We start from the raw sequence: 72,089 nt of genomic DNA, 5'->3' as shown, positions 1-72,089 counted from the left end.
TTTTAACGACTATATTTTTATTTCCAGTATTTCTGATTAGTTCTTTTTCAGACTCACATGTCCTTAATATTTCTGCCTGTTCTTGTTTCATATTTTTTTGCTGTCTTTTAAACAAAGGTTATTATTTCTTTTTCAGCTGAATCCCTTAAATATACTCATTTTTAAAGTCTTTGTTATGCTGTTCTATAAAATCGATTTTATCTGACATGAGTTCACATTCCTGGTGCTAATTTTTGATGTGTTTCTTAACATTACACTATCTCATTTTTTGGAATTTTGTTATATAGGCTCATCTTGAGTGGTTCCTCCCAACTATATTTCTCTCTCTCAATGATCCTCTCTCCTCGTCTAGTGGGTTTGTGGTTGCCTCTACTGGACCCTTTGTTCCCTCTGCCACAAGTTCAGGATCAGCTCTTATAACGATAGTATCAGGTACTCCTTAAGATGATATTAGGAATGTGGGAGGTCTAGGCAATTGAGTCAATGGATGACTTAGCCTAATTCTTGTTTGTAAAGCTGAATATGCCTCTACCCTGCTCCTTAGATCCACAGACTTAGAGCAAGGCAAAATAGGGCAGTCATTTCCCACCCCCACTCTCACTTTCATTTCATCAATAGGGAGCCTCAGCTCTGTCCCTAATGTCAACTTCTCCTCTGATATGGAGCTGAGCTCCTGGCTCCAATGCTTGTTTCCAGACCGAGAGCCCCGCTGGCCAGTTGCTCCAGCCAAGCTCAGCTCTTTGCACTTCTAGTTTAGGAATGTTTAACTATTGAGCTCAGTAATGATTTTGTGTGATGTCTATAGATTTGGAGAGAGAGTTTGCCTCATAAATGTTGCCACTCTTCACCATCTTGACTTGAAATAGCTATTTATATACCCTTTGGTTTGACTGCCAGAAAGTAAGCAACTTGAGGGAAGGGCGCCTGTCTGTCCTCTGGGCCACGCTATGGCCAGTGTTAAGCAGAGTAGCTGCTACATTAATGTTTATGAAAAGCATAATCATTGATGAAGTGATATAGATAATGGCAAATGAGCAGTCAAGATCTATATTAAAATCAAGTCTTGTTCTTTATGCAGGTTGCAGTTTTATTTGATGACAAGTATAAGTAGCACCGTACTCACTATCCATTTAGTCCACGTAGTCAGTGTTTGCAGGAGATATTTGTGGAAGTCGGGACTGGCCGTGTATTGGTAAGTTGTTCTTCTGCCTCCCATTAGCATTAGTCTTTGCACCTGTGAGCAAAAAAAATAGAAGTATGTAAATACCAAGTATTATCATCACTTTTATTACAACATCATTATGCTACCAGTGCTATCAACGGTAAAGTAAAAAGAAAGGGAGTTGAAGCGATGACAAAGACATGTCTTGATGTCCAGTTTGGCTGCTCTTGCCCTATGGCAGGCATATACCAATATACCAGTGGAGGCCTTAACTGAAGTTCTAGCACTTGCGTGGCTTTCTAAAGTTGCTTTCTGCTTTAGTTCAAAAGCCGTGGTGGAACATACACAGCCAGGTCCTAACTCCTACGTTAAGACTCCTGGGAGTGTAGAATTCCTACCTGTCCACTTGGGTAAGTGGTCTCCAGCCATATCCATGGGAATATCAGCCTCGTGGGATTCTAGAGATGAGAAGCCTGATAGGGTGGCCAGGGAAGTCTACACACTGGTACGTCTAAGGCTCTCTGTGGTCCCTTCTGTATCTGATTTGACAAGCTTCCAGTGACAATAGCGCCTTCTTCTGAATTCTGCTGTCTTTGGATCCCAGGAAATAAGCACTTGCCACTTTTGCTGAGAACTTTCTGGCAAGCTGAAAAGCAGCTGCCTTCTTGGGGAAGGGGTACAATCTGTCTAGTGCTTGTGTCTCTGTTGGAAGTGTGTGGAGCTTGTTGAGCCCATCATAGGGAGATTTATCTACCAGAGCGGCAGTGAGAGGCGTTAGGTATTACTATTGAGAGCTAGTTTGCTCCCATTCCAAGCCATGCTAAGTGCTGGAGAACAATTTATATTGCCAGCTAGAGCAGTAATACTGGGAGCTTACTGAGATGACAGAGTAATCGTGTTAGCTACACTACTTTTCTATATTGAAAACATAAAGTATTCTGTATCAAATCATATAATCTACATTTCCCTTCCTCTCTTTAATTTGATTATGAACTATTACCGTGCTTTGCCATAAAATATGAAAGTTTTATATTTTGATAGTTTTTCAAATACTGATTTTACTTTCTGTGCAAATACTTCATATCTTTCCAGCATAATTATTTAGCAGCCTTTTCGGGTTAATTATTGTCATTAACAATATGAGTCCTATGAGGGAATATCAATTAAAATATGCACAGCTGAACTTTCAAATGAGTAAATAATTTAGTTTTGGAAAATGACTGGAAACAGCAGGGTAACAGTCAAAAGGGGAACAATTATTTTAATGCTTATTTGACAAATGAGTCATTTTTACAGCAAATTAGATTCTTATCATAGCACCCCTACTGGTTACCACTGGAAAGCTGTTAACATGAGTTTTTAAAATAAAAGCTGTTAAGTTATGCATGCAAAGTTAAGGAAATCATTTGTATGAAGAAAAGGTGATTAGGATATGCATTGTTAGCTGATGGAATATTGCCACTGGGACCTAATTAGGGCCATAAATCATGCAAAATGATGTGTGTATATAGGGCTTGAAGCATCCGAGTGGCGCACGTCATGGACAGTGAGATAGATGGTTGCCCCCACCCTGACTTTCATGGCTGTCCTTGTCTGTGCTGGTCAGACTCTAAAGTCCTATTTAATGACAGGGTGGAGTCCAGTCCTGAGCCACAGGAGTTTACAACTGTAAAGGATGCTGGGAAAATTTCAAGATGGATCTCCATTCCTTTACCTTCAGGAGAAAGCTCAGGAAAAGCAGAATGGTGGCCTTCAGGGGACATAGCCTTGATATGAGTTCCAATTTGTATTTTGTCAATTTAATTTAGTTTGTTTTTAGATTTTTTAACTCAGTGATTACAGAAGAAGAGAGGGAGGAAGGGAAGGAGACATTTATATAAACCATGTATTATATTTAACATATGAATAGTACCTACTCCAAGCTCCATAGGGTTCAGCATAGGGTTGAATCTACAAAGCCTGTTTGTAGATTTTTGGAGTTCTGAAATCAGATAAACACACACATCATTTCCCTGGCTCTTTTGCTGGTGTGTTTGAATTGAATCTCTTCCCTGACTCTGCTTTTGCCGTTGTGCCGTGAACCTCTTTCTACTGGCCACAGAATTGGTACGACATTCCTCAATCTATGAGAGAAGTTGTCCCCTTTCTGCCCAGCATTGAGTAAGTTGGACCGAGGCGGCCACCAGTTACAAAACTCAGACCCAAGAAATGATCTGGGCTGTTCCCAGACCTGCTGTGTCAGCATCACCTGGGAAATGGTTAAAATGACGAATTCTCAGGCCCCACTGCAGATCTGCTGAGTCAGAACCTCTGGGGTTGGGGGTCCACCAGTGTGTTCTCACAGGTTCTTCAGGTGACTCATACATGCTCAAGTTTGAGAAGAACTGATCTAGGTTAGCACCTGGTTAATTCTCTCAGGTAAACACCAAAATGATTCCAAGAAGTCTGCAGATATTATGAGCCCTCATAAGACATCAACCTTAGTAACTTCCACCCTCTGCCATTCATTGTGAACTACAGGTATGACCATGTGCCTTCACGTTAATGTTTTCAGAGTCTTAGTTCTTCGCGGGTAAATGAGAGTGCAACTCTGTCTATAGGGAGACAGGAATTTGGACAGATTAACGTGTGAGTTACCTGCCAGTTCTTGATCTCTGACTTAATGTGGTCAGGAAGATTAAAACAAGTAAGAATACATGTGAGGTACACTTTCATTACAGTTTTCTTGAATTCTTTCATAATTGTCACTGCGGAAGTATCTCTTCTTGCACACTTTTGGCAGAGAGTTCCAAATTGCAGGCTCTGCACTCTGCCTGGTAAACATCTACTGAGCATCTGCACTTCAGATCTGAAGAATACACTTTCGGGGTCACACCCTGTGCCAGCTTTCTAGAGCTCTCGGTCTCAGAGAAAGTGTCTCAGTTCTCTCACTACCACACCCAGTGGGATTCTGGTTTCATCCTTTTCTCACCGTTGAGAAATATGATGTTTGCGTCTGTTTTGAAATTCTGTCCAAATCATGTTCTTTTATTAAGTGCCTTTGCTTTTCACCCAATGCTAAACCTGAGTGGTTTCCTTGAACCCTCTAGTGCTGATGGAATGAACTTCCCCACCCAACAACTTCACCAAACCAGTTCTGCAGAAGGAGATGGGATTGGGGGGGAGGGGAGGGACAGGAGAATGGGGGTCAGGTGGTGCTGTATCAAATTTTTAGCAATTGCTAATCTGAGAGGATACTGTCTCCCAAGAGCCCCTCAGGTGAGGTGGACATGGAGACAAGTTTTGGAATTTCATGTTTAGACAGACTTACCGCTTTGGGTCAAGTTTAGGAGTGTCTAACTTATGTCTAGTTGGGCCTTGAAGAACCTCATCAAGATTGTATTTATTTGAGATTTCCAGGAGGCATTACTTCCCTCATGTATCTTCTCTATGGTGATCACCATTTTCTCCAACTTCTTTCAAAAAGACTATATGTATTTCACGGAAGAATCAGTGTATTTCCAGTTAGCTAGAGCAGCACCAGTGAATTGACGACTTTCATTTACCAGATGAGGAAACTATAAACTAGAGGATGAAAGGACAAAATGAAGGCCACATGGCTAATTTATGGCAAAACTGAGCATAGAACCTAGGCTTTCAGCCTCCTGGCCCAGTCAGCGTACCACAGGTGGCAAGACTTAGTATCCATCATCATAATAGATGTCACTTAAATTATTGAGTCCCTGAAACAGCCCTATAAGGTAATTCCTTCTTATTCTCGTTGTATAGATGAAGAACTAAGGTGTAGCCACCTTGTAGAACTTTGCCTGTGACATAGCTGGTTAACCACAGAGCCTGGACCCAGACCCCCATCTCATGACCCTGACGCCTGTTCATGGAGCCACTTTACTGTGTGTTATGTGGATCATAGCTTCTGGATAAACGGGCATCACGATTTGTTTTTTAAATGTTCTTGTCAATTTCTAGGACTCACACCTTAACATATATGTGCTCAATCATGATAGTAAGCAAAGTAAAGGGCCTATTGTTTCAAGGGCAGGAGTTGTAGAGATTAGCACAATGAAAGACTAGCACAGTTAGAACCATACACACACACACACACACACACACACACACACACACAATCCTTTCTCCCTCAGGAGTTTTTCCCCCTCGGACACCCCCCGTGTTTCCACTTGCAGAGCTCTTAACTCACTCTGGCTGTCTTTGGAAGAGGCTGACACAGCCATGCAAATGCAGTAGCTTCACAGGATCCTCCTTTGACAGAGAAGCTGGGATTCCTAGAGGATTCTGGTTCCTGTGAAAACATGGACTACTGTTGGAGTCATCAATTCCAGCACCCCAGGCAGATGCCAAGCACATACACTCTAAAGCTCTTGGTGACAGAGCTAGTGCCCTTGTAGCAGCTGACAAAGCTAATAAACACTGGGAGAGAGACTATTTGGATGTGAGGAAGGCACTCAAGGCTAGAACCTTAGAGTGCCCGTGAGAAGGACTGTGTCTGGCTTTGTCTTTCTGTCTCTTGGCTCTTGCTATCAGTTTCTACTCAATTCAGGAACTGACTACCTCTCCATGGAGACTTCTGAGATCGTGTAAATACTATGGCATTCGATTCATTGCTCTCTCTCTCCCTCTTTCTTTCCTTCCTTCCCTCCCTCTTTCCCTCCTACCTCTTTCCCTTCCTTCTTCTCTCTCTGTCTTTGTCTTTCCCTTTTCTCTTCCCTTCTTTCTTTATTTCATTGGCCTTTCAAAGATTTCTTATTTTTAAAAAGTCAGTTTTGAAAAGCAATTTGTCCCCTGCACAAGCAGTTTCAGTGATGTGAGTTCAGCCAAGTCAGGGGTTGAACTGTTAACATGGGTCCACCGTCCCCTCCATGTTCCCAATACTTTTTGGAACGATGACAACCAGAGTCAGTTTTAATGTCCCTCCAACTCTTAAGTCGCTTTCTTTCAGCACCTTCCCCACCTCTCCCCACCTTCTCCTCGTCTCCCTCTCCTCTTTCTGGTTTTCAGCCTTTTTATATCCTTGCCAAACATGCCATAATTAGCCCTACTGCCCTCATCGATGTCTCCCAGTCAGTCAAAAATTTACCTGTCTTACATTGTTTTCCCTCAGAGCCCTACTGGATAACTGAAACCAACATGACAAATCAATCACCATGAGATTTTATGTCTGATTGCTGTTTGTTAACAACACACTACATTTTAGGGAACTGCTGCGACAGAGTTCTTGACAATCCAGGAGAGAAGAGATTTTCAGCATGCACAAACCTTCCTACAGTGTCAGAATTACAGAGTGCACCATCCGGGCTGCCATATTATTCTACCTGATTGCTAGGACTCACCCCGTCATGCACTATTCTTTGCTGGTTTTGTTACTTGCTGGATAGCATTTGTTTTCATGTAAGAGTCAAAGCAATTCCAAATCTGCCTAGTTGGGAAGAGTTTTGAAGGATGTCAGAGCAGCTTTTGAGATAGCCTCGTGGAGGTTGGACGTTCATGTTGACAATGCCTCTGCATATGGCCCCAGATTTCCCAATGCATGTGACGTTTGGGATGGGTGGGTGGGGGGGGGGTCCTTGATTTGGTACTTGGGGAAAAGTGAGAGGTTGCTCCTCTTTCTAATGTCTATGTCACCTCTTGCTGATTTGGGTATCAGTGGTTACATTCTGACATGTGGAACAAATAAATTTGTCAGCAATTTGAGAATTTGTAGCAAATAGGTACAGTATGAGCATATGGACTAAATAGAAGCTAAATGAAAATTAATTATTGGTCATTGCAGGCGCCATTTCTTTTTATCCTTTTAAATCAGTCATCAATCAGTCACTCAAACCGTCTAGCATCTTGATCAAACACTCATTTCTTTGCCCTAAAATATTTCATAGTATGATCAGTCCAAGAATTCCCAAGGAAGTGTGGTGTGAGATGGGGTAAAAGAGGGGTGGGCACTCAACAGAATCATCTGGGTAGCTTTTTCAAAATACAGTTGCCTTGGAATCAGTTTATATCTTCTATATAAAGTCAACAGGAGCAAAGCCACCCTGACATCTGCACTTTGAAAGCACTTCCCGGGTCATTCTGATACACACCTCTGTTTAAGGAACCCTGGGTTAATGAGGTAAGTCGCACAGTCATGTGGAAGGTTAAAGAGAAACATGGGCCACAGGGCAGACTGCTTAGTGCCAAGGGAAGGTAAATGCAGGACCAAGTGAGAGCACCATGGATTGGAGTAGTCTGAGGACCGTGGACACAAGAAGTCTGAGTTAGGCTCTCTGGACAGGTAGGTTTTGAACAGAACAAGATAGCAGAAGGGTGTTTCTTCCACTTTACTAGTCATCATATTTCCCAGATTTGTTGAGCTATTAAAATCACACTTTAGACTTGTGAAAAGGCAAATCCCAAACCGATTCCAGAGCTAAAGGATCAAGTTTTCTTGGAGCAGATCCTGGGAAATTGTATTTTAAACAATTGCCTCAGGTAATTGCAATAGTTAAATCATTTTGTCAAGTACTGCACTTTATCTTGACTTCACGTATCTTGTTGGGATTTTCAAATTGTGTTTGTGAAGCAGGACGTAAAACAGTATGGTACCGTTGCTTCATTGAGGGTGGGGGGGGATGGTATTATGGTTGACGATGTGGCGAGCCTTCCATGTCAATTCATACATTTTGAATTTTCTAAGTATGAGAGGGCCTTTAAACTTTTTTTGAGTAGAGGAAATCCAAGATAATATATTAATATTATTTTGCAATAGAGGTTAAGTGACTAACCTAGTAGAGATCCCAAGGGAAGAGGTGGGAAAGCGGAGAAAGAAGCTTGGATAGCCCGAATCAGTGCCAGGAATATTTTGTTTTAGTGTAGAGTGAAAAGCCCAAGAAAGAACTACAAAAGCTGTAAGATCCTGAAAATTATAGGCAGAGAGTCAACAGTGGGATAAGCACAATTGCTTTCATTTGCCATCCAGTGGAGAGGCCTACAGGGGCCTGGGCACAGTTGGACGTTCTACGAGTCATGCCCCAGGAATGGGGAGGAACTCTGCTCTCCTGTTTCGCTCCCTTTTTTATAGGCATTTTGGGAATGGGGAGCCTCTGACTAGAAGTATGAGAATGGGGACTTTTGCTGTCATGAGGGTACCCTCATGCTAGAAAGGACCGACATCTCGTAGGTGGTGTTAGGTGTTCATAGCACCCAGAAACTGTGTGGGAAGATGTGACTGCTAAAGGCAGGAGAAACCACTGGACTAGCTAGCTCTTGCCAGGCAATCCAGAAAGAGCTGCCAGAATCAGGCAGGGGTACACCTAGTTTACAGGAATACCTTGGAGATATTGGGGGTTTGGTCTCAGACCACCACAGTAAAGCAAGTATTGCAGTAAAGTAGGTCGTCATGATTTTGCTGGTGGGGTATCTTGCCTTCCATGTTTTAAAAAACACACAACATCTGTAAAGTGCAATGAAGCAGAGCGCAATAAAATGAGGTATGACTATTTCTCCTAGAGCCGTCACCCAAGGTGGGGAGGGGTGGGCAGCTGGGGGATGGAGAGTATACTTTTGCTCTAATGCTTTCATCTAAGTGTTGTGCAATTCTGTAAAGAAACAATTAAGGAAGAAAACTTTCCAGAAAAACATTCAATGAAAGCCCCTTTTCCCTCTTACATCATGGGTGTTTCAACAGGTAGGACAATCTCTGAGAGTTTTTAATTAGAGGAGGCCACACCTTGAAGTAAGCCACTCTTCAAATTCCTTCCCAGGCAAACTCCTCACTCTGTAAATAAACTTGTAGTCACTTTTCCATAAAAGCATTTACTATATTAGCGTCTTCTCTGAAGATTGGGGCAAGAGAAAATAGACAGGATCTCTTCCTGTCAGTGAGGATTGTGTACCTCTGCATGCTGCAGAAAGCTGGATTTTGGTGGCTTAAACCAACTAGTAGTTTGTTTTTTCCCATAACAAGAAGGTCAGGGGTAGGTGAGTGCTGGATTGATTCAGAGGCTCAATAATGCCAAGGCTGACACCTCTGCGTTCCTCTTGGTTGGCCTAGTTCTTACGATCCATGGCATGTCAAGCCACACATGAGTGTCCAAGGCAGGAAGAGGGTGAAACGAGAAAAGGAGCACAAGGTACATTCGGCCCTTTTTATCAGAACAAGGAAAGCGTTAAAGAAGCTGCTTCCTCTGGCCCAGCAGGCCTCTGTCTGACCCTTGGCCCAGAGCTGAGCACACAGTTACCACTAACTTTAGTGAAAGTTGAGAAAATGAGTCGTGTCTCTTCCCGGCCCTCATGGAGGGGATGGCAAGGGAGAAGGGGGTTAGAGATGACTTTAGGTTTGCCAAATATCAGTGTCTGCCTTACTACTCAGGCTCTTTAAATTAGAGCAGTGCTTCTCAACCTTGGCCACACATTAGAATCAGCCAAAGGACCTTTAAAGATCCAGAAGCCTGGATATACCCCAGACCAGTTTCATACAGATTTCGGGGGCGGGGGGAGCGGGACACGGGCATTATTTCAGTATTTTTTAAAGCTCCTGAGGTCGGCTCCATGTTCAGTGAACGTTGAGAACTGATGTGGGACACTCCCCAGGATTTTTTTAAACAACTTCCCCAGGTAACATTGATGCAGGTGACTCATAAATCCTTTCAAAAACAGTTAACTCCCCATTCATTGGCAACTTTATTTCCTTATTCAGAAGTATGTACTGAACGCCTCCCATGTCGGTGGATATAGGAGGAAAGTAGGAATAGGTTTACGTTTTATGCTCTTCAGTTACTTCCAATATCTTCTGATCGTGTAGTACTTTACAACGAAGAGAAAACACTTTTATATACACAATCTCATTTAAACTGCAGAGCTAGGCTGTGAGGCATTCTTATTTTGGTTTAAGAGCCAAGAAACATGGTCCTGAGGAAGGTGAAGCAAGCTGCTCCCCTTGGAGTTCATGTGTGGTGACGGTGTCACTGGGGAAAGTTTTCAGTCTCCACACAGTGCTTTGTCTACTGGAAGATACAGCGCACAAATACACTGCAGCTAAAACACTCTGCAAACTGAAATATATTTTGCAAATGTACCCAAAGTGAGTGGTGCAGGACCGCGGCAAACAGTGATTGAGGACTTACTATCTAAAAACAATATTCTTGCTGCTGTATCACATGCACTCACTCATTAGATCTTCATAACAAGCCTCTTTGGCAGGTACTCCAATCTCCACATTACTTACAAGGAAACCAGAGACTTTATTGCTTGTCCAAGGTCATAGTGTTAGTAGGAACAGGAGATGAGATTTGAACCTCTGCATCTGGTTCCAAACTTGTGCTCTGAACTCAGAGCTGCCTTTACAGTTGAGCAAGTATTTCACTGCATCAAGGGGCCCAGCCAAGAGGTCTAGTGGGAGCTGAAATTCAGCCCAAGTTCAGGTCACTGAGCCCCCATCCTGGCTAGGGCTGCGTGCTCCCAGAGGGACAGTGTTTCTATAATTGCTGTGCAGGTAACATATAGACTGTGTGTGTTCAGTTCTAGTCTTAACCACTACCTATTGCCTTTAAAAAAAAAAAAATGTTTCTTTTTTCAGTTACGATTGACATTCAATATTATTTTATATTAGTTTCAGATGTACAACATAGTGGTTAGACATGTATTTAATTTATGCAGTGGTCCCCCAGATCAGTCTGGTACCCACCTGGCACTATACATAGCTGTCGCAACATTATTCACTGTGTTCTCTATGCTGTGCTTTACATCCCCGTGACTGTTTGGTAACTACCAATTTGTGCTTCTTAATCCCTTCACCCTTTTCACGCAGCTCCCCAACCCCTTTCCCCCAACTTCATTTCATTCATTCACCTGGTCACTCACCCACTTACTCATTCACAGATATCTATACAGGCACATTTCACTTTATTGCACTTCAATGTGTTGCATTTGTTACAAACTGAAGGCAGAACCCTCCACCAACAAAAAGATCACATCTCACTTCATTGTGATACTTGCTTTATTCCGATGGTCTGGAACAGAACTGGCAATATCTCCAGCGTGTGCCTGTAGAGGGCCTTCAGAGCTAGGGAATCTCTGGGAGCCATGGACCAGTATAGACCCCAGGCCTCCTTTCCTGTCGATATATGTGCATATTACTCATTAGAATTCGTTAGCCATATACCAAACGTCTGATTACAGGAATCTTTTCTTGTTATTCTTTTCCATCAAAGATATATATGTATGTGTATATATATATATATATATATATATATATATATACACACACACACACACACATATATATACATATACATATATATATTCAGAAAATTATGATGAAAAGCAGTAATCTCCCACTCCAGCCCTACCAGAGGTTTCTTTGACTCTGGTTTTACACATGCTCACTTACAAAGCACCCTGGGCCTTCAAGATGCTCTACCTGGCAAGGAGACCAGTGGGGTTGAATCAGAATATGTGGTTCTGGCTTCCCTCATGTGGGGAGGGCTTCAGAAACTTGAACATACGAGATGTACTGTAAACTTGTGTCTGCCCTTTTCTTTACCCTATCTTTTTCTCTCTCTTTTTATGTATCTCTGCTAAGCCCTTTGCATCTAGAATGGTGTCTGACATATAGTAGGCGTTTAATAGATATTTGTGAATGAATAAAGCAAAGGATAGCAATTATGGCTAATATTCATGTAGGAATTGACAGTTTTCAAAGTGCTTTTCACATAGCAAATCTCGTTCAATCTTAAAGTTATGGATTTAATATTAATATTGAATACATATTATGTATACGGACATTGTGTTTCAGTGGCATAAAATAACTTGCCCAGATGGCAAAATGGTGGGCAAGTGCGTGAACTGACCTTCCACTGAGAACAACTAAATATGCTGAATAAAATTTTAAGAAATCTTCTTATAATATGTGCATGAGCTTGCAAGAAAATAAGGAATACTCAGGTCCAAGACTAGAGCGTTTTCTGGGTGAAATTGAACATCATTTTTCAAGACCTTGTGGGACTTGGGGTTTGGAAGACAAAGCTCAGGGCTCACCCAAGAAAGCTGGAGCTCACGGGGCTGCAGGAGCAGTGCAGAGGTGAATTACAAATAAACTGTTCCTCTGTCCATTCAGGGGACCCCAAGGAAAAATGTCTCACACCTTGGCAATGAACTAATGGGGAAAAAGAAAGGCTTGAAAATTAGTAACTATCAGCCATCTCTCATGAAGCTTTGCAGACCAAAGTCACATCCCCTGGGTGGCCAAAGATATCTCAAGCTGATACATTTCTTCAAAGTTTTCCAGTATTGGTGCCAGTATTGGTAATGTCTCCATTCACTGACAAAAGCAAGCACTAATTTCTTCTTGAGGCATTCATCTTCATTCCTAGGCCTCAAAGGCTTTTCCACAGGTAAAATTAAGGGTAATTAGCTCTTTCTAGTAAAAAAATCATTAAACATACAAAGAAATAAGATACCATTAGCAAGAGTCAGGACAAACAGCAGGTACATAGCAAAATAAAACCTTAAAAAACCTGAAGGTTTTAGAAAGATCAGCCCCAGAATGTTGAATAATATTTTTATAAGATGAAGTAAAATATGAGTAAAAGCAAGAAGATTGGTAAAAAAGACTCCCTAGAAATAAAAATATGATCATATCCTAATGACTATTTTGCATATAATGTTTTAACACCAAATACATTTTTATACATGTATGACATGTTTTTGTACCATTTTTGTTATAAAGTCTTAGTCTGTGTAAAACATTCTGTTGATATACTTGCTTAAGACAGTTCCATTCCTCTTTCCCTGATATTTCTGTTTGGATACAATTTATACGTGATCCTGATGCTCTCGGTTTTGAGAAGCAACCGCGATGAGAACCGTCACGTCTTTCTGTTTACTGACTTGATGGTACTCTCTGGAAGGTAACTCAGCGTGTGAATGTTTATTCACTACAAGGTGGTGATAATAATACGACCTTTGTGGAGGTGTTCTGAGTGTAGTGATTGAGACCTTGCCTACTGGAGTCAGACAGACTGGCCTTGTTTCCTGTCTCTACCACTTCCTAGCTGTGTGACCTGGAACACGTCCTTTTTTCTCTCTATGCCTTGGTTTCCTCATTTGCAAGAAGGGCATACTAACAGTACCTGTCTCATAGCGTTGTCAGAGGGGCAAATGAGGCAATGCCTATCGAGTGCTTTGCACATGGCCGGCGCACAATCGATGTTAAGTATTGTTGTGATTATATAGTGTATTAGTAGTGCCTGGCGCATAGCAGGCAGCCCATACATAGTATTTTACAAAATAGTAGTATTCTTAATCAGAAATGATTTGTATTCATTTTGTTAAGGTTTCATTAAGGATGGCATCTCTTAATTTTAAGCTGGAAAAATGCCTGACAGTTCAACTAGTCCAGTCCCTTAACTTTACAGGCAAAAACCTTCAGGGAGGTGGAGCTTGAATCAGAGGCAATCTTCCTGTCTTCTTGATCTGTGAAAATGGCAACGAAGGTGAGAGAGAAAAATATGAGAATTTTAAACACTAGTGGTTGAATCAAACCGTTATTCTTCTGCAATAAAAAGATACATTTGTGTCTCCGTGGACTTTTTCTCATGGAGCAGGACTTGTCAGTGGGTCTGACTAGAATCTTCGGGAAGAGGCAGAGTTTCTAGGAGATGCTGAGTGTTGGAGCTGCTCTCATCTCCTGGGAGTGTGACTGGAAGCAGGCTGGGTCATGAGCCCAGTCAGCAGAAGTGCAGGCAAGGCCAGGCACTGAGAAAATGAGACACGGAAGAAAGGGAGGCAGAGGACGAGCAAGAGAATGGAAAAGAGGAGGAAAAGAGAGGTTTAGGCATTTTGGGTTAGAAGAAGAGAACCTCTGTGACCAATTTATTATTCCTTTTAAAATGATCCCATTTTCACTTTTCTTCTAGAGATTATGTACAAAGTTATTTTAAGTGTGAGTGGATTATAAAATATACCCCCAAAGCAGCATGGAATATTCCCCTGTCATGAAACCAAGTTACGTCTCTGTCAAAGTAAAATTACATAACTTTGTGTTGTAAAAGATATCTGCTCTGTGTAAGGGACACAGGTGCCTTCAAAAAGTAGTTTCTGAGGCTTTTTCTTAAAGTTTCATTGAGACATTTTACAAGGCTGAAAGATCTGAGTACATTGCTAAGGTAGTTGAGAGCTTGATGTGACTAATTAAGTCCTCTATACAAATTAGTTTTAACAAGTTCTGCCAGATGCTCTCATTGGAAATAGCTGCTTGGGGATTAGGAACGTTAGGACAAAAATGAATAAAGTGGAAACTTCACTACTTGTAGTTGTAGAGAAATAGAAAAAAAGGCTTGTGTACTCTCTGCTGTCACATGAAGAGAAAGGAAGAAGAGGCTGTGAGTACTGAAGTCATCCCAACAGCCTGTATGAGGCACCTAGAATATCTGTTAGTGGGACAGAAAGAGAATATGTGGATGTTAGCAAAGCCCAGAGGGCTATTTGAATCTGAGGGAATTCAAAAGTTTTGGACAAATTACTGAGAAGGGATTTTGATGCCAAGCTTAGCAATTCAAATCAGGTTATTTAAAGTAGAGCTAAGAATTAGTGACAAGGTACTTAGTTGTAGCTGAGATGTTTATTTCTTTAAAAGTTGCTCTAAAATATGGTCTTTGAGATTATCCATGTAAACACGGCAATCGGTATCTCATGTATAGAAGACAATTCTGTTTCTACCCAGCACTTCCATTCTGAAGGAATTTATGCGCGAGGACAAGGAAATGTATTATTAGGTGACTGCCAGTGTAGCTGTTTTGACGTAATGGTGGTGGGAAAATAAGTTGGTAAAGAGGCCTTGATAAGTCTATAAAGAGAAAGGTGTTAGTAGAGTTCTACTGCTGAATGGCAGGGAAAGCCAAAAGTTTTTGTTTGAGTCAAGTGACTGTACAGGAGTGCCACTTGGTGGCAGCATACTTAAAATGTATCTTCCAGTTTTTGAGTTGGGGTGATGAATAAAGTTCTTTTAAAAGTTGAAACTGTGAAATAAAGGTTATGAAGTGACAAAAAAAAAAAAAAAAAAAAAAAGTTACAGCAACAGTGCTTGAATGGCTTAAACATGGCCAAGAAAATATAAAGTATCTCTTGTGCTACTAAGAATGAACACAGGGCTGAAAGAGATTTTTTTCTCCCTATATTTTGTCTAGTTATTTGAATTGTGTCTATTTATTTTGGGTTTCTTCCTCATTTCTTAAAAATTTTGTATATATATAGCCCTTACATTTGAGTTTTTTATTTAAAGTTGTCACTTTCCTTCCCTTTTTGGGGGTGGGAGGAAAGAAAACTTGAGTTATGATTAATCAGCCTTTTGTAGAGCAGGGAAATTATTCTGTCTTTGGCTTTTTAATCACTGGATCACAGCATTTAAGTGAGGAAAAATATGGATATTTACTTTACTCGAGAGAGGAAAAATATTTCAATGTCAGAAATGTTTTTTGTTTGGTAGCTTGATTTTGTTGGTTTTTAACATGAAAATCCATGGGTTGAACTAAATGAACTATTGGTTTGCTTTAGGCTTAACTCAAAGTATTATGTTGTTTCAGATTTGTCTAGTTCAATAATATGAGACAAATATGTAGGTCAATACTAAATGAACCGAGGTATGATACTAGGTCTAGATTTGAGGGAGAAAAGTATTTCAATTGGTGACTTCACTAAAAATGTTAATATTAGCATTTGCTGCATTTTTACCTTAGTTTTGTGTTCCTAGTTTGGTAGATTTAAGTTCCTCAAAGGAAATAACAGGAATGTTGAAAATATAAATATAGAGATAGAAAACATCTTTAATTTACTCCTGAAATAAATTACTTTATTTCTGCTGCTATTTATTAATACATACTGTGTTTCCCCGAAAATAAGACCTAACCGGACAATCAGCTCTAATGCATCTTTTGGAGCAAAAATTAATATAAGTCCCGGTCTTATTTTACTATAATATAAGACTGGGTCTTAGATATATAATAATAATATAGTATACTATAATACAGGGTCTAACATAATATGATGTAATATAATACTGGGTCATATTAATTTTTGCTCCAAAAGATGTATTAGAGCTGATTGTCCGGCTAGGTCTTATTTTCAGGGAAACATGGTACTTAGTGCCTCTCAGCCTTTTTCTGTACTTTATTACATGATGATTGTAATCCTAGATTTATTTGGCTCATCTAGTTCTCTCTCTCTCTCTCTCTCTCTCTCTCTCTCTCTCTCTCTCTCTCTCTCTCTCTCTCTCTCTCTCTCTCTCTCTCTCTCTCTCTCTGACATATGAGCACCTGAGACATAGAATGTCAGTGCCCAGCTCACTGGCAACCACTTTCTTCAGGCAGTAACAGGGTCAGGTTGACAAATTCTGTTTACAAATCAAGCCTGGAATTATTATCTAGAGCTAATAGCCAGGTAATAATTTCATAGGTTATAAGAACCCACCATGTGTTTGGCCTAGAGTAGCTTCTAAATAACTATCCCACAGAAAAGTGAAAACTTGAAAAATCTCTGTCTGGTCATATTCTGAAGTCAAGCCATTGTATCTCAGTGGCAAATGTCCTCCAAAATGGAGGGAAAAAATTATTACTGAAAGCCAGCATTGTCCTTAAACCCTAACCCTCTTTTGCCTTTTGGGAGGATGGCATAATTCACAGCAGCAGGGCCGGGACTACTGACACCGGGTCCCTTCCCCTGGCTGCCTAACAGTGGTTGGAAAGCCTGAGGCCTGGAGCAGATATTGCAGGATGTGCAGAAGACCGTTAGGTGTGGCCAGAGTCCAGCCTCAGGTGGAGACTGCAGAGAGTGGAATTTATTCTTCAAAATAGAATGCAAGGATTCTTTTTTTTATTTTATTTATTTATTTATTAAGTAACTAGAGATCCTGGAGACTGGGAGGAGAGAGGAGAGTCATGTAACATGATAGAGTGACCAGAAACCTCCCAGAGAAATAGGGGTTTAACATTGAAATATACATTATTTGCAATGCTGTGCTGCAAACACCCCACATCACTACAGATGTGCAATAATATCCGTAACACATACACATTCGTTGTGAGAGTTGTCTTTGTTTTTTGTTTTAGTTTTGTGGCAGTCGAGAACAGTGTTGAGTTTTCTGCCAGGGTTGATACAAAGCCTGCGGAAAGGGGACAGCCGTAGGGGCGGGGCTGCGTGAGACAGAGATGACCATCCCATAGCAGCTGGCGCTCAGATCAGAAGTGGCCACGGAAGCTCTGGGGAACATGCAGTCCTGGGGAGGGCAAGAAATAGAAGCCCTGAGCCTCAAGTTTAAATGGATGGATGGATGGATGGATGGATGGATGGATGGATGGATGAATGATAGATAGATATGTACATACATACATACATACATTTCCACTAGTATGTGACTGCCATGTGTTGAGAGCCTTTGCTGTCCTTTCTTCCATGTTAGGTACTATACAGTGATACAAAAAGAATTAACACTGTGCCCTTCCCCAAAGAGCCCATGAGCCAAGTTGGGAAAACCAATTTCTCATACGATACGGTAGCAGTATTGCTTCATATGTCCTAACATAGTAAAAACAGAAAGTGCTGAAGCAGAAGCGGCTTGGAAAAATATTAAGAAGGTGATATCTTCATGGCTTTCTTCTAAGGAGAATGAGAGTCAGAAAAATGATGGAAAACTTTGTTCGGGGTCATGAATGAAGCTTTGTATCTCTGTAGGACTTGCCTCTTTCCCCATGCTTCCTTAAGAGACTCTAGAATTCTAAAGAACACTCGAATTAGCAATTGCTTCAGACTGTGGAATGATGACTTGGTGCATCTACCGTCTTATACCCAGCCAATAGAGACACAGAAGGCTTGGCTTGGAGCTTGTTTATCCAAGCATTTTGCAATTATTAAAGTATTCAGTTTCCACAGAAAAATACCTATGAAGTACATATCACTGTTTCCCCATTTTACGGATGAAAGCTCAAAGAGGTTAACCAAACTGTCCAAAGTCATACAGCCAATTGACAACTAAAATTTATTGGTCAGCCCTTTGGTTGGTCAGTCCATGTCATTGTTTCTTAATGGGGGTGGCACCGCCCTTCAAGGGACATTTGGAATTTTTAGGAAGCACTTTTTGGTTGTCATAGTGATCAGTGGGGAGGAACAGCAATGCAAGGACAATTTCTGGCCACAGAGAACTGTCCGGTATCCTGTATGGCTTACAAATATCCCATTGGACGTTCATGTAGATGAAACACAGATGATTAACCAACATACCGTATCACTCCGCATTTGTGGCTACTGTATTCTTAGCAACTTGCTCTAAAGAGGCAAACATCAGATGGTTTTCTTTCTGCCTTCCAGGGTAGTTGTGTTGAAATACATATATTTTTTGTATACATTACCCATCTTTTACTTCTCTTTTGCATGATAGCTAGGACATTGTGTTTAAAGTTTTGAATTAGGTAGTCTGCGTGACATGTACATTTTATTTTAGAAGAGGAGGGAAGGTGTTTCACAATATTCATTATAAGGAAGGGAGATGTCACAGACCAAACTAACGGTGGCACCGAGGCCAGTGTGCTCAGGTGAGAGGTTGCAAACCAATGGCTCACAAGCCGAACTGAGCCCACAGACAAATTTGGCACGATCTGCAGGATATTTCGAAACGTATTTGAATGTATTGCCAACATTAGAACTAGATTTTTCCAGAAAACTTCTGCATTTCTGATTTCTTTTGGAAATTCTGACAATCCAGCAGTCTGGGGACCTGTCTGGTCATCGTGGCCCCACCCCCTTGGAAGGACATCAGCTCTCCAAATCGGCAGGGTCCTAACCTCATTGAAGTTGACTCATGGAGTTTCTCTGTCTGGGCCCTGGGGGCAATTACAGTGTCTTAGCCACAGGGTGACTTGTTCAGTAAAGGTGACTGTGCAGCTGCTCACCTATCTTTTTTGTTCTGTATGGTGGAGGCTGTGCTGAAAAGACTAGAATCCGCTTCCTTCATTGGCTGTGCAAATGCTCTACCTCCAGGCTCCCTCACATACATAACGCACCCAACTACCTAATGCATGCGTCCAAGTGCCCCCTGCCCTCTGAGATTTGGTCTGGCCTCCTCAGTCATCCTCTCCCCTGGCACCCCCATAATTAATCCATTTTATGAGCACCCATCCCCTTTTACTTTTCTTTGTTGTGTTAATTTGATGTTTAGATTTAGAAGTTAATGTTAAAGAGATGAAGCCTAATGGGTGATATATATATATATATATTTAAGCAAGGGGAAAATCACTGCTGAGAAAGGGGACATAAGAAACCCCTAAAATCATTTGCTATCATTTTCTCCTGCACAGGTTTCAGTTATTGTATTTTCTGGCTATAGAGAAGGAAGAATTAAAGTCTGAAAAATGGACTGTCTAGAAGGAATTGTGAATGCCACATGTCTGCAATTGAAACTAGATAAATTATGAAATCAAATTCAGAGTATAATGAGACTCTGAAAGTTTGGGAAGTGAATGATAAGGTAAATTATTTTTCATTTTGTTTTATTTTTGACCTGATCTTTGGTGTATCTGTCTCCATGATGCTTAGTTCCCTTGGAGGCAGGCCTTGTTGGGGACAGTCTCTTCACCTGTTGGAATCTCGCCCAAATAATCAGACAGGCTTGGGTAGATTCTCTCCTCCCGGCTAAGGAGAGGCCTGACTGGTGCAGTAAACAGCACCCCTGATTCACTAATAATAGTCTAGTGGCTTAGTCACCCCTGAGAGTACAAGCAAGCTCCACCCTACTTGAAAACACAGAAGAGGGGGAAAAACATACAGTTAGAGATAAAGTTAAAACCCCTCACATTCCATGGATCAGCCCTCACTGACCAAGTCTGTCAAACAAGAAATTGTCATAGTGAGCAAACTGTGTTTTCTCCTCTCCCATGACCAACTCAAGGATTTTTAAAAATAAGCACTTGATAATATCTATGGAAGGAATGAATGAGCAAGTGAATTTTGGTTAGCTCTAAAGTACTCTCAAGATATTCATTTCTTTGCAGCTTTATTCACTTACTTATCCATCCAACAAAAATATGCTGAATATCCATTCCACTCCATGCTTGGGCACTGTTCTAGCTGCCAGGGATAGAGTGGTGGGTAAGACAGATTCACGCCCTCAGTTTAGGGAAACAGACGATAGACCGGGAAGCAAACACACAGGCATGTAGGAATAGGGAGAGGTGGACTGAGAAAAATAAAGCAAGGGCTACGGGAGCAAATGACTGGAGATGGGGCTAATTTGGATGGGTGGTCAGGGAAGGCTACAGAGATGAGATGAGATTTGAGATTTGAATAAAAAGGAACCAGGGATGCAAGTATCTAGGAATGCAGTGGTCCAGAGAGGGACAGCAGCAAGTGTCCTAGGCAGAAGTGAATTTGGTGTGCTCAAGGAACCCAAAGGAAGCTGGAGAGTCAGGGAGAGTGGGGTGAGTTGAGATGGGAGAGGCAAAGGTGGTTCATGGGAAGTCAGATGCACTACAGTTGCAGTAGGAAGCCGTGGAGGGCTGCAAGCAGGGACTATTATGATGGACCTACTCTTTCCTAAGATAAGTCTAGATGTAGATGGATAAGTAAGTTGTGTATCCATGCAACAGAATATGCTCAATAAAGAAAACAAATGAACTATAAGTCTGTACTCAGCATGGGTAAATCTCAACAACAACATTGAGTGAAAGAAGTCACAGGACAACATAGACAGCTTTATTCCATTTCTGTGACGTTTAAAAGCAGACAGAAGTAAGCCATAAATTTGGGGGGAGCAATTTGGGTTCACTAAAACCTAAAAATAAACGGCACCTTTCTTTAGTACATCTATGTATAATATATAAATGCATAGAAAAAAGACTGGACTGATAAAAACCCCAAACTTATGACAGTGGATACCCCCGACTAGGGAAATGGAATGGGCGTGAGGAGAGGGAATGGTCAAGAGGTAGTGAAACCTCATCCCTATTTTTTGAACTTTACATCGATGGTGCATGTATTAGTTTCCCGTGGCTGCTGTAACAAATTACCACAAACTTGGTGGCAAAGAACCATATACATTTATCCTCTCACAGTTCTGGAGGCAAGAAGCCTGAAATCAGTTGCACCAGGCTGAAATCCAGGTGTTGGCAAGGCTGTGTCTAAGGAGAGTCTGTTCCTTGCCTCTTGCAGCTTCTTGTGGCTGCCGGCGTTCCTCGGCTTGTCTGCGTCACTCCAATCTCTGCTTCTGAGGTCACGTCACTTTCTCCTCTTCGGTGTCCATCTAACCTCTCTCTGCTTTTCTCTTACAAGGACACTAGTGATAGTATTTAAGGCCCACGTGGGTAGCACAGGATCACGTTGTCTGAAGATCCTTCCTTTAATCACATCTGCAAGGACCCTTTGCCCACATACGGTCACATTTACAGGCCCAGGGTTAAGACGTAGGTATCTTCTGTGGGGGGCATTTTCAGCCTCCCACAGTGCACTTATATACTTGTTGCATAATTTGAAAAAAAAAAATTTTCTGAAGGGTGGGTGGAAAGCAGTGCCCCTGGCTGCTGTGTAAAGTAGGAGGTGATTGGACGCGTCCGGTGAGCGGTGGCCGTATCCTGGACTTGGGAGGTGGTGATGGAGATGAGAAGAGTGGAGGGAACGGAGATACAATCTGGAGATAGCTTTTAGGAGTGGCTGGTGGCTCACATGCAGAGGAGGGAGGGACAAAGGAAGAAACAAGGATGACTTATGCGTTATGGCCTGAGAAGCTAGAGGTGCCATGTACTGAAATGGGGAACATGTGGGGAGGGGCAGATCGGGAGGGACATTTAAGAACTTCAGCTATAACATACTTGTAAAGATGCTAAATGTGTTTTCAGCCTTTTCAAAAATGATCAGAATTACTGAGCCAAGAGAGTTTAGCGTTTTAATAAATTGAGTGATCTCTCATTGTGGGCTATCCAAGTTTGGGAAAGAGGTTTGGTAAGATCCCAACGAAGGCAAAAAGCTTAATAGATGGTTTGCCCAGCACCTGGCTCCTGCCGCAGATTGAGTGACACAGAGAATTATAGACGATGACTGCTCAAATGACAGCACAGGGAAATGGGCAGGTCTTGGGTTCTGGAGTGGAGCTTCCCTGAGCCTGACCTCTGATATTTGCTTTCCATAGTGACAGGAGCTCTTATTTATAGCTTCCACCTGTGTACATAATGATAGGACAAAGGAAGATTCCATTTGCATCTTCTCATCTTCCCCCCAACAGCAGCAACAATTTCTAGAAAACAAATTGTTTCATTTTGCAAATTCTGTACTTCTCTCTGGCCTAGCATGGGCCTTGGAGTCAGCTAGATGTGGGGGAAGTTGCAGGTCTGGAGACCAGCTCTGCCTCCTGCCATGTAACCTTGAGCTTGTTCTCCAGTCTCTCCAGGTTTGTACTTCCTTGTGAGATTGTTGTGAAGGTCAGATCTCTACTCAGTAAATGTTTGATGTTATTACCATTACCAGCTCAGCTTCCTAGCCTTTGGATGTCTCCCTGGAGTTGACTTTTGTTTAGAAATGTAACATTCCCTTCATTGTAAAAACAAGCCAAAGACAATTGTACCTTTCTTCTCCACCCCATGCAAAGACTACTTTGGAAGATTATTCATAAATGAACAATTGTAATATTCCTTCAAATGGCTTCAACGTTTCCTTTTCTAGTAGGTGTTCCTTTTCTACCCTGGCCAGATAGACTCAGATGCAGTTATCTGGAAAATGATTGCAAAATAACCCAGTTGCTTTAGCTTGAGTTCTCTAGCTCCCTGAGGCAAAAATGGATAATTACTGAGGGGGATTATCAGGGAACAGTGATATCATCACCTAACCCTTCTCTAGGATTCCTTAGTGCAGACTTTGCAAACAAATCAGCAGAGAGCCTGTGAAATTTCATCTGGTGTGAGCGTTCTTTCTTTCTAAACCTAAATAATGTCCTGATAATCTCTTTGTCCACTACCCCCTCCTTCCATTTTTAATTTTTTTAAGACAGCAAAGAAATCCATGCAATCATTGTTGTCATATGAATTATCAAACAGGGTCTGGCCTAACTTTTCAGACAAAGACAACCCAAAATGAATTTGGAAACATCATATTTGTAAACAAGTAGCTGAAATACATGACAGTCGTTTAAGGATAAAAGAAAGGCATGGTTACAGAAGACGGAAGGGCCTTAACCATCATGAGCTGCTCCCTCTCCTCTCCCTCCCCCTCCCCCTCCCTCCTTCTCTCCCTCCCTCCTCCCTCTCCTCTTTAAGTAAAATGAGATTTTCCTAATGAATATGGTGACTTTAACAATTTGGTGCCTTTTCTCCCAGATGCCAAAACTTCAAGTTCCCAGGCTGCTTCCCGTCTCGGTTAAGAACACTAATCCTTCCCCTCATCATGGGGGTGTTGAGGACTCACTGTGGAGACTAAAGCCTCTCTAAGAGGGGATCGCTTTCTTAAAAAGCTCTAGATTTGGTCTTGGAGAGACCTAGGACTGCCCCTTTTCTCCCTCACACTTATTTCTCTGATGGAGTCTAAGAACCCAATATCCTTGAGGTCACAATTTAACTCTGAGGAAACAGAAGCCGTAGGTTTTGCTCATGGATTCTCTACATGCATTGGCCAGCAGCATCAGCATCCCCTGGGAGCTTGTTAGAAAGGCAGGTTCCTGGGCCTCACCCCAGATCTCCTGAATCAGAAACTCTAGGCCTGGAGCCAGACCTCTGTGCTTTAACAAGCCCTGCAGGTGATTCTGACACTCGCTGAGGTCGGAGACCCATGGGTCTAGTTCTTGCAAACATTCAGATACATATAATTAAAAGTTATTTATTTTCTCACCTTCTCCCAGTTCTACTTTTGGAGATATACGAATTGGACAAGCAGAGTCAATGCCAGGCAAAGTGTTTGATTCTGGCAGGTCCCCGAAGGCAGAAATGCCCTGGGGTCCAACCTCTCAAGACAAACATCTGGAACCTTTATTTCTGTATCTCCAGCCCCGGGTAAGTGGGTGGTAGAGAGGAAAGTAACTCTCCCTTTTCTATTTGAAAATATTTAGCTTGAGTGAAGATTTCAGGAGATCTGTGACAAGATCAAAGACTATAAATTATTTAACAGTGGTTCTACTTCTGTGGAATTACTTAAAGTATTATAATTGCAGTTCAGCTTCCCATCCTGCATTTTCGAGTGTGGAATTCTGTTGGGAGCTATCATAATCACTGAGGAGTATAATATTACAGGCTGGGTATAAAAATATCTTTTTAATGACTAGCAAATTAGTGAAATGTCTTGACCTGCGTGGAGACCAAATAAAAAACGGTGTTTTTATGAAGGGGAGGAAAGACTAAATGGTCACCACATTGTTATTCTTGTGGAATTATCCACTCCTTAAAATGTCAGTTGATTAGATAAAATTTGTAACACGGTGCACCAATACGTGACATACAGGGGGATCTTGGAACTTCTGCAGTTTTCTTTTGGTTTAATTTTGGCATGCAGAGTCTGAACATCAACCTTAGGTGATTCATTACATTGATCCCTTATTATGGACAGTTCTGAGGACTCTTCTCACCTGACTGGGACAGTAAGACCAGGACTCAGAGACCCACCCCTCCAAAAAAAAAAAAAAAAGAATATCTGTCTAAGACACTAGGCAAATGGGCCTCTTTATAGTTTTCCCCTGTAAATCAAATAATTACTTGTACACATATTTTCCAGTTTGTTGTAACTTCTCTAACACTTAACCCAAGGAATTGTAAATTGAGCTGTGCAGATTTATGTTTCAAAATGGCATGTGTTCCATTCACAGCAAAGGCAGAACAGGTTTTGCCAAGTTTATAACCTCACAGGTTCAGAGTTTTGAACCAAAAACTTGAAATTCTTGTGGTGTCAAGACTATTTGCAAAAGCAGCTGAGAGTCTAAAGATGTTGCTTTTGACATCAATTAACTCTTTCTGAACTAGGATCTTAATGAATTAATTTTAAACCAATTAATGATGTGCCATAGTTGCCTTGGAATACACATGCATTCAAAGTGAAGGGTCAAATGCACCTAATTAACTCAGGCACTTGAGGCTTTATTGATTCTGTACTCACTCTAAAAAAAATTGGAAATAATTAATATACGCAAAATACCTCATGTTCAGTGGCCCAAAGACAAGAAAGTACGAATTTACTGCAGAGTCTATAAAATGCTGTTCATATTATCTGTTAACCCATTGTGCATGTACACATTTATTCAAGGAAGATGTTTCTTGCTGAAAGCTGGAACATTTTGTTAACTTTTCCCCAATGGTGTGGCATTGTGGTGCAAATGGGTAGTTGTTTCTTTCAGAGGACTTCCCCCGTCCCCTCCCTGGACGTGCCAATGCCCGGGCTCTGAGAATGAAAAGGGCCACTCCTGCCCGCCTTCTCCCTGGCCCTGTCCCTCCCTTCCTTGTCTAGCAGTAACTCTTCTGTTAGCCACAGGTGACCTCAGGAAATCATATGCAGGTGGATCTCGTTGATTCAGAGCCAGTCACATGGTTCTCACACATGATCACAGGCTCCCAGGAGACGAGGGACCTGGGAGTTCACTCAGTTCATTCAGTCCATTTAAACTAGTTCAGAAAGATTATCCAGAGACTCTTAGAAAGTCTTTGGTGATTCATTCCCCAGGAAGGGCTTGGTTTTACCCCCCTCCCATTCTACAACAGTAGCTTTGTACGGAGGCATCTTAACCCACATCATCTCAATTAATCCCGCTGTTTACATATTTCAATTGGCTAATGGAGCCCAGATTTAGAACTAGGACTTTGATTCTAAGTTTAACTTCCCACTGTGCTCTGCTGTCTCAGTGAGTCCTAAATCATCGGCAACTACTGTTTTGAGGGTGCCTCCCACTTCAGGGGTGCTTTCTCCTGTAGGACCTGATGGATGTCACCCTCACAAGAGCTCACACACGAGGTGTGTGTATCATTCTGTTTTACGGATTAGGGATTCCAGGCTTGAGAGGCTATAAACTAGTTGTGTAAAATCACCCAGCTATGAGATGAAGTTAGGATTGGAACTCAGCTTATTATGGCTATTACAAAATACATGTTCCTCCCAAGTTTATATCAATTTCTTGATGCCTGACCCCCAAACTCATCTGCCCTTATTGTTTATTCTTGCCTTTCTTCTACAGATTCAAAGCACATTCAGCATAGAAATTTTGCAGGCTGAGTATACACCATTTGTTCATTTACTAAATGAAGAAGTTGCTTATGTTTAATGATGTATATCATTCATTAATTATATCACATGTACAAAATGAGTTAATGTATTAGGTTGGTACAAAAGTAACTGCAGTTTAAAAGTTTAAAAATAATTGCCAAAACCACAATTACTTTTGCACCAACCTAATATTTTCATGTTTAAGAAGAGTGCCTGGTACGTAGGACACACTCAGTAAATATTATTTATTTTCATTCATTTATTCATCGTCCATTGAATTCTTTCTTGTGCCCACTACTGAGAAGTGTCTACTGAGAAAACCAAAATATATAATATGTGTCACCTACTTCCTTACTGTTCCACTTGTCTCTCTTCTCTCCTAGTTTGTAGTCTTTATAGGGCCAGGGACAGTTAAGCCGTATGTAGGCCAGGAGCAGAAACCTTATCTTAAAAGCCATCTTGTCTTGATCCTGTCTCGCTTTATCTCCTAGGGGCCTGTGATCAGCAGGCCTGGGCATCCAGACAGCGGCCAGGGCCAGGGTGTGGGGCTGGAGGGCTTGGTCGGGCCCTGAGACCCTTTGTCAGCGAAAACCCCCTGAAGTGTTGAAGGGGGAACAGCCTCATTTACCCCCTCCTATAAAACTCCATACCCCTCTTTGCTCGGGGAGGTTATGGTCTTTTCCCTCTTCTCTAGCCTGACCTCCCGCAGCTCAAACATGCCCATAAATTCTGATAGACCAATCTTGCTCTCCCGCGACTCATCCCTCCGGCCTGCCTAACGGGACATACCTGTGCCATCCATAGGGCGTAGTGTATTTTAGATACATAAAAGTATTTGATGGACACATAAAGGAATGCTTGGACATTGCAGATTTGGTAAATTTTTTAAATCAGCTCAATCTAGAAGTCATACTTTTCAGATTGGGTTGTCATAATTATTTTCTTCATCTTGTTGGCTGTCTGAATGGCACGTATTTGCAATGTATATGGTGAACGTCCCCTTCCTTCTGTGGAAACACATCTTGGCAGTGCCAAGAGAGTCGTGGCCTCTAGGTCCAAATCCGTCAAGTCCCTGAGAATCTAGATAACTCAGGGCGGGGCCACGTGTAATTGCAGCTTTGGGCTGGAGAGGCATGCTTGGGAGTGATCTGTTGGTACATTTCAGCCATTCCTTAAAGGGGGGCCCTGCCCCAGCCTCCCCAGTCCTGAGATATGAGCTCCATTCTGAAACTCCCCCAACAGTTCTTTTGTAACTCCCGGCCAACTCCCTCCTCCAACCACCCCACACCAGACTGTCCCTAACTTCTCTGTGTGCCCTCTCTGGAGGGGTGGTTGTGCTTCCGCCCTTGTAGTTTGCTGGGTGGGGCAACATGTAGGTTGTAGAGAAGAAAGATATTTCTAAATGCTTTGCTATGCTTTGCAACCATTAGCTCCACATAAACTGAGCATCCAGACTGAAGGGTCAGTTGCAGCTGCTGCCTGAGTGTTGTGAAGGCTGGGGTCCAGCTCTGGCTTCTGCGCCTGCCTTTGTGTGCTGCAGTCCTGGCCAGCAGGGCTCTGACTTGTGTGCTTTTGCTGTGCTGCCCAACTTTTACAGAACAGAGGTAACAAAGGCAGAAATGTGCCCAGGGATTCCCTACCCCACCACCAAGTGTAGCATGGTGTAAGCAGGTGAGGCGGGGGTCTGTCTCACCTTAACAGCCAAACCACGTGGCGCAGAGGAGAAAGTGGCTAGTCCATGCTGGCTCAGGCCTGCGAAAAGCCCAAGGGACATATTCTCTAAACTCATCCTCATAAGAGCTGCCATTTTTGAGCACATTTTGTATGTCGTGCCCTTTACACAGATTGTGTCATTTAAGTTATTTTTTCTGGGGGGAGGGGGTGGAAAAAATAAGTAAATATTTTATGTTTTCTAGTCCTATGGAGTTTCAACTGAGAACCCTTCTTTCCTGTGTGGTTGGTTGGTATTGTGGGTTTTTAATTAATTAATTTTTATAAGGCAATTAAACCTTGGTGAGGTTAAATATTTTCCCTGCAGATCATAAAGAAGAGCTGGCATCTGAACCAAGTTTTGACTCCAAAGCCCTCTTCTGCACCACTTTACCATTTTCTTCATTTTCTAGACAGCTCCCCATGGAGCACCACCACTTTGAAAGCGAATAGAAGAATTGAGGTGTCGTTGTAGCTGTCTTATTCTTCCATGTCTTCCTTCCTAAAAAAAAACAAACAAACAACTGATGTTGGGCCATGTAGCCAAGGTTGCACAAACTGCAGATGGTAGGAAGGAGTTGTCATATCTTATGTTCTCTCCGGGTTGGCTTCCAACAGGTTTCTATAGAAACCCTTTTTTTCATTCGGCATCCTATTAGTCCACTTTTTTAAAAAAAAATTACAGTTGACATACAATATTATATTAGTTTTAGGTGTACAACATACTGATTAGACATTTATCTAACTTATGAAGTGATCACCCCAGTAAGTCTAGTACCATCTGACACCGTACATAGTCATTACAGTATTATTAACTATGTTTCTTATACTGTACTTTACATCCCATGACTACTTTGTACTTCTTAATCCCCTCCCCTTTTCACCCATCCTCCCACCCCTTCCCCGTGGTGACCAATTTGCTCTCTGTGTGTGTGAGTTTCTGTTTTGTTTGTTCATTTATTTTGTTTTTTAGATTCCACATGTAAATGAAATCACATGGTATTTGTCTTTCTCTGTCTGACTCATTTCACTTAGCATAATACCCTCTAGGTCCATCCATGTTGTTGCAGATGGTAAGATTTCATTCTTTTTTATGGCCGAGTAATACTTAATTGTATATATGTACCATATTTTTATCCATTCATTCATTGGTGAGTAGCTAGGTTGCTTCCATATCATGGCTGTTGTAAATAATGCTGCATTCTATAGAAACTCTTATTGTGTATGTGAGAAGCAAAGCTAATAAATATCCACCACCCCCAGCCACCCCAAAAGTTAGCATGTAAGAGTAAGGAAAGGAACACAGCAAATGTGTTTCTCTCGATTGTTGATGCAAAACATACTTGAATTCCAAGTGCAGAGTGAGTGAATTCTGATACTGCATTTAACATAAAAGATCTCCAGATTGCATTGTGCTACTCCAGCCAATCAGAAACTGGATCTCAACTCTCGTCTCATAGTTTTACCATCACAGTGGCAACCTCATTTTCTGCATCTCAAACTCTGAGGAAAATTAGGAAGCACTCAGTCTTGCTTCCTTTGAGAACGAAAACTGATTACAGTTGAGCTGACTGGAAAATGATCGTGCAACCAGAAAATGTCACCTTCTCTTTTGTAGTTGGCTTAGCTTCCGTGTAGTCTAAATGTAAGGAGCAGTTTGATCAAAAAAATTGAATTTCTTTCTGGACAACACAAGAAGAGAGCAAGAATTCTGAAATGTTTAGAGATGACATGAGACCCCATTTCAAGGGTCAGATGGCAAAGTGAGGAAGTGGGTGTTCAGACCCAGACCTGGTCCCATACCTTAGTTGTGCTATTTGCTACTTGCAGGATATTATTAGGGAAGTTACTTACATTGTTTGAGCTGTAGTTTTGTCATCTGCAAAATGCAGAATACCTACTCTGTAGGGATATTACGGGTATTAAATCACATAGTATAACAGTGTAAAAACTTTGAAATAATGTGTGAAGTTAAGAAATGTTAGTTCTTCCTCTTCTTTCCCTTTCCTGTCCCCTCTAGGATAACCCATCTCTGTGTTAAAGGATAACCTTTCCAGAGTGTATTAGTTTGACAGGGCTACTGTAACAAAATTCTGGAGGTGTAAAGTCCGAGATCAAGGTGTTGACAAGGTTGGTTTCTTCTAGGGCTTCGAGGACGTTCCACACTTCTCCCCTGGCTTCTAGTAGTTTGCTGTCAGTCTTTGGCGTTCCTTGGCTTGTGGAAGTATCACCCCAAACTCTGCCTTCATCTTTACATACCCTTCTCCTTGTGTGTCTGTCTCCAAATTTTCTCTTTTTATAAGGACACCAGTTATATTGAATTAGGGCCTTCCAGAATGACCTTATTTTAATTTGATAACCTCTGTAAACACCCAATCTCTGAATAAAGTCATATTCTGAGGTATACTGGAGGTTAGGACTCTGAATTTGGAGGGGATACAATTCAACCCAAAGCACAGGGCCAGTGGGTATGGTGCTGGTTGGAGAAGTAACAATATAATGGATTGGAATTTGAATGTTCATCTAGGGATTTTGTCTATGTTAGCTGCAGGCTGATTTAGCTACATAGTGATTTCCTTTATATCATGGCCCCTTTGGGAAAAATGGAGTTACTGCAACAACAGCAGGAAATAAATTTCTAGTGAGCCATAGGGACAAGCTTCATCCCTGCAAGTATTAAGGCTGACTTTACACACACACTTGAAGATGCAGCAGCCAGAATGAATAAGAATGAATATTGCGTGCAGGGCTTAAGAAGTAGTTGAAGGTAAGCAGTGATATCTCCAGATAGCAGAGAAGTTGAAAATAATTGGATTTAGTTTAAATTTTTGGTTGATATCATATAGCCGCTTCCAATTCAATCATAAGATGGTGACATAGGTGACATTTTTTTAATTGCTCACCATGTAACAGGAGCATTTATGTTATCTTGTTTGATTCCTGAAACAACTCGTAGGTAGCTTTTTACAAATAAGGAAACTGAGGCTCAGAGAGGTTCAGAGACTTGTGGGTCCTTTGACTTCCAGGGCTGATTTGTATACCAAAGTCGCCCTCATTATTGAGGGGCTTTCCCTGGATGACAGTCCAGGAAAAACATGTCCAGATACAGTAGCACTGGAATTCAGCAAGCGTCTCTGCCTTGACAAAAATTACAAGGCCTTTTACATTGTCACAGTATCACCCCTGGGAGACTATTCCAATTGCAACTAAGCCAATCTTATCAGCCATGGTTTGTCTATACAGTCGTGCAATTGGCAGAAACACAGGAGTGTTGATTACTCTGATTGCAGTGACTTTGGGGACCGTGACTGATCAGATTAGACCAAAATTCCAGCCGCCATAGTTCTGGAAACTTGCACCGCCATGGCAAATGTAGAAATAGTCACAGTCAGAAATTGCTTCCATCACATTTACATTTTGTTTATTATTGAACCTGAATGGACTGGTGGTTTTGACCTTCCACAATTATCAGTACATCTAAGGTAAGAGTTCCATCCTGCTGTGGAGTGACTACCTTCCACTCATGGATCACTCTCTGAATAAGATTATCAGTGATGGGCTTTGTAGGTGCCCTTCAGGTTTCTAATTGAGGTGGTGGAGAAAGGGACCTCCCTTTTCTAACATCTGTAGATAGGGTTGCTGTTGAGGCCTCTTCTGCTGTTACTTTCTAGAGCTTTGTAGATTTCTCCATTGTTTTTAGACTTAAATGCATGAGAATCCCTTGAAAAATCTTTATCTTGGAAGGAGAGTGCTACAATAATTGTCAACTAAAGTTTGAAATGCTGAACCATTTAGCACTGCCATGTCCCACCTAGTCCACCTTCTCAGAGACCCTGCGCTGAAAGAGAAAGGATATGAGACATAATCAAACAGACCCAAAATCATTTTTTCCTTTCTTAGATCTTAAGTTTCAGTGGGAACAAATGGTCTTGAAATTGGATGGAGCCACAGAACTTATTCAGTGCCACAGGGACAACTTTTTTGTTTACTACCCAAACATGGCTATTTGTTATTTTGTGACACAGTGATGGCTCCAGTGTGTATTGTGTCTCTTGAGATGCGACAAAGGTACGAGGTACAGGTGGTCACATGGGATGATGTGTCAAGTACCACACAGACTCCTGCCATTTCTCCTTTCCTTGACTCCATCTCAGATTTAAGCTGACATTCCTAGCCACATGGGGTCCTCGTGGCAGCTGCAAAGCCCAGATGTCCAGCTGGGGCAATGCGGCCCATATCCTGTTCATCTGACAGACGTGTGCGCCTGGGACAAGGGAAGTTGGCAGCTGAGATGTCGCTCCTCATATTCCTTTGAGTTGGTCATAAATGGGTATGTTTGGAGTTCCCAATCTGTTTCTTTCACATCCAGAAAGATACAATAAATAAATAAAATAGAAATGAATTGTTAGTCAAACCCAGAAAGAATTTTTCTGTTGGTCAATGGTGAAAAAATGGTCAATGGTGAAAAAGAACAGATTTGAAGTAACTTTCCCAAAATTATTCATTGTCCAAATAAGAAAGAATAGCATTTAAATTAATAAGAAAACCTAACTAATAAATGAGATATGAGCCAGAAAGGAGAATGCGTGTAGGAAATAGGTATATTTAGAACTGATCAATGATTTAAAAAATTTAGGAACTTTAAAGATAAAGTCAAAAGTTTGAACTCTAGTTCATACAAAAGGAGATTCACAGCCCTAGAAACCAAAGTCTTCCAGAAGGTGAAAATGTTTTCAACATTGAAGCTTAATAGCACAGTTTCACTCTACCAGATTTCACTGCCTTCACAATTTGGATTTTATCTGCTGCCAATAAGAGGGTATTTTCCACGTGGTGATTATTTATACAAGATTATTCTGATGCTGTTTTATAAAATATTTTTGGGATCTTTATTGATTTGTGAGTCTGTTCATATCCTTATTAGTTACATTGAAATCTTTTGTCTTTAAACAAGGTGTTAGTGACTGATAAAACAACTAGGAGAAAACACGCGTAGGTTTTGATTTACAACTGCACTGTCCAATAAGGTAGCCACTGAATATGCGGCTATTTGAATTAAAATTAATTAAAATTAAATGGAATTAAAAATTGAGTTTGAATGTATTAGATGCACAGATATAGAACCTTTCTAGCATTGTAGAAAGTTCTACCGGACAGTGCTGATCTAGGAAGCTTCTTGCTTTTTTTGAATCTAGAACGTTTGAAAAACTGCCCCCCTTAGCTAGCCAACATTGTAAAGAGCTTCCTGCTCAACCCAAAAGATAACAGAAAAACAGGACTGTATGGTCAGACAGGAAATACCAAAGAGCTTTTTCTTGTGGAAAACATGATTCTCCATTTGTGACTCAATGTTTGAATGGCATGGCTGCAATTAGTTTGTGGCAATCTGTATCGATATTGAGAACTGGCTTCTACTAATCTTATACATGGTCCCTGCCATCCTAAACCAGAGATTAGGGAACTTTTCTCTAAAGGGGGCAGATAGCAAATATTTTAGGTTTTGTGGCCTATACTATCTCTGTTACAACTACTCAGCTCTGCCTGCCACTGGTGTACAAAAGCAGCCATTAACAACAGGCAAACAAATAGACGTAGCTATGTTCCAATAAAACTGTATTGACAAACACGGGCGGGTGACAGTTTGCCCACCTTTGTCATAGAATACTTTTTATATTCCATGTCTTAGAATTTGAGCAAGAATGTAATTACTATATTGGCTGAGACTGACCAATGCTTCCTCACTAATTCTCACTCCAGTGCTATGATTAAAATGTAGACAGCCACCCACTGTAAGCTTGCCTTCTTTGGCAATTTGCCAGGTAAATACATACTGGAGCCACCCTACAATATCTGTCTTTGACATTAGATAAATTGCTTTATTTTCAGTTGTATATATCATAGAGTGCCAACCTCAGGATAGCAAGATTCTTAGGAAGAAAATGGGCCTTGGAGAATGTGCATAAGTATTAGGCTGAGATATTTTTTTTTTTTAATTTACTTTTTTTCTTTTTTTTAAACAGGACTTTATTGGGGAACAGTATGTACTTCCAGGCTTTTTTTTCCAAGTCAAGTTGTTGTCCTTTCAATCTTAGTTGTGGAGGGTGCCGTTCAGCTTCAAGTTGTTGTCCTTTCAGTCTTAGTTGTGGAGGGCGCAGCTCAGCTCCAGGTCTAGTTGCTGTGTTCTAGTTGCAGGGGGCACAGCCCACCATCCCTTGTGGGAGTTGAACCGGCAACCTTGTGGTTGAGAGCCCACTGGCCCATGTGGGAATCGAACCGGCAGCCTTTGGAGTTAGGAGCATGGAGCTCTAACCGCCTGAGCCACCAGGCCGGCCCTAGGCTGAGATATTTTTGTTTGTTTGTTTTTGTTCTTATACCAAGGCCTACATTGCATGAAGATGGTACTTAGACTAGTAAAACTAATCCTACTTCCGAGTGCTTTTGAAAGAGGTGAGCTACTGCCCTGCAATAGCCACTTTTGTGCTTTTCGTTATTCCCTTTGTGTATCAGCATCAGGTGGTTCTGAGAGTCATTCCAGAAGGCCCAGCCTAGGACCTGCTCCTTCTGCTCATCCAGTGATTTTGAAAGCCCCTTGTTCCTCCTTAAGTCTCTTCCTGCTTAAAATGCCAAGAGTATCTGGTTTCGTACCTTGATACAGTGGTGTACATTACTTTTATATGAGAAATTCTGAAATGTGTCTAAATTAATCATCTGTTTTGGAAGAGTGTATCTCTAAATGAGTCTCCAGCTCCATCTTTCTGAACCCTAGGTTTACCTTTTCAGCATTCTTTTTGAAGTGTCTTGGATGATACTGTTCGTTCACCTCCTTAATGGGGAATTCTTCACTGAGGGATGGGGCCCTGAGTGCTGATTGGCCCTTGAGAGTGTTGGGAATGATTACATCGTATGCACACAAGCCTTGGACTAGATACGAATGATGAAACTGAATACTAAGGTCATGCGTTATGTGGCCACCATTAAAACTGGAGGGGACCACAATTTGTTCGAAGCAAACACCTATCAGTCTTTAGTAACATATGTCCAGTACAATCTTGTGGCATAATTATGCAGTGAACTTCAAAGCCTTTCCTATGTTTGCAAAATGCATTAAAGAGACAACTCATCACCTGACTTTTACATTTTCAAATTAGCTTGTTTCTGTACACTGTGATCCAGTCAGCTCATGTGGTCTTCCCTTTGATCTGCTTAACATTCCCCGAAATGCTATCTTGACCCTCTTAGTTAGATCCCTAAAAGAGCAGAGGTTTTCAGCGTGCTCCTTGCGCTTGTCCAGAAAGGATGCCCAGCCTGAGAATTTACGTAATATTCACAATGCATCGCAGATAGCTTTTTCTTTTTAATTGTGATTCAATGGAATGCCAACCAGAAGTTTAAAAAAAAAAACAAAAAACACATTACAAAGCAATAAAGCTTTATGATTAATTACCTTGAGCTCAGATATAATTTAAACATATTGACTTGTCTGAAATAAGTGCCAGACAGTGGAGCTGGGGAGACAGGAAGTGCCTGGGTGAGACTGCTGAAACAGGCTGGAAGAGAAGTCAAAGGGGGGTAAGGACATCATCATTTAACTGTTCTCCACAGCCGGACAGAAAATGGCCACAACTGCTGATGGTCAGTGGAATCAAAGGGATAAATTATAGCTGAGCTCTGCCTTTGAAATTAACAGAAAGTTAGTCAATACTTCAACTTTGCACAAACGTAAAAAAATTGGTCCTGAGACCATCCATTACAAATGATTTTTTTTCCCCTTTATACACATGATCTGTGCAGAGATTTCTCTGAGGGGCTAGAGCTGCTTTGCTAATCGCCAGCCTCCTCATTCTAAACTGGTGGGGTTTCAGAGTCCCTGCTTGGCTGGGGTCCCCAAGCTGGAGGTAGAATGGCACTGGCAGTGGAGATGGGCTGAAAATTCCTCAGCATGAATGAAGACTGAAGACCAGCATGAGAGCCCTTTATTTGGGGAACTGGGCTGCTCCCACTGTTTTCTGTAGCTGGGCTGTGAGAAGGAACAAAACTGATTTCTTTGCAGCAAACTGGGACCAGATGCGTTTCTCCATGTAGAAAGTTTAGAAATCCAACCAGCTGCTTTCAGTTTTTGATAATGGATTATGGTGTCAAGGGGCGGCACTAACTTTGATACCCATGCACAGGAAAGCCGAATGTGAGCGTTTGGACTAACCTCACCGGTGGATTCTTAACACACCCGAGGCACATGTGATTCCGAGTTCCCTTGAAGGCAAGCGTAACTGTTTAATGCCATCTGGGTAACAGCAATGTCATCCAAGGAGGCCTGGTCACAGACTTCCATTTATCTCTTGTCCTGGCTCCCTGGTCCTCGTGGAGGTTCTTCAGTTCAACACTGAGAGCTGAATTCTGTTCATGTCCCTGAAGTTTCTGGAGAGCTTGGAATCCAGCCGGCGGCTCCTCTCCCTCACATGGAGCCTCCCTTGAGGCCTGCAGCTGTGCAAAAATTTCACACACACAGTGAGAGTAGCAGCATTTACATCTTGCCTGGCTTTTCAAATAAACTCCCCATCCTGTCTCTGATTGTAAGATCCAAGCTCCAGGCAGTGGGGGAGAAGGCATATTTGTAGGTGAATTCACCCTTCCTAAGTAAAATGGCAAAGAGAAGGAAGGATGGGGTCCATTCCGGTCCTTGAAGTCTCTGGCCAAAGCTGAGTGTAAAGGGGGGCTTCTGAAGGTATCTTTTAAGTCAAGACAGAGAGCCCAGAAACCCAAGTAAAACTCAGAGAAGATTCCAGAAGGATTTTTATGAACTGATTATACAGTGTAGAAAAGAATTCGACCATCTTATTTGATAAAATTTCGGGAAAAAGTCGTGTGTGTGTGTGTGTCTGTGTGTATATTTAACTGGAGATTTATTAAGAGATTTATTTTGAGAGATCGGCTCAATGATTTTGGAAGCTGCCAAGTCTAAAATCTGCAAAGTAGGACAGTGGGTTGGAGACCCAGGGAAGAGATGATGTTGTAGCTCAAGTCTGAAGGCAGTCAGTGACAAAATGCCCTCTTCCTCAGTGGACGTGAGTCTGTTTCTTTTAAGGTCTTCAACTGATTGGATGAGGCTCACCCACATTATGTAGGGTACATTGATTTACTCAAAGTCTATTGATTTAAATGTTAACCTTATCTGAAAAATAGCTTCATGGCAACCTCCAGCCAGTGTTTGATCAAATATCTGGGTACTATGGCCTAGCCAAGTTGACACATAAAATTAACCATCAAGTTCCAAGTATAAGACTATTTATATTTGTTTGTTTTCCCCTGAATACCAAAAGAACTGGAAATCAAAGGAGGTAGTCTCCATATCACATGAGATGGTAGAACCAAAGGTATTCACCACACATCCATATATGCACATGCATACACACGCGCGCACACACACACACACACACACACACACACAAAATACACACACCCTCATGCTCCTTAAGTGTATCCATGTAAAAGTACAAATGAGCTTCAGGGCAAAAGCAATCAGTAAGGAAAGGAAATCAAAGGTATATAGCCCCCTGTGTCCCACACATTTCCTCTGTCTGGATAAGAAATGGAAAAATTGGCCCTGGAAACTCTCCATAATCTTCACCCTTTCCTGTTGGAATTTCCTAAGGTGAAAGTATGCTTTTTTAAAACTGTTGGAGCTCAAATATCACTATGTTCAGGGAAGAAACCTTTGCACAGTGATACTCCTTTTTATTTTTGAAAATCTTTAAGGATGATGGATCACCGTAATGAGAATTCTCTTCAAAGAATTCCAACTTAATTTTAAAGTGCAGCAGTGATCCTCATTCCAGTGGGGAGAAAACTGTGGTCTGAGAAATGGCTGATGTTGTGTTTCTGAAGATGCATACATTTTTTGTGGAGTTAGATACACTTTTATAGTAAAACTTAATAATGAAGAAAAAAAACCTTTCTCTTTTTTTCTAAGTATCCAGAAGAAAGTATAGCAAATAGTGATGCTGAAAAAAGCTACCTGCTAATTTTTTCTTCTTCCTCTGATGTTTCACTAAGATTTCGATTGGTATTCTGTAGAGCCAACCTATGACTCTTTATGTCTAGGAGCAAGATACAAGTCCAGGAGCCTGTGTGCAGCATTTTTAATCTGGTTATAATACAGCCACTATTTTGGCCATTTCTGTAAGACTCCTGCAGGGAGTGGGACTAGATAGCTTGCAAAGTCCCCTCAGGCCCAGAGCCATTGATTCTGTTCTCAAATAAGTAGGTGAACTTCAGCCTCCCTGCCTTTCTAATGGTTGTAGTGTCCCACAGCTGTTACAGTCTGAATCAGGCCACTGAATGGAGCGTCAAAACGTGGCAGATGACCCTTAGTTCCTTTCTTTCACATTAGAAGAAAATAAAAGGCCACAAGCTGCCACTAGGCCACTGGCTAGTTGTCCCTTGAGTAGAGTTGCCAGACTTCACAAATAAAAATCTATAACACCCAGTTAAATTTGAATTTCAGATAAACACCACATAATTTCTTAATATAAGTGTGTCCTATGCAATATTTGGGACATACTTATGCTTAAAATGTATTTATTGTTCGTCTGAAGTTCAAATGTAACTGGCAATTCTGTACTGTAGCTGGCAATCTTATCCTTGAGGCGTTCTGTTTTGACTGCTCTCGGGACAGCATGGATCTTTTTATGGCCTGTGGATTTGTCTTCCAAGTCCTTTTCCCATGACATTTCTTTTTCCTTCTGTTTCAGAGTTACCTGGAGTCTCTGCTGTTTTCCTATCTTGGCATGTCTTCCTTGCTCCCCAGTCATTGCTCTGCTCTGGCTTTATCAGCACCTGGAATATTTAAGTAATCAATTTATGTTCTTTCTTAGTTTTTCCTGAGCTGCCAGAGCAGCAGGGATTCTGTGTTGTGAATGTCAATGCATTCAGGAGCCATTAAGTGGTATAAATGTTTGCGTCAGGACAGGTGACATCCAGTAGATGATAGTGGAGTCTGTCTCCATCAGCAGAGTGCAGGACCTTTCTACAGACATTTCCAAAGCTTCATAAATCCCTGTGCTGGCCATACCAAAAACCAAGGATACATGCTTAGCTCATGTGTTATAATCTTGCACCTCCTGGTTTAAAGCATATTACTTCCCAAAGTCTTTTCCTTGAAACACTTAGGTCTTGCAAACTATTAAAATAAGTTTGATAAACATTGTTTGTCTCCTCTTGAGTGTCAATGAAAAGCTCGCTAACCAGACCTAACTTCCAGGAACCAGGAATGACATCTGTCATATTATCTGCTTTAACCCCAGAGCTTAGCATATACAAGCCTCTCAATAAATATTTGTTGAATGAATAAATGAAGAATGAAGTCTTAGTCTATCCTCCACTGTCTCATTCATCATGAGAAACCAATATATTAAATATAAACTTTGGATGAACACCAAGTTGTACAAGATTGTTAAAGAGTCTTGTGGTTGAGAAATTAATTGAATTTAACATATGATCCCTAAACTTTGAACCTGGGTCTTGCTAGCTGAATTTGGCCCTGGGATATGTTTTATTTGGCCAATGCAGCGTTTTAGAAAAATGTGAACTTTCATGCTTTGAGACAGACATGAGTCGATGGCTCACCAGTCCTCACTATTCTCTGTTGTCTCATTAGCTCTCTCCCTCACATCACTCACCTGGCCTCTGGAGGCATTTGAGTTTCAGTGCCTGCTAGGGGATGATTCATCAATTTGAAGAACACAGGTTTTGATGTAAGACGGTTTCAGATTTAGAGTTCAAGATCTTTCATTCACTGTATGACTTTGGAGAAGTTCTTTTACCTAAGCCTCAGGTTCCTATAACAAACGTGAACTGCTTAGAATACATCTGGTGCATAATAAATGTCCTACAGATCAAAGGTTGAGAAATTGTTGAGAAGTTTTTTCATAAAAGGATGTTGAACTTTGTCAAATGCTTTTTCTGCATCAGTTGAGGTGATCATATGGTTTTTATGCTTTATTTTGCTAATGCCATGTATCTCATTGATTTATGGATGTTGAACCATCCTTGCATCCCTAGGATGAATCCCACTTGGTCATGGTGTATAATCCTTTAAATGTATTGTTGAATCTGGTTTACTAATATTTTGTTGAGAATTTTTGCATCTATGTTCATTAAATATATTGGCCAGTAATTTTCTTTTTTTGTAATGTCTTTGGTTTGGTATCAGGGTAATACTGGCTTCATAGAATGAGTTTAGAGCCAGTATTTTTTGTTTTGTTTTGTTTTTGTTTGTTTGTTTGTTTGTTTTGAGGTTCAAACAAACAAGGATTTTGGTTCAAACAAGATAAGGATTTTATTGACTGTGGCAGATAGCATGGTAATGTAATGAGTTGTGAAATATCAATGAGTGTTTTTTATGACTTATCTGGGTACTCGCTGAAGAGCTCAGTAGAGTGCCTTTTAGGTACTATGTGTCCAAGGAATATTTGTTGAATTGAATAGAGCATCATAATATTTAGGGAGATATTATATGTGAAGGCATAAATGCACAGTCATGCATGTGTGTTTTGGTCATTGGAGAGGTTGGTGTGTTCCACCTGTTCCAGAATATGGGGGGGGGGAAGTAATTCTTCTGGCAGTTTAAGCTCTTATTCCTTCTGAAGACCCTACAACTGTATGCTTTCGGCTCAAATGCTATAGTCCCCCAAGGATGGAAAAAGCAAAAAGTGGGGTTTGGTAGAATCATATGCAAAGGTAAGAGAACATGTCTTTTCATTGTTTTAAGAGCTTTATGAGCCTTGAAGTATTAAAGACAATTTTCAACCTTGGGAAACCACACTGTTGAATCATGATAATCTCAAGCTCCATTTCACCCTTCCTGTTCCGTGTGTGTGTGTGTGTGTGTGTGCGTGTGTATTTAATGTTTAGTATTTATGTTTGCCTGTTTACTAGGGCTATTTATATGAACACAGGAGCTTTGCTGCCTATGAATACATCAGCTCTGTTCACCTGTGGTATTAATTCTGAGCTTATGAAACCATCAATTGCCATGGAGACAATCATGCTGTCTCAAGCTGAGCACAATAAGTTCAGGTGGGTAATCAACTGGAGGAGCAGTTGGACTTCTAAGCAACTAAAACCCTATCATTATGTAAATGTTCTTAGCAACCAAAACCACAGAATGAGAGATATATAATGTGAAGACTCTGGCTCATCAGTCTCTGCTGTTGCTCAACATGAGCCTTCTCAAAGCTTCCCATGAAGGACTTGTATCTTGTTAACACAGCTGGTAAGAGGTAGAAGAGGAAACCACAACAAAATGATCTTTCTTTTTTGAGCAGCAGAATCCAAACACTCTGCTTTAAAGGGTCTGATGAGTGAGTTTGTAAAATATCTGAACCTCTTGAATTGTTAAATTTTAACACTTGGTTTTGTTTGCCCACTTTCCTTCTTCCTGTAGTGCCTAAAATCAGTGCCTCTCAAACTGTACATGTGAGTCATCTGGGGTGGTGTTAAAATACGGCTTCTGAGTCAGCAGGTCTAGGATGGGGCGGGGCCTGCATTTCTAACGAGCTCGCAGGTGATGTGGATGCTCCTGGTCCTCAGACCTCACCTAGTGATGAGGCCTTTGAAGTCAGAATCCAAATTTTAAGTCAAAATAAAGATCTTATGGTGGAAAAAACTTACAGGAGCACTTACCCTCCAGTTACGAATAATAATACCGTGCTTCCCAAATTCTAAGCCACATGTTATTACACATTTTAACTTTTCTGAAATTGGTCTGTGGCACTCGTATCAAAAGTTTTTACAGCTACTGAGCAGACAAGTAAGTTGTGACATATGGGTTGTTATCTGAATACGTGTGAAATTTGTGGTTGGTAGAAGTTGTTCATCCATTTGTCACCTCAGTTATCTGCTTTGGTAGCACCACATGGGGGTCAAATTTTAACTTACATTTGTTCACTAATACTTTCATAAAACACTTGGTTCCACATTGAATTCATCTGGAAAACTTCAAAAAATATCGATGCCTGGGTTCCAGACCCAGAGATTCGGAGGCACTTGTTCTCCCCAGATGATTATAACATGTAGCAAACTTTGCGAATCACTGTGTTAAAATATTTTCACAGTGATCATGCAGTTACAGAACACCGAAGCAATACATTCGTTATTATGTACGTGTCAGGCCACGTCAAGCAGCAAGCATTGCAACATCTCTTAGAAGAGATCATAGACATCTCAAAGATCAGAGAGGCTGGTTGCGGGGTGACTAGAAGTCTGAGCCTGGTGGCGATCACGTCTCAGTGGAAGCTTCCTGACTTCATTGCAGAGATGGTGTTTCATACGCAGGGCTGCATCTAAACTGTGAAGTTACCCAATTCAAACATGCAGATGAAATCCTGGTGTCATTTAGGATGCCTCAAAATCATGCCAACCCTGAGGAGGCAGAGGTCAAAAAAAGCCACATATTGTGACACTAAGCATAGCTGCATATGGCCAAAAATGGGCTCAAACATTTCTTTCACCCCTAAAGTGAAGAAACTTAGATTTTGATAATAAAAAAGAAAGGGCCCTTGTTACAATAGGGATGTTTTGTGGGTCAGCTGAACACCAGGTTTCAGCAGCTGTTGATGGACCAGTTGAGCCCCACCTTTCTGTCCCTGTGACACCCTCTTTGACAGTCTGGCCTCCATCCTCCTGATAATAACCAACAAAAGGGCATCATAGGCTGATGCTCCAATGAGGTAACATTCAAAACTGGAGGCCCTGACCTCATAATCACAACTGATATATTTGGGTGGCTCTTTAGTTCTTACAGAATAGGGATAGCAGACACTTAAATGCCTCCTGGCGACTGATTTCGTGGGTAGGTCTGAGCTTGTGATCCAGGTGCCCTGCCAGTCATTAGACTATTGTGTATACTAGGAGGAAACAAACGGACTGGTTTCAGCATCTCATTCTACACACACACCCTTGGAAGAGGGGCTAGCTCTACAGGGGGAGGGGTTGGAATGAACTTGTTTGCAAGCTTGGCCCTGAGAAGAATGCAAGCAGCTTGGGAAGGAGGGGGTATTGGGGAGATTCCCCAAAGAAGGGGAAAGTAATTGGTTTGGCCACATCAGCATTCACCTATAGCCACATCAGACAGTTCACATAAACACTGACGACTTCTCACTTCAGGGGCCTGACACTCTCTGAGGCCACCTTCTCCTCTTGTGCTTTGCTTATCATCCGCCTACTTAAGAGACTTCAGTTCTGTAATTATTACTATTCTTTCCTTAATCATTAATGTCTCCCTACCTGTTAGATTGTCCCTATAGCATATAAAAACCTTGATCTCATCTCTTTAAAAAACAATAAAACTCATTTTGCATCAAAACTTCCCAAAAGTACTTCCTAAAATTGCTTTCTTATCTCTCATTCTTTTTTTTTAAATTTATTCATCAACAAGACAAATAGTAACAAGTGTTGGAGAGGCTGTGGAGAAAAAGGAACCCTCATACACTGTTGGTGGGAATGCAGACTGGTGCAGCTGCTATGGAAGGCAGTGTGGAGGTTCCTCAAAAAATTACGAATAGAATTGCCATATGACCCAGCAATCCCTTTCCTGGGTTATCTCTCATTCTTTCTTCAAACTCCCCAAACATTCCACCCCAATCCTGAAATGGCTGTTATTGGGGCAACAATGACTCACTTTTTGTTAATAATCATTTATCTGTTCTCATTTTACTTTGAACAGTGTTTTGACACGGTGGGCCACACCCTCTTTCTTGAAATCCTCTCTTCTCCAGATTACTCTAATCCCACCTTCACCTGGTTTTCTTTCCGCGTCACTGGTCTCCTGTTCTCTTCATTCCTCCCAAATTCTAAACCTCTAAATGTGGAAATACGCCAGAGCTTTGTCCTTAGTCCTTTTCTCTTCTCACTGTCTTTTCGCTGATCTCATCACATCCCTGGAGTAGAAATCCAAACCATTTCAAACTGAAATCCCTGAGCTTCTGACTCTCATATCAAATGGCCTACTTACTAACTCCACTTGACTATCTAGGAAGCATCGCAAAATAAATAAGGCCAAGAAGGAACTCTCATTTACTCTCGGTTCTAAAGCTGCTCCACCATCCCCACCCCCAGTCTTTTCCATCTTTGCTTATTGGATTACCAGAGTCCCAGTTTCTCAGGCCCCAAATCTCAGTTAATTTCTTTCTTCTCTCACACTTTCCATCTGTAAGTCCCATCAGCTCCACCTCAAGACATCTTTCAAATCAAAACGTCTCTCATCATTTCCACTCACACAGTCCTGGTCTAAGGCACCTTCAGTCTAACAATTGTAACGTTTCCTGATTGGTCTCCATGTCTCTACCTTTGACCCTGCATCCCTTTCCTCCTCTCATAGGATCTTTTTAAAACACAAATCAGATCACAGCACTCCTTTCCTTAAAACCCTTCAATACCTTCCATGGCCTCAAGCTCTATACAGTACAAACTCCTTGCCATGATTTAGAAGACTTTACATAATCTGGTTTGGGTTTACCTCTTGGTTTTTGTTTTGTCTTTGTTTGTGTCGAGTATTTTTCTAGAAAGTCTTTTTGTGTTCTTCTACTTGCAGTGATTTTTTTTTTTGTGTATGTGTGCCATTACATTTTAGGTGAATGTCTTGAAAATGACATATTGCTGGATTTTGTTCTTTTTTGTTAAAATTCATTCTAAATTCTATTAAAACAGACTTAGTTTATCATGTTTCTTGTCATTATAAATATATTTCGATTAATTTCTACAATCTTATGTTTTGCTTCTATCTGTTCAAATTTTTCTATGCATGTATTTCTTCTTTGATCTGTTGAGTTGTGTTTGTTTCATTTTTCCCCCTTTTCTTGTTTGGAAGCTATCTATTCTGTGTTGGATCACATTAACATGTTTTAAAAGTAGGGCTTACTAAGATAAAATTCATCCTTTCTAGATTTATAATTCTATTAATTTAATAAATGTAAACAGCCTTGTAACCACCACCACCCCAAGATGTGGAATATTTCCATCATCCCCCAAAGTGACCACATGACCTTGTGTGATCAATTCTCCTGTGAACACCCACCTCCTAGCTACTACTGATCTGTTTCCTGTACCTAGAATTTTCCTATTCCAAAAGGTCACTTAAATGGAATCGCAGAGAATATTACATTTTGAGTCTGGCTTCTTTCACTTAGCATAATACATTTCGGATTCCTACATATTGCTGCATGTATTGGTAGTTTGTTTTGTTTTATTGTTGAGTAGTGTTCCATTGTATTGGTGTACTACTGTTGTTTATCCACTCACCCGCTGATGGACATTTAGGTTGTTTCCAGTTTTGGGTGATTATGAAAACAGCTGATATAAATATATGCATACAGATTTATGTGTCGTACATATGTTTTTATTTCTCTTGGGTAAATACCCAGGGATAAGATTGCTGGGTTGTATAGTAAGTGTATATTTAAGATTATAAGAAATCCCCAAATTGTTTTCCAAAGTTGGCTGTACTTTTGCATTGCCTCATCCTGTGAATGAGAGGTTCCAATGTTCTTCATCTTTGTCAGCACTTATTATTTTCAGTACTTTATTTTTTGGTCATTCTAATAGGTGAGTAGTATATTTTATTACGGTTTAATTTGCATATCACTGATGACTAGTGATATTGAGCATCTTTTTATGTGCTTAATTACCATCCTGTATCTTTTCTTGGTAAAGTGCATCTCACAAATTTTGATATATGATGTTTTCATTTAATTCCATTATGAATATTTTCTGGTTTCCCTTGTGACTTCCACTTTGAAGCATGAGTTATTTAGAAGTGTATTGTTTAATATCCAAACATTTGGGAATTTTCCAAATATCTTTTTACCATAGGTCTAGTTTAATTTCACGGTGGTCAGAGAATATACATTCTACAATTTCAATCATACAGTTAAATTTGTTGAGGTTTGTTTTAATGCCCAGAATATGGTCTGTCTTGGTGAATGTTCCATGTTCACTTGAATATTCTGCTTATATTTAAGGATCCATTTTTGCCTTTAATACATTTTCTCTCTTCAAAAAATGTATTCTCTCACACTCACTAGAATGGCTATTATCAATAAAGTCTAATAATAAGAAGTATTGGAAAGGATATGGAGAAATTTGAACCTCATACACTGCTGGTGGGGAAGGTAAAATGGTGCAGCCACTTTGGAAAACAGTCTGGCAGTTACTCAAATGACTAAACATAGAGCTACCACATGACTCAGCAATTTCACTCCCAGTTATATGCCCAAAAGAACTGAAAAATTTGTACATAAATCTATATAGCAGTATTATTCATAAAAGCCCCAAAATGAAAAGAACTGAAATGTCCATCAACTGATATATAGATAAACTGTGGTATACCTATACAATGAAATACTATTTGGCGATGAAAAGAAACAAAATACTGATACATGATATAATATGGATGAACCTTGAAAACATGCTAATCTATAGAGACAGAAAGTAGATAAGTGGTTGCGTAGGTCTGGGAATGAGTGGAGTGGGGGAATAGAGAGGTGATAGCTATAGGGTGTGGGGTTTCTTTTTCAAGTGATGAAAATGTTCTAAAATTGACTGTGATGGCTGCACATATATATATATGTGTGTGTGTGTGTAAATATATATGTAAATTTATATGTATATGTAAATATAGTAAAAGAAAACATCGATTATATACTTTAAATGGGTGAATTTTATGGTATGTGAGTTATAGTGTAATAAAACTGTTGAAGATAATAATTCTCCTTTCTCTCTAGTCTCACCTTTTGGGATTACAAATAGATATATAAGATTCTTTATATATCTATTATATCTGGTTATAGCACCTCACTGGTTACATCTTTCTAAAAAGTATATTAATAATAATTTAATATTCTAATCTAATTCTTATATTTGTATTTCCTCAATTGTCTGTAAAATATCTCTTATAGTGTTTTTTTTAAAACCAGGTCCAATTAAGTTTCACAAATTGCATTTAGTTATTATGTCTTTTTAGACTCTTAATCTAAAACAATCCCCTCTTCTTTTATTGTTTTTTGTGATATGACATTTTTTGATGAATCCAGGCTACTTGTTAATAGAAAATCATCCATTGAGCTTTTAATGTTAACTATTATGTTTTTTGTTTCCAGAAATTGTTTCTTTTTTTCAAATTCTCTTTTGAAATGCTTGTTCTTTGCTCATATTTTTCTATTTTATTTTTAACTTGTATAAATATTTTATATATAGTTATTTTATATTCTGTGTCTAGGAATTCCATCAGCTGAAGTTCTTGATAGTCTAAATGTTTTCTTGTTGGTTCTGGTGGCTCTTTTAGTAGCTTGGTTGCTTAGGAATTTAGTAATTTTTAATGAAGAACTCCTGTTGCAATGAAGTAGGATCCTGATGGACCTAAATAGACAGTATATTCCCCTGAGAAAAATGTGTATTTCCTTTTAAAGGATTCAAGGGGACAGATATAGATAAGGACATTTTAATTTAATTTTTCAGTTAGAGGTTTCGTTACTATTCAAGATAGGAAAAATTTGAACCCCAGACTATTCTTTTCTCCAAATGGAATTGCAATTGAGAGAATACAAGTTTCTATTACGGATGCTTTTTCTAGCCTTTCGTTCCCTGGCCTATTCTTTCACTGAGGACTGGGGGCCTCATCATCTTCTCCCCATCTTGTGTGTGCCCAGTCGTCTCCTGTTCCCCCATGTGACCATTAATTCCCAAAACTCTGGACTCCTAATAACAGTTGCCCGAGGGTGGACTCAGCTTACCCGTTAGCTCACCACTCTGGTTTCAGTTCACTAGGCAGCTTTTCACCCATGTGGATCTACCTTATTTTCATGCAATTTCAGCTAGGCATTAAAAAAGACGTTATAATTGATTCAGCAGTAGGGGTTCTGCAGCAGTAGGAGTTTCAGAGTAGCTGGTCTGCCACACTGCTGGAAGCACAATTCCCTACCTAACTCTGTGACCTCATCTCCCGCGAGTCTTACCTGTTTTACTCTGCTCCAGTCACACTGGCCTTCTTTTTATGATGCAAACGTATAAAGCTCACAGCTGTTTCAGAGCCTTTTCACCTGTTATTTGTTTTGCATAAAGGACTCCTCCAGTCCTTCACGTTTGCACTTTATTCAAGTCTCAGCTCAAACGTCCCATCTTCACATTCTTCCCTGATCACTCTCTTATTTTCTCTCTTAACTTACTACATCTTCTGCATGAAACTTTCCAGAACCTAAAATTAATTTGTTTATTTTTTTATGTTCTATTCTCTAGAATGTAACCTGCTTGAGGGCATGGACTCCTGGTCTGCAAAAGTGCTTGGTACACAGACACTCTAAAAGTGATATTTGTTGACTTGTTTGGAGGTATCCCTGTTCTTTCTGTTCTGCTAAGATACCTTCCTGTGATCTCTTCTAGGCTAGAAACCAGGGCCATTTTCATAGTCACAGTAGTTCACCATGGAAGTGCCATCCTGTGTATTCTAAGGGACATATACTCAAACTCTGTGTGTGTGTGTGTGTACACGTACGTACATGAGTGTGTCTACGTACATGAGTACGTGTACGTGTGTGCATTTGTGTCTATGTGCATGCGAATAATTGGGTTATAAGTGTTGAAAACATGTATACCTGCACAACCCACAACCACAACCCCTTGAATCATCAAAAAAACAAAAACTATAATCTCTGCCTTAGCACCCCAGGAAGCCTTAGGGAATGGGTACAATAGAATGAGCTTTAATTCATAGTTCAGTGCCATTAGATAGTATTTTTAAGAGTTCTGCAGCTATGGCTACAAGGGAATCTCTTGTGATTTTCTGCCAATGTTCAAAACACTGGAAAGAGTCTTTCTGGTTACAGGCAAACAACTAACTCACTTAAGCAAATCTCTGTGAAACTTCCATGTTTAAGTTTGGGACTATGAATGAAGAAATGGTTCTCCTTTCACTGAAAGTACTAAATATTTCTGTAGGTGTAATACGACACCGATAATGTTGACCGTCAAAGGACTATTTAAGACCCAAGAATTTTGAGTCAGGATAGATGTGTTACTCATATCATATACAGGGTGACATTAAAAATATCTAACAGCCATCATAGTGTGGACGCCAGCCATAGCACAGGAGCAGGAAGTCTCCTGCCGTGCCAGGTCAGGTTGGTGGGGAAGCATCAGTAGGTTCAAAGCAGCAGCTGTTCAACATCTGATATGGAAGTGTTTCCATATTTTAACAACCAGTGTGTATTGGCCTAATCTCAGCAGCCTTCATCTCATGGGACAGTGGCTGGTCTGAGCTTCCAGGAACCTTAGAAATCATCTAGTCCTAAGGTTTTCCTATTTATTCTTAAAGAATTGAAACTAATATACTATGGTTGATTTTAAACTAGTCCTAAACTTTTTCAAGCTATGCTTTTTAGGTCCTGTTCCATGCCTCGGGATTGGTATGATCATGAGTTTTAGAGAGCTTAGCTATTTATCGCTCTATCAGAAGCCTGTCTGCTTTTAAATACCTTTTTTAAATGATTGGCCGTGGAGAATTATCTCTGTAGAGAATTTCCTATCAAGTGAACAAATATAACCTCCTTTCTATTTTCTCATTATGGGTGAACGTAAGCACAGTTTATCCAGAAAGCTCGATTTAGGCCATAAGGTTTAGTTTAGCCTTCTGCTTCTTCAAGCCTTTTACCAGAACGGCACATAAATTCATATGAGGGTCATCCTTTTTCTTCCTTTCGCCTGACCTCCTGGGATGGGGGTTGCCGTCGTATAATGGAAAAAGCCTGACTTTTAGAGTCTGACAACTTTTGGAGAAGACAAAAGAGGCAGTTCCTAGCAAATACCTGTAATATACAGTAGTTGTTCATAAATGTGTGTTGAACCTACGGTACAAGTAGGCAGGAAAAGGTCAGCCAGGAGGAAATGAAAGAAGGCAGATGCTCTTAATAATTCACAACCCAGATAATCAGACTCAGTACTAAGTATCCCCCAATTCACCAGTCTTTTGAAGGACAGAGTAGGCTTGCTGTTGTCCTGTGCATATCTCACACTGATATCAAGTCCCAATCCCTTTCTTTCCTGGGATCTTCCCCAAACACTTTTAGGATTACAATTATAGTTTGTCCAAAAATTTGGCCAACCTGGGGGAGTGTGTCAGCCATATCAAGGGGAAATAGACACATCTTTTATAATTTAACTGGACCTTCAGTTAAAAAAAGAAAGTAACTTTTTTACTTCATCCCACGGGTCATGAGAAAAGGAGATAGGGATAAATCTGGCACTTTGCAGCAGGAAAGAAACAATTACCAGAAATATTGCATTTGTGGTAAGAGCAACAGCAGTTGAAATTTGGGAGGGTATATGCTAAGCAAAGGTCGGGAAAGAAAAACTGTCTTACAAATCAGATTTCTTTAGCTTCCAGAAATAGAGAAAGTAGTTTACATACTTACTCCTGCACATCTGTGTAGACTTGCAAAATGTGCTTTGCCTAATTCTTACGTTGCACTGTTTATGCTGTTGGGATGCAGAATACCAGTGCCATTTTAATATTTGTGTTGTTAACAGACTGCTCCCGTCCCTGCCTCTGCTTCTAATGGCGATCAGGACAAGCACTATAAGTTCCAAGGTCATTGCATTCAGAGTCAGCAGGGACACTAGGTGTCGATGCTTATGCCTTGGAGAAAAAAGGTTTCTAGCTTCTGTGCAAAATGTTTCCACTTTCTAGGTATGTCAGGAAGGTGCTCACAAACTATATTGAAAGAAAAAGTCCTTGCTGGAAACTGCAGAACTCTGTGTTGAACACTGGGCTTAGCTACTCGGATCCAGATATGCTGCCAGGTTGTCACCGGTATGTTTTGCAGAAGAAAAGAGCCTCCTCCCAGATGGAATGTCCCTCCTAGATTCTGCCCACATTGTTTTTGTTATGAAGCTTTTCCCAAAGCGTTTAAATACTGCAGCAATTTTGAGTTCTTATCACATCCCTCCCTCTCCCCTCCGGATGTCTTGATTGAGTTCCCAAGGTCGGTTACTTGTGCACATTCAGCTGTCCTTCGCTCCTGCCCAGTGCAGGGCTCTTAGCTTCATATCTCTCTTGCAGATCATTAAAAATCCTTTCCCTTGACTGGGAGTTTGAGTGACAACAAAGCCTGATCACTCGGCCTGTGGTGCTGTGCGTCCTATTGCCTTCTCTAGGGATGAGGACTCCTTCCCTGGTCCCTCCTGGTCCTCTCCCCACTCCATCTCCATGAGCATCTTACCATCCAACCTGCTAGCCACCTCGAAATGTAGGATAATATAATGGCAACACTGTCAGTCTATTCAAAAAGAGGACGCTGAGTTTTTCTGTGATTTCTTAGGTGTAGCGAGAGCTCCCATTTCTTTTGAACATAACTTTTCTTAAATAGGAAAATACGTGGAACCGCTTAGTGCATTTACCAGTTCATTTCACTTTTGATCCAGTAATTATAACAATATAATGAGCCCCTATTACCTCTTCATAAAGAAGCGTGTGTGCAGTGAAGGGCTGTCTTTGGGAGTAAATAAAGAGCCACGGGTGGAGCTCTGTGACCACGCAGCCTTTGCTCACCACTCACCAGCTCCAGGCTCGTTGGAGGCTGGGAGAACTGTGTACGCTGCCTCGTGTGTGGCTGGTCTTGGAGTTCACACATGTTTGAGGGGTGCACATTTCCATAGAGCTCCTGTCTAATCCTGATTCCGTTTTTCCCTGTGATCCCCTGTTAGTGCTTGATCTGGGAATAATTTAAAAATGAATGAGAATAGCAGCAAGGCAAGGGGGTATTTCTTTTTCCTCCTTTCAACTTCACTCTCTTGTTTTCTACTCCCTTTGTCTTCACCTCCTCTTAAGTCTCAACTTCCCCCTCTGTTCAGAATGGGAGGCTGTATGATATAGTTAAAACCCATCCCAGGAGGGCTGGGAGGGAGGCAGGGCACCAAGCTGGGAAGGTCATTTTGCTGGTTCCACATCCCCGATGGGCTCAGACCCGAACAAGGCCCTACGCATAGCCTCAGAAAGGCCCCCAGGGACTGAAGAAGGCAAATATACATGTCCCGCCCAGAGTGTGCCAGGCCTTCATTGTTTTAAATCCCTAATGATCTTGCAAAGAGCACAATTTTATTTGTTAAATACAAATGTATAAAATATATGAAATTATTTACAAACTTATTTTGGTATTTCTTCCTTTATTTAATATATTCCACGCCCATCCCACCCCCCCACCCCCACCCCCACCCCCCAAAAAAAGAAAGAACAAGAAAGAAGGAAGGAAGGGTGGGAGGGAGGGAGGGAGGAAGGGGAGAGAGGAAGAAGTGGGTATGGGCCAGTCCGCTCTCTGCTCCAAAAGGCCCTGGCTATGGAGAAACAGACACAGAGAAGGGTTGGCTGACTAGGTGGTCCTCCAGCTCCACCACCAACTGTGCTGGGACCCGGAAAATGTTCCTGTCAGAGCCTTGCTATGCTCATATCTGGAATGAGGTGATGGACTGGAGGTCTTTATGGTCTCCTGCAGAGGTGGCAACTATCCATGATTCTCATGGACCCTTTGGAGAAGTGATATGTTTAAAGTTAGGACTGTACCCTCCAGATTTTCATGGACTAAGAAAAAAGAGCCCGATTATTTTTCCCTGCCTCGCCCTGGAGACCTTAGAGAGAAAGCACTTGGCAGGCATCCCTTGGAGCAGCCAGGTTTAGCAACATGGCTGGGTTAGAATACCAGGAGCAAAGCCAAGCACGGGGCTGAGGCCTTCACTAAATTCCCCAGCAGAGGCCTGGGAGACTCAGTCTTTTGAGAAGCCCTGACTACTTCAGGAATCAAAATGAGCTGGAGAGGCTGAAAGCAGGATTTCTCATGACAAATGCAGATGTGACTGGCAGGGGGTTTGCCTACAGGAAGAATACACAAGGAGGTCTTTGGAGAGGCATTCATCACACCCATAAATACTTCCTAAAAAGCTACCTTTAAATAATGGGAAATGCATGTTAATGTGTTTAGAGGATGGGAGCCTGGGAGAGGCCTCCTGTTATACAGTATGTGGAGTAATAACTGAGCCTCAGTGTCCGTCATGGAGAGGCCAGGTGTCTGCAGGGACGGAAGCTGACTGTGAAATCCGGGCCTGCTTCTCACTTTGTCCATCACAGCAATTCTGACAGTGAATAATTTCCTATTCCCCCTTCAGGGTTTTCCATTTCTGCACCCTTTATACATTCAGTAGTGGTTGCAACATTCTAATAAGGCCTCCTTGCCATTGACATGTGTTAGCCAGCGTGCCTTGGGATCCAGGTTGTGGGAAGCGAGCAAGTTCAGGCGTGGGTGTGGTGTCATCTGGGATGCTGTCGTCTGAAATGCAAACCTTTGTGCGGCATATTCCAGTAGAGTTTATATCGATGTCCTCCTAAGTTAGGTTTTCTATCCAGAAATCTGAAAGTCAGGACAAAATGTTGATAAAATTGAAAAGATGAACAGCTGAGCAGGCATGACTGATGTAGTCTTTGTGTCATTGTGACCACCCTTGGAGTGTCTTGCCTGCTGGGAAGCAGGAGCTGAACCAGAAGATATTCTGTTTCCTTTAAGGATGATGATTTAAGCATTCAGCCTTATTCCTTAGACCACAGTGCAGACAGAAGGAAAAATATTTGTATGTTTTGTCTATCTAAGGCTTACCAAGTGCCAGGCATCTTACCCACTTTATCCCCTTTAGTCCCCACATAACTCTGTAAGGTATTTATAGTTATTCTGTCCAGCTGGCAGGTGAGAATACTGCAGGTTTCTCACATAGCTAGTAAGGAGGGAACCAGGACTCAGGTCAGCCTGATTGTGGAACACTTACCCCCAACCTGCAATTCTGGCATTCTTCTAGAGGAAAACAAGGAATCCTCTAAACAGAGGGTTAGGTTACCAGAGCCCAGGGTGATAATTGAGGACTGACCTGAAATTCGTCTCTAGGGTATGTGAGAAGGTTATAAAATGGCTCGTTGGTCACTTGTGGCTGTGATTCAGTTCTCCAGAGAGGCTGTTTTGAGAAGGATGCTGACCAGACCATCAGTCACCCTGAGTGGAGCAATCAGTCTCTAAAGTGACCGATCAGATGAGCTGTCCTTGCCGGGCCTTCAGTGGTAGAGTAGCGTCAGGCAGCAGAAGGGCACGTGGCCATCGCCCGTCTAGATTCAGTCCATGTGGAAGGAGAGGCTTTGAGTAGATGGTAAGAAGGAATTCTTAGGTAGAGTGGCGGTCTGGATAACTATCAAAGAGTGTGAAATCTCTACCTTAGGGTTCTCAGGAAGCGGGGTGCCATCTGCCTGGTGTGGGAAAAAGGCCAGGGTTCAGGCACTCATGTGCCCTTCCAGGTCTACACTGTCTTATAAAAGCTTCCCACTCGTGAAATCCCTTAGTAAGTCTTCACTCTTCCTGAACAGCTCTACGACGTGACATCATGGTTTAAGAGCGGCTGCACCTAACTGCCTCGTTTGTTGTGACAGTTTGTTGTCTACTCGATGGGTGTATTTTTGGCTTTACATAGATTGTAAGGCACTAGAGGGCAGGGGCTGTTCCTTAAATACTTTATAGTCATTTTTACCCAAGTCTAACATTTATTCATTTACTTAACAAATATGTATTGAGTGCCAACTCTGTGTCAGGCACTGCATTTATAAAGCAGAACGAGGTTCAGCGGTAGTCAGTGGAGAGCTTACACCTCAGACACATAGCAAATAAGTGGGATACCTTGTGATTCGCGTTCCGTATGTCGAGTTCATATGGGGAAAAAGGAGTTATGCGTTATGGACAAAGTAGATGCTCAATGAAATATTTGTTGAATGAATGAAATATATGCTTATGGAATGTAGCAAGTAATGAAAGATGTGCTGTTCTAAGGATTACTGGGTAGAAGACAAAAGGTCACAGGCTCATATCCCACTCATGCTGTACCTAATAGGGTCCAATAAGTTTAGGTCAGAAGGGGCTTTATTACATTTAATTGGACCTCCACTTTCTTACCAGGAAGAAAACTTAAGACCCAGGAAGGTCGGCTTGCCTTGGTTTACCCCATCATCAGAGCAGAGCTGCATTTTCTCCTTCCTCACCAGCTCTTTGCTCCAGACAACACAAACTCAAAGGACTATAGGCTAACGCAGCACCCGTAATCACCCTAGTTATCGCCTTGATTGAGCTTTCCATAATCAAAGCACAGCCCCGGTAGAGGGGAATTTCCAAAAAGCTGCCTGAGGCTGCTGATCAACAATTCATTTTTAGCATTTCTTTTTAAATCACTCTAAGTCGCTGCACCTGGGTCACAGTGACAGCTGAATAAGGGGGCTGAGCAGCAACGTTGGGACACCAGGTTGGTAAGCCCCCTTTGCCATGTATATGCATGAGCTCGCCATTTGCATAACGTGAAAAAGCGTGGCTCCCATTAATCACTGCATTCATCTTAATAATTAGTGGCAATAATGTTGAAGAGCAGTGGTCTCCACATCGATCTCCGAGGCACCACGGGCTCTTTCTGTTGCAGATGAATGATCATCAAGAGTGACAAGTTGATGTCTTTGGATCGACCACCCCAGCTCCACGTGCTTTACAGTCTGGCAGCTGGTCAGGAAGCTCTGTGCTCTGTGAGGCTAACGCTGTTCCTCTAACAAGACCAGTAAAAAGGAGTGATGTGACACCTGGGAGGGGGCTTGAGGAAAAGTCCCTGACCACGTTAAGAGGCCCTCTCTCCACCGTATGCATAGTAAACTCGCTGTAACGGCAAAGCAAGAGGCTATTTGTCATAAAGATTATGACTCTATGGTTAAGCACTTGAAAGGCTACCACTTGCTCTCAGACCTTCTCCATAAAAGATTGGCTTGAGGTCTGTAATTTGCCAATACTTCTGGGTCAAGAGAAAGCCGTTTCAGATCAAAAATGTAATAGAATGTTTTAAGGCTCGTGGTACAGTGCCAGGAAGGATGGGCGTATTAATAATTTTCATGGGTTTTTTTTTTTTAGAAAGGTCCTATCAGGTGAAAAAAAAAAAGAAAGAAAAAGAAAACCAACAGAAGTCACAAAGGAATCCACTTGAAGATTTGACGAGAAACTACAAAGGGCTTCATTAATACAAAAGGGGAGATTAGTCAGAGAACAAAAGAATAAGGAAGGAGGCAGCAAATGGAGAGAGGGAAGGAATTATAATAATGTGAGAGGGGGATACTTGAGCAAAAACCAGGGAGGAATTAAAACTAAGACGCCTCAACTTTTTAGATCCACAAGATCATCCTGGATATTTCCCCCCTTGACAAAGTGTAAGTGCTAGGGAAATTTGGGTTTTAGATAGAAATGTTGTGAAAATGTAACAAAAATTTCTCCTGAGGTCCAGGGTAGTGGAGAGCCACCAGTACAGTCTTAAGGTGGATTTGAGAAACTTGATACTTTTTCGTCTGCTTTCTCAGCTTGTATTCACAAGTAAAGGTTTGAAAGCACCTCTGTGAACTCTCATTCTGCCTTTATTAGGCGGTGAGGTTTGCATTATCTACAACCACCACCATCAAAAAATGATGAAAAGCTCCTAAAGAGAGTGCAGGTATTTCCAATGATTATTTCTTTTCTTGGGGATTTTTCAAATAAAACTGCCTTCCTCCATCTCCCCAGTGACATGCATGAGGCCTGCTGATTGGGTCTCTGCGCTGGTAGATTCTCTGCGAGAGGGACAGCACATTGAGTCTGGTCAGTGTCTGCACATAAATCGTGTTAGTGGAAGAAAGGGCATAATTTATTCAAGCAGCTGGCTATTTTGTACACAGCTGGTTGACTTCAGTCATTCTTTTTCCAAGGTGTGTGTGTGTGTGTGTGTGTGTGTGTGTGTGTGTGCGGTGTTAAAATAGTTTTGTATGAAGCATAGACCATTCAACTTTCGAGACAAGATAAATGACTCAAAACTGAACATTTTGAGAATTTTTGCATGTTGCCACACATCCTTTTCTCCTCTTTGCAGTGTTTTCTGGTTTAGGTATCTAGAGAGAGGCTTTGTTACATCTCTGGATGGGGTTTTGAAAGGAAAGGAAGGATTCAGTTGTAAAACATCCAGTGAACATGTGTGTGAATAAATCCCAGTTCGGACCCTTCTCCTAAATGAAGTCCATAAAGATTGGTTCTTCTACAATCATTTGAACCAATTCCTGTTCCTCCCTGGAGATAAGGGAAGGGTCTCTTATGTACAGGTTTGGAAACAGGACAAAGATGCTGGGATGTGAACAATGGCATTCTTCAAGAACTCTTACTAAGTGATGGCAGAATCTGGCATCTTTGACCCCAAGAATCAAGTAGTTGAGGCAACAAAGAGAGAACACAATAGGGGTCATTGGTCTGTCCATTCTGACCTTGGCGTAGGTTGACACTTCTCAGCCGACATGGCCACATGCGTGGGGCATGGAGTGCTTGGCTTGCATTTTCTGGGTGAGCTCCGGACATTTTGCAAGGCTAGATTTTTTTAGTTCGTTCCCTCCTTCCCAATGTGTCTTGCTGTGCCTGGTTCCTCCGCCCTACTGCTCAGTGTCTGGAGTGTGCAGGGGTGTTTTTAATTGGATTCTCTGAAATGCATTTCTGACACTGATTTGGTTACATTATATTCTATTCTGTTATCAAACAAATTTGCTGTCAAACAAAAGATCAATGTTATTGTAATGTCCTACTTGATGGATTAAATACGGTATTATTCAACTCTTATTAAACAATCAAGAAAAACACACTGGGACATGCTTTCATCTGCAGCTGCTGACAAATACAGTGTATGTGATCTGTGATTAAGAAACAAAGCGGGAGCAGTGATTTTCAGATTAATTAAACAAACAAGTAGGATTTAGGGACCAGGATTTTTAAAACCCAGTACAATTCTTTGAAACATGTTTGGAAAAGGACATAATTTACTTTAACTACATGAGTGAACACTTAAGAATATAAAATCTTTCAGTGACGCAATTCTGGATTAATTGCCCGGAACTATCGCAGCGCCATAAACAAAACTGTTCCAGGGATGGACCTTTCAGAGGAATTTTTTTTTCCCCCCTTGTGAGTAAATGTCCATTTAGAGAGCTTCTCTAAATTTAGAAGCAATGCTCATCAATCATTTCTAATAAGCGCCGGGTAACTCCACTCAGCTGCCTGTCCAAGATGCACTCTCCTTGTGGGGAGGCTCCCCTCAGAGGGCTTGCATCGTTCCACTGGCATTTGCTCCATTACCAGGGCCTGACCTCTGTGTTTCTCAGGGTTTGCTCTCAAGATGCCCAGAGAAAACAAATATTAAATCAGTAGAAATCTCTCTCTTATCTCAGCCTGCCTGGCTCTTGTATTATCTTTAACCACCCCCCCACCACCAGCCCCATCCCCGGCTTTACATACAGTTGGCTACATTTTGGCTCCTTCTGTCTGATGCTGTTTCCGCTAATGGCTGAAGAAATGGAACATTACACCATTTAACGTGTGTGGGTCACATTAATCACAGAAAATTCTTTTAATGTCTCAGAAGTAACTGTCAAACTGGACATACTGAATCTATTTAAACTAAAGCATGCCATTTTTTATCTACAGTGATCTTTAATTCCCATAAAAGGGTCAAGAAAATGTGATTAAGTGACAGTTTTAAAATGTACTATAATATTAAATAGCTTGATTAAGTGACAACTATAAAATGTAATACAATATTAAGTATCTGGCTATGTCCCAAAAGAACTTTAAAGTATTTTTGAACGGTTTGGGAATTCACTAACCCATAATGGGTTACTAAGGAATTTTTTTTGTGTGTGGGGACATAAAAATAGTTGAACTTAAAGCACACATTGAAAAAAAAAGCAACAACAAAAGCTCGAAGCATTTACAGATAACATAGAGTCTGTCTTTGGAACACCCCAAAGACTGGGTTTTTGGCCATATAGTGTGATGATTCTAGAATTCTGAATTTACCAAGTGCTTGACTAAAATTATAATATAATGCCTATAACACAAAGAATAGAATCAAAAGTAGTTGTGGCACAGAGACCTCACAGCTGGACGGAAAGGACACAGGCCTGTCAGCGTCCTCTCAGGTTACCTCCAAGGAGCTAGTCATCCACCCCCAGGCCCTGCCTTACCCTGTATAGTAGGACTCTGCTCCTATGGGAGGCAAAGTAAGACACACCAGCTTGGCTAAGCCCAAGCCCTCCAGCTTCCCAGCTGTCTCCCTCAGAGTAAGTCAGCAGAGACACTGAAATATAAGAAGGGGCCCATGCCAGGATCCTTGCTCTGTTGGGACTTTCATGGCAGCACCATCAGGGGGCTGAGGTCGGAAAGGGACAATTCTATGCAATGCCTAGAATACATGTCTGGACCAGGTGCCCAAGCCAAATGATTAAAGAAACGTATGCCAATATTCACAATTTAGTCATTCTTTTGCCCCGCTTATTTGGTCATATCTTAGCCTTGTTCCCCCAGAAAGCAGAACTTGAGGCAAAGGTTTCTGTGCTATTATCCTATTATGGGGGTACCACCCAGGGAGCAGGAGTAAGAAGAAAGGAGAGTGAGGCTGGGAGAGCCAATATGAGGATGTCTTATCCCATTGGCTGCTACTATGTCTAACCAATTGCTTGATCTTGCAGGAGTGTCCCCTAGGAGACCGTAACTGTAGAGTACATCTGCAAGGACAAAGGAGAAAGACTATCTGCCAGCTCCCATCTCTCATGGGTCAAATGTTTTCCCCACTGTATATCAACTCATCACTCCCAGTTACATTTGGGTGGGTGCATGATGGTCTCTTGAGGCATCCTGCACCTCTGGAGCCATAGGGAATGTCCAAGGCAGGAGGCAAGGCAGGCCAGGTTGAGCCTTTGTGATGCCAGTTGGAGCTCATGCAAAGCTGGTCTCTACAGTGGCATCGGGAGTGAGGAGAATCTGAGAGGATGTGAAGGGGCACATAGGAGGGTCCCTATCTATGTCAGAATCAGATAGAGGCACTCTACACGTAGTCACATTCACCAGAACGTTTCCATATGCTCCTGCTGAGAGGACCTCAATGGAACTTGGAAGTGTCTTCCAGGCTTCTGTCCCAAGCATCAGGCCATGGAGTTTCTGGGCTGGGTACCATGGACAAGTACACTCTGCACCTCTAAAAACTGCAAAGTAGATAGTAAGTTTGGTGATGGTTAGCAAGTGGCTATGCCTAGAATTGCAGACGCCCCTTAAGAGCCTCCCAGTGTCCCATAGAGAAAAGGATTGAGTCTGACTTCTAAGGACACTCTTCCAAGGAAAGATGCCACGCCATGCTAGATACCGCTACAGGTCCCACAATGACAGAGACAAATGGCCAGGACATATTTACATCGGCTCACTCACTCTTTCTCAGTGATGGTGAAGCTTCATTTGGAAGATTTGCTCATCTGTCTAATAAATCAGCGAGGAAAGTTTCCCTGATATTTACTCGGACTTTCTTTCCCGTCTTCATTTCATTCCACTCCTCCAATTGCTCACCCTCGTACCAGGCTACATAAATCTCTTCTCTTTCTTCTGCCCCTTTGTCAACCATTAGCCTGCTCCCCCTCTGTCATTGTTTCACCAGACCATAGACGTAAGTCTTCTAATCTTCCCTGATAAATCAGGCTCTCAGAATCACCCCTTGTTGCTCCCTCAAACTCCCTGGAGCTGGGATATAGGGCTCCGAGCGCCTGGTGCAGACGTTTCTTTTATAATGGGCCCTGAAAGGTTGTCAGCTGCAGATAATTAGGATCTCACTTCCCGCCATCGAGCTGCATATATCTTCCATGCAAAGAACCCCCATCACCTTCAAAAGAATTAACACATGCAGAGGAGATATATGAGGGGGCTGGGTGACCGGAGGATGGGGCCAGCGCTTCTGAAGGCCGAAGCTGCTTCATGTTTCCTGTGGAAGAGGCGCTTCTCCTCAGGAGGAGAACCTGACCCTTCTCACACTATTTTATGGTAAAAATCTTATGCCTCGAGTCTGGATTGTGGAACACAGAGTAGTGAGAAGAAGATCTTTTAAAGTAAATTGTTTTATAATAGTGAAGTGCCTTCATGCTCTCCCCTACTGTCTCCCTCTTGAGCTAGAATTTAGTCTTGCAATGACAACTCCAGTGTATTTTGTCTAGTTTTTATGTTCTACCTGCGGATTACTGGCTCACATCACTGTTAGGCACACTGCTCAGGTTTTCTTTCACAGTGGCTGAGAGCTATCAGGGGTCTGGCTTTGGGAAACCTGGGTGGGCTGTCAAATGGATATGACGTCAGAACACAGTGCTGGCCCCAAACACAGCCTGGCACAGAGAAAATTCTTTTCCGGCAAGTGACCCATGAGACCTTAGGGATTCCCATAGTTAGGGTTGGGGATATTTAGAAGGAAGGGAAAAATCAGGTGGGATGGGTCTGAGACGCTCGCCACGCTTTTGTCAGAGCAGATTTATTTTTATCCATGCTATATATTCATATTCCACATAGGATTTTTATATTTTAAAAGAAAGGGAAATAAGTTTGAAACCTCCTGATTCCATCCCCTTGTACATGAAGAAAGAGACTCAGAGACATGTTGAGGTCACGTGGCTTGTTAGTGTTAAACCAAAGTTAGAATACAGGACCCCGAATCCCTGGCATTTTCGTCTCTCTCCAGCACTGCGCTGCATCATACTGGTCATAATAACGTCCCTGAGTGTTGTGTTGGGCTCGTCAGGAAACAGGGGGCCCTGTATATTCCCTGGGACTCATGTGGGTGATGAAGTGCTATTTGTAGTCTGAGGTGCTCCCACTGACCTGTGCGCTTGGAGTGGTTTTTCTGGTGGTGGGCACAGATGTGCCACCCTCACAGCCGCCATCATCTGTGAAGTGATTGGTGAGTCTCGGGGTGTGATCTTTGAACCTCAGCAAAGGGAACTGACGCCTTGAGGGAGAAAGCGAACTGGCCTGGGCTTCATCCGATTCACTGCTGGGACTGACCATAGCATTTCAGAGCTAGACTGGATCACAGCCATCCCCTCTCTTTTTAAAGCTGAGGACACTGAGGCCCAGAAAGGACAAGTGGTTTTCCCACACAGCATAGAGGGACTTCAGGACTGATGGGCAACAGGCATTGGTTCTTGTTTCCTAGCTGGGTGGAGCTTGATTTGTCTATTTTCTTCCTTTCCATTGGGGCCAGTCCAAGACAGTGTTATGGGTAAAAGTGTGTACTCTGCCGACGAAAAGTCACCTTGGGCCTGCTGTCTCAGGGTCTAGATGAGAGAGAAAGGGGTTTACAGGAAGTTGTCATTTATCCTTTCTTCTCTCCCCAGTCTATGTCCTTCCTGATCTTACCTGCAATAAAAATGGTGGTTCCGCCTCAATATGTTAACTTGTTTTTCTTATCTGATTCAGAATATGGCTGATGAAGAGGGCTATTATTTATGGGGTGCTCTCATACCCCAAGTCTTTCTAGAACTTATATTACCAGCAGTCTGCAGGCTGGCACCTCCATGTATCTAACCTAACTTCCCTGTGGAGAATGGAGCCAGCTGGAATCATTCTTAATAAGAAGCCCCAGTGGTTGGCATCATTCGTTGAAATGGGTGAAGACCAAAGTTATAGTGGGTTTTGACTGAGATTCCTTTTCTAAGCAGGGTTTTTAAAAACATTTCTTAAGAGTAAAACTTGAAACAAATGGGAGGCCTTGTTCCCACCAGGACTTAAAATACCAACATATGTATCAAAGAATCTATTCAATTTGATAAGTCAGTTCAAAGTGACCAGGAAATAACAACAAGAAGCCAGGCATGGAAACCAGCATTTGGTGTTTGGAGAACATTAAATACCATCTGTACATGGGTTGTTCTCAAAAATCCGTAAGTTCAGAAACATTCCTCCTCCCCTTCTGTTTTTTCTTTCTTGTCAGACATTCATTTATTTTTAGAGATTCAGATGGCTTTCTCTGATTAGGTCAAGGTATCACATAAAAAAAGCAAAACAGGAGTCCATCTAACAAGAAAGCATCTTGGCCAAAGATAGGAGGGCCGAGGTAGGGGCGCTCTGCAGGGCGTGAGAAGAGGGAGCAGTTAATTAGGTCAAAGGTATCTCTGCGAAAGCCATGCTGCTGTGGAAAGAAAGCCACTTATTATTGAGAAAGGCCATGATTTTTAATAAGTTTCCTCTTCTGGAAGGATACTAGTAACACCTACCTCACTGAGTTGATGTCAGGATAACATGAGGTAATCATGGGTAACACTTCACGAACTGGAAAATGCCGTAAAACTATAACATAGGATTAAGAGAGGTTGTTCAAAACCCTGAAAACACCACAGCTTCCTGAGAGAGTGGATAATGGATGTTGGCGTGTAGTGTGTGAACTGATTCTTGGCCTGCTTTCCTCTTTATAACTCCGTAGAAGGTATAAAGCATGCATACAGCTCCCTCGGAGGGATTTTGCCTGTAGACTAGCGTGGTGTTGATTATAACTGAATTAAAGTAGTAACATTTAAGAAAGATAAGGCATCTCCCAAAAATCAGAGGCTTATTCCCGCAACAAATTTTTGGTTTTTTAAACTTTTATTTATGTTAAGTGTGTTTTTCCAGGACCCATCAGCTCCTAGTCAAGTAGTTGTTTCAATCTCGTTGTGGAGGGCGCAGCTCACAGTGGCCCATGTGGGGATCCAACCAGCAACCTTGTTGTTAAGAGCATCGCGCTCTAACCAACCGAGCTAACTGGCTGCCCCAAATTTCTATTGAGTACCTAGTTGGTGCTGTTCTCTAGCTAGGAGTTGGGAAGATGCAGCTCTAAAGCAGGACAAAAGCACCCATGGACTTCATTTCCTAATAGGATGACAAGATGGCAGACACCATCTCAAACCAGGGCATGATTTGTCTCTCCCACAAACCCCTGTGGCTCCCCTTAAGTAGCATAACTTGTATGGCTTGATGCTGACATTGAAGGTAGGTAAGATTTTTCACTTTTTACCAGAAGTCCCATTTGTTCTTTATGCCTTTAAAAAAAAAAAAAAAGTCAAAGAAAACTGTTTACTTTCCATTGCCATTTTAACTTGTTACTAGAGAGCATCTGGCCTGGGTGTTTTCCATTAGCGTGAAAATTCCGGAGGCAGCAGAAGGCAATACCTGCAAATGCACAGTGAGAAAGCCGCTTCCTTCCCTCACTGACAATGTGACTTGCGTTTCTCTAGTGTAAATAAAATTATGATTCAAAGAATGTTCCCCATTAATGAGTATCTGATTTAGAATAAAATAAAATCCATGCTGGGAAGTTGATGAGCTGATTTTGCTGAATTGCTTCTAGCCTGCAACTCATATTTATTGGTCCTTTCCCTCTGACAATTGTCACCAATCGTCTGCTGTTCTTTCTGCTGAGTGGAAAGGGAGAGGGCTGGCAAGTTGATTTTAGTTCCCTGTAACTGGAGGTGACATTTGAAAGCTCAAAGCTATTGAAAAGGTAGGTGATTATTAAAATGTAATGTGTTTCTGCTTTCCTGATTATGACCTCCAGGTCTTACAATTTGCTGCCAAGCACATGCCAAAGCTGGAACACAGGTGGTGAAGTGTCGTCCCAGCTTAGGGAGAGTTTTAGACCCTATTAACCACCTACTTGTTCATCTTTCCTAATTGTTTTCAACAGTAGATAAGCTTAAAAATTAAGATACAGGGAGAGATTACCTACGGTGGCTTTAATGAAGAATAGGGGGAGAGAGAGAAAGGGAGGGAAGAATGGAGAGAGGAATGGAGGGAGAGAGGATATAGCACATAATTAATCAGAAAGAACACTTAATTGCTGTGGAAGGGTATTTCCCAGAAAAACAATTGAGTCCAATCTGAACACATACTCCACTGGCATTAACCACGCATTAAAATTAGTGGTGATTTGCTTCTTCACATTCTCTCCTGCTTCCTCGTTAGGCTGCAACTTGCCACTCCAGCATGTTGTTGAGATGATAATGATTGGATGCATTATGGAGAGCAGGGAGCACAGTCAAGTGAACAAACAGTTTTACTGGAGATACATGATGGGTGCCCTGCACACAGGACAGGACCCATGAGCATCAGGACACAAAACAAGGTGCCATCTAAAAGACCTCATGGAGACCACAGGTTAATTTTCCTGACGAGGCTGTTGGAATTAGGCGATATGGCCTATTAAAAGAGCAGGCACTCCATAGCTTGCTCGCTGTGTGAAGTTTCTTTGCCTGTGAAGCTTCTGTTTTCTTATTTATAGAGTGGGACTAATACCTATGTCAAAGGAATAAATAAACAAGATAATGTTCATAATTCCTGGCACACTGTGCATATCAGGTGTAGAAAACTGGTGCTATTAGTTATGAGGCTCTGGCCAAGGGGTATTTTAAAAACCCTACCCTCTGGTATTTCATCAACAGATTAATTCAAAAAATTAAATCTTGGTGGACTCCAAGAGAGGACATATTCTGCTACATGTAGGCTGTGTCTGGAGGAACAAAAAAGAATTCATACCCCCGAGCCTCTTGCCATTATGGCTGTTTTCTTATTCTTATGGGCCATTCATTCGGTGATTGATTTATGTTTGTAATCCCAGACGTACCTCCCCTTCCTAACCCCCTACAAAAGCAGTGTCACATTAAAAGCTACCAAGTCATTATCCCTTCTGAATTGGGAAGTACACACAGAGCTGGGATCTCCACTTACATACACATAGACTGGGGCTAAATGACTGCTGTTTTAGAGAACCTACGTCTTTCCCTCCAGTTTCAGGGCAGATGTCCTTCTCATTCACTAGGACACTCTCGGGCCCCTGAAGAGGTTCTTCTGCAGATCTGGGTGGGGAGGTGGGGTCCTCACAGGTTTCATGGGCGTCTCCCTAGACTGCTCAGCCATGACTGTACCCCAGGCCCGATCAGAACCCAGGAAAAGAGCATCACACAGGCTCCAGGAGGGGACCTGCACATAGCAAAAGTCACCACCTCCATGAAATTGGATCCATCTCTGCCCCTGTGGGGCCAAGTGGCAGTTGAATGTGCTTATAAATGACATAAATCACTTGCAGAACCTCAAGAAACTATTACCTCTGGTTGAAAATAGCTGCTAAGGTTTCACCTCCTTGTGTGTTTACATCCCTTCACTTCAGCTTTTAGTTTTGAAAAACGGAGGATTACAATTGCTCGGAGGGCCAAATTGCAAGGAAGGGCCAGTTGGCTGTGGCATCTGTGTCCCATTCCATGCAATTTAAATACTCACAGTTTTGCCTTCTTAAAATAAAGATATACCAAAGAACAATACCCCCTCAAAAAAAAGAAAATTTAATTGATCCTTGTGAGATAGCAACCTGGCAGTGTAGAGTGGGTCTGTGGGTTTCAATATAGAGAAGGGGATAGAGAGAGAGAGAGAGAGAGAGAGATAGAGATAAAAGCTTCAAAAGAATCTTCTAGAAAGAAACCAAGCTAGCAACAAAGACTTCTCCATGTTTCTTTCGATGCACCTCAACCCTATGTTTCCTTCACTTTACGTTTGATGAGGCATCAATCACTCGGCCATTGTGGAGCACAGGAAGAGCTCATGAAAATGTTGAAGACTGGAGAGTATTTCATTTCTTAAAGAACTATGCTAAGAGCCATTGCCTTCTTATTTTGAAAGACTAATTTCAGTATTTTGCTAATTATAAAAGCAATATAAGTTCATGGAAGAAAACTTGGAAAATACAAAAATCATCTCTATCTTCACTCTCTGACATTTTGATGCATTTCTTTGTAGCTGGAAAGATCTCATACACCACCACAGTCGGGAGCGAGTAGGAAGTGGGTTAAAATTTTGGGCGGACTGGGTGAGGACTCAGGATCCCAGTCAGCCAGCAGAGACTTCTCAAGGCTGGAGCAGCCCCCGCACCTCCGGGCTGCAGGGGCCCTCTGCTCTGTCCATTCCTTCATCCAGAGGTAGATTCTTAGACCACGTTTTTCTCATAGTCCCACTCCTTGAGTTCTGTAAGTCTCTATAAGCAGCTACAGTTGTCCTGGAGGTGGGAGAAAGCAAACTCAGTATCTACTCTGTTTTACAGTTTCTTTGTTTTTCTTGCTTAGAACCCTGCAGGATGCTCTCTTTCTGTACCCTTTGCTCCTTTTTTGGCATCAGCTAGAAGCCCTTTTCTTACAATGGGAGGTATGCTTTGGTAGAAAGAACACAGAACTGGGAAGCAGGGGTCTTGGGTTCTTCCCACCTATACCTACCTGTGTGATGCTGGGCAGCTTGCTTCATCTCTCTGGGGGTGGAGGGGTGGCAAACAGAAGCTAGATCAGTGGCTCATATATGGGGACAAGAGGACAGAGGCTCATCACAGTCACCTGGGAGCTTTTTCAAGTTAATAAGACAAGATCTGTAAATGTTCACCTGGTGAAGCCTTTTGTGACTCACTGGGAGAGGGGAGACTGCAGCAGCTGGGGCCGTGGCCATGGGGACTGGGACACCACACACTTCAGGGAGGACACTTACTCATTTCTGTTTCTGTTGAACAGCCATCTCAGCACCAGCCATCTGAGAGATTACCGGGGGGAGGAAAAGGCTGCTGTGAATCGAGGAGGTGGGGAAAAGCCAGCTCAAATCCGCTTTCTGGGGCTGTGCTATGTCTTACCTAGAGACACTGACCACAAGGGAAGGAATGAGTCGTTTTCTCTGTCCTCCGCCATTAGTGTCCATTAAGACAAACTATTTCTTGGCTCCAGTTATTGAACTTCCTAGAAAGAAAGGAAAGGATGTCTCTGGAGTTATTTCAGTATTGCGCTTATTTCTCTGTGCTCTTTTAGTTTTTTTTTTTGTTTGTTTTTTGTTTTCAAGTGATCCATTTCCTTTCCCTGTTCAGTGGGGTTGGCAGGAGCTAAGTTGTAGGCATCCTCCATACGAAGCCAGGTAAAAGCTTATGTGATGTTACTCAGTAGATAGCATCCCTATGCAAGAAAGCCAGGAACCGCATGTACCTTTGCTGACATTATTTGGGGCCCAGTTGTAAAAGTCTAGACCAGCATGACTTTAGCCATTCGTTTTCCATTTAAACATGAAATACCATTCATACTCACAAGACTTAACCTTGTTACTTTCACTAAAATAAGCCTGTGTAATACCTACCATTTAGGAGGCTGGTGACAAGAGGAGACAGAAACTTTCAGAATTTATCACAAATCATTCATTGGGTTAGATGTAGGGAAGAATGACTGGAGAAATAGTGCTTAGGGGAACTCTTAGTTCATAGGCATTTGTACTTGTTTTTCCTCTGAACAAGAAGAGTTCTTCTTTGGCCTCAGCTAAAGAATGCTGGGGCCCTTCTAGGCCGTACCTAGTGGTGCTTAGTGATATTGATGTCCTGATGTTTTATATTTAAATAAGAGATCTTTGATGTACTTACTCAGTTACACAACACATAATTGAAAGACCCCAAAACCAGCAATCGGCAATACCAGTGGTACAGGTTTGGGCATCAAATTATGATGAAAGCCTCTGAGTGACGTTAGGCTCACCCTGAGCCAATGTACATGAACAGATCTAATGATTGAATGTATGAATGTCCTGACTTTGGATTCAACAGAGATTAGAGTTGTAAAGCAGTTATTAGCAAATCCTTCATCATGTTATAGCACCGATGGTCAAAAAAAGGGAAACGGATCTGTCTTAGTCTACTCAAGTTGCTTTAACAAACTACCATAGACAGAAATTTATTTCTCACAGTTCTGGAGGTTGGGAAGTTCAAGATCAAGGTGCTGGAAGATTCAGTGTCTGGTGAGGACCTGCTTTTTGGCTTGTAGACAGCTGCCTTCTCACTATGTGCTCACGTGGCTTTTCCTCGGTGCTTGTTTGAGGGTAGAGAGCTCTCTCTCGCTTCATCTTTCTAGGACACTAATCTCATCATGATGGTTCCAGCCTCAAGACATAATCTAAACCTAATTACCTCCCAAATGCCCCATCTCCAAGTACCATTATGTTGGGGGCTAGGTCTTCATAATGAATTATGTGTGGGCACAAACATTCAGGCCATAACAAGGTATACTGAATCAAAGGAGTGTTCAGTAGAGCATTGGGGCTCAACTCCCATGTCTATGAGCCGGGTACCTAACTTTCTTGAGACGTTTATGTTCATCTGAAAAGTGGTAATACCTACCCTAAGGATTGTCCTCGTGGTGTTCTGCACTTGGCATCCATACCGGTCAACGAATGCTCAATCAGGACGACCAATATGATTTCTTTTGCTATTACTGATGCCGGTGCTTCTGTCATTTCTCATTCCCAATGGAAGATAAGTAATAATCATGATAGACTTATTTCAAAGGCCCTCAAGAGCTTCAAGCCTTTCCTAGAGTGAGAGTTACCATCCTGTGTTTTCATTTACAAAATGCATCCGCTCCACAGATTGGTCAAACCCAAGTGCAAGTAAGTTCCAGACGCTGCCTTTGCCAGTAGGAGAGCGCTTCCTGGAATGCCGAGTATTGACATCTGAGTCTGTGCGAGTGTGTTATGCAGGCCCAAACCCCTCGTTCGTCATCACTGTATTCCACAGGGTGAGCGTGGAACGGGGTCCCCAAGTGGAAGATAGCATTGGAGCCTGGTTGCTTACTCCTCAGAATACCCTTTCCAAAAGGAAGCTGTGTGAAAAGCGTTGAAGAAGTGCTTTTTCTTCTTGCAGGAGTCAGTGTTTCACAGATGTCTCCGTGATGATGTTTTTATGAGTTGAACCTCTCTAGTAGGTTTTCCCTTTTGTTTTTCTTTGTTTTCTTTTATTTTCATTTTGTTTTGGTGTGCTTGCCTTCAGAGAAAGCTTGCCTTTTTAATATCGCCATGTACTGGATGGTTGGGGGTCTGGTCTCTTGATTATAAACCAACTTTACTTTAGTTCCTTACATCTGTTCTTGTTTTTCAAGCAGTGCTTTAATTTTTTTATAATTATTTATTTTTTCAGTTATAGTTGACATTCAGTATTATGTTATATTAGTTTCTAGTATACAGCGTAACAGTTAGACATTTATATAATTTATTCTGTGATTCCCCCTAATTAGTCTAATACCCACCTGGCACCATACATCGTCGTTGCAACATTATTGACTACATTCTCTATGCTGTACGTTATATCCCTGTGACTATTTTGTAACTGCCAATTTGTATTTCTTAATCCGTTCACCATTTTCACCCAGATCCCCAATCGTCCTCCCCTGTGGCAACCATCAGTTTGGTCTCTGTATCTGTAAGTCTGTTTCTGTCTTGTTTATTTGTTTATTTTGTTCTTTAGATTACACATATAAGTGAGATCATATAGTATTTGTCTTTCTCTGTCTGACTTACTTCACTTAGCATAATACCCTCTGGGTCCATCCATGTTGTCACACATGGTAAGATTTCATCCTTTTTCATGGCCGAGCAATATTCCACTGTATATATGTACCACTTCTTCTTTATCCAGTCATCTATTATGGGCTCCTGGGTTGCATCCATAACTTAGCTTTTGTAAATAGTGCTGCAGTGAACATAGGGGTGCATATATCTTTTCAAATTAGTGTTTTGGATTTCTTTGCAGCCACTATAGAAAACGTTTTGGAGGTTCCTTAAAAAATTAAAATTAGAGCTACCTTATGACCCAACAATTCCACTTTTAGGTATTTATCCAAAGAAATCCAAAACACTAGTTACATCTGTTTTTAATTGTAATTGACACAGTGATTGATCTTATAGACTTAACAGAAATGACTAGGAAATCTACTTCAAGTATTCATATAAAATTTCCATGGCATACTGAGGAAAATCTTTGTTACTGTGGTAGAGTTCCTTTACTAAATGGCTTAAATAACTCGTTTCATCACATTGAAACTAGAGGAAACTCGCTCACAATACATTTACATTTATGTCATTGGTTTGAGAGAATTTGCAGATAGGAAACTTAACTGAGTTGTCACTACCATACTTCATCACGCTTAAGAAGATGGCCAATTTGAAGGGAAAAAAGAAAAGGCATTCCAGCAATTAAGTCATGAGATAGAAACTGACCAAAACTTTTGCTGAGTTTCTTGTCACCCAATATGTATCTTCAGGTTCTGTGAACATCATGAGTTGTGTTGCATTAGCACTGAGGGCATATTTTATAACATCTCTTAACCATCTCTCACTAGATAACATGAGAACTTACATAACCAGGAAAACCATTTTCAGAATACTGTTTTGACTTTCTGTGTGTGTATGTGTATTTTTCAAAACCACAAATCACATTGGGTTCTGCCACTAGAGCAAGGTGACTGGTCTGAGCCATTCCATGTTAGGAGAGCAGGCTGGGTGGTGAGGCATGTTTCCATCACTCGCCGACTCATATGTTCCCCCCAAGGTGATGGGGTAACCACACGGCTAGTAAGCCTCTCCTCGAGAGCCCACTGGCACTGGTTATGCACTGACCTCCTGCTGAGTCTTCAGGGTCACAGAGAAGAGGAAACAGGAATTCTGATCTGATCTCCACAAATGCTGAAGTGCCATCACTTGCTATTTTGACACCAGTTTGTCAAGTTGTTCTCTACCCATAAGGGCATCAGAATCACCTGGGTGACAAGTTATAAAAGGAGATTCCCATGCTCCCCCACAATAGGTTTTTTGATTTAGCCAAGTCTGGGGTAGGGCCTAGAAATTTGCCATTTTACTAAGTTCCTGGAGTGTTTGGATGTGTGTGGTACATGGTCCATAGTTTTAGAGGCCCCAGCCTGGCACAGTGGCTCTGAAACTTGAAACACCTGATGTATTTGTTAAAACACTGATTACCTGGTCCAATCCCCAGAGTTTCTAATTCAGTAAGTTTGCTTTGGAGCCCAAGAATTTGCATTTCTAACAAGTTCTCAGCTGATGCTGCTGCCACTACAGCTCTTGGAGACCACACTTTGCGAATCAACAGCTTACGAAAATACATCATACCTTTTTCAAAAACTGTTAGCTAAGAAGGCAGGCCACTCTTTGAGAAAAGAAAAAACTCAGCTGGACATTACTGAGTACCTAGTAGGAGAAGGTACCTGGCACAGTGAAATGATACTTATTTTATCCCA

Source organism: Rhinolophus sinicus, chromosome 2, assembly GCF_057876585.1.
Source record: "Rhinolophus sinicus isolate RSI-liver-muscle chromosome 2, RSI-T2T, whole genome shotgun sequence".
NCBI classification, from domain to species: Eukaryota; Metazoa; Chordata; class Mammalia; order Chiroptera; family Rhinolophidae; genus Rhinolophus; species Rhinolophus sinicus.
Note: the sequence above shows the minus strand (reverse complement) of the source record.